Source organism: Phyllobates terribilis, unplaced genomic scaffold, assembly GCF_046119375.1.
Source record: "Phyllobates terribilis strain yellow unplaced genomic scaffold, ASM4611937v1 Scaffold_11__3_contigs__length_659146591, whole genome shotgun sequence".
Lineage (NCBI taxonomy): Eukaryota > Metazoa > Chordata > Amphibia > Anura > Dendrobatidae > Phyllobates > Phyllobates terribilis.
Window position 1 is genome coordinate 590,778,734 of NW_027362771.1, and position 72,089 is coordinate 590,850,822.

Sequence of the window (72,089 nt, forward strand, 5' to 3'; positions counted from 1 at the left end):
AACTACTATAATACTGCTCCTATGTACAAGAATATAACTACTATAATACTGCTCCTATGTATAAGAATATAACTACTATAATACTGCTCCTACGTACAAGAATATAACTACAATAATAGTGCTCCCTATGTACAAGAATATAGCTACTATAATACTGCTCCTATGTACTAGTATATAGCTACGATAATGCTGCTCCTATGTACAAGAATATAACTACTATAATACTGCTCCTATGTACAAGAATATAACTACTATAATACTGCCCCCTACGTACAAGAATATAACTACTATAACACTGCTCCTATGTACAAGAATATAATTACTATAATACTGCTCCTATGTACAAGAATATACCTACTATAATACTGCTCTCTAGGTACAAGAATATAACTACTATAATACTGCTCCTATGTAGAAGAATATAACTCCTATAATACTGCTCCAATGTACAAGAATATAGCTACTTTAATACTGCTTCTATGTACAAGAATATAACAACTATAATACTGCCCCCTACATACAAGAATATAGCTACTATAATACTGCTCCTATGTAGAAGAATATAACTACTATAATACAGCCCCCTATGTACAAGAATATAACTATTATAATACTGCTCCTATGTAGAGGAATATAACTACTATAATACTGCTCCTATGTAGAAGAATATAACTACTATAATACAGCCCCCTATGTACAAGAATATAACTATTATAATACTGCTCCTATGTAGAGGAATATAACAACTATAATACTGCCCCCTATGTATAAGAATATGACTACTATAATCCTGCCCCCTATGTACAAGAATATAACTACTATAATACAGCCCCCTATGTACAAGAATATAACTATTACAATACTGCTCCTATGTAGAGGAATATAACTACTATAATACTGCCCCTATCTACAAGAATATAACTACTTGAATACTGCTCTCTATGTATAAGAATATAACTACTATAATACTGCCCCCTATGTACAATAATATAACTACCATAATACTGCCCCCTATATACAAGAATATAACTACTATAATATTGCTCCTATGTACAAGAATATAACTACTATAACACTGCTCCTATGTACAAGAATATAACTATTATAATACTGCTCCTATGTACAAGAATATACCTACTATAATACTGCTCCCTATGTACAAGAATATAACTACTATAATACTGCCCCCTGTGTACAAGAATATAACTACTATAATACTGCTCCTATGTAGAAGAATATAACTATTATAATACTGCCCCTATGTACAAGAATATAACTACTATAATACTGCTCATATGTACAAGAATATAACTATTATAATACTGCCACTATGTACAAGAATATAACTACTGTAATACTGCTATTATGTACAAGAACATAACTACTATAATACTGCTCCTATTCACAAGAATATAAGTGCTATAATACTGCCCCCTAGGTACAAGAATATAAGTACTATAATACTGCCCCTATGTACAAGAATATAACTGCTATAATACTGCTCCTATGTACAGGAATATAAGTACTATAATACTGCTCCTATGTACAAAAATATAACTACTATAATACTGCTCTTATGTACAAGAATATAACTACTATAATACTGCCCGCTATTTACTAGAATATAACTTCAATAATACTGCCCCCTATGTAAAAGAATATAACTATTATAATACTGATCCTATGAACAAGAATATAACTACTATAATACAATCCTCTATGTACAAGAATATAGATTCTATAATACCTCCCCCTATGTACAAGAATATAACTACTATAATACTGCCACCTATGTACAAGAATACAACTACTATAATACTGCCCCCTATGTACAAGAATATAACTACAATAATACTGCTCCCTATGTACAAGAATATAACTACTATAATACTGCCCCCTATGTACAAGAATATAACTACTATAATACAGCTCCTATGTACAGGAATATAACTACTATAATACTGATTCTATGTACAAGAATATAACTGCTATAATACTGCCCCCTATGTACAAGAATATAATTTCTATAATATTGCCCCCTATGTACAGGAATATAACTACTATAATACTGCTCCTATGTACAAGAAAATAACTACTATAATACTGCCCCCTACGTACAAGAATGCAACGTCTATAATACTGCCCCTATTTACAAGAATATAACTACTATAATACTGCCCCTTATGTACAAGAATATAACTACTATAATACTGTCTTCTAGGTACAAGAACATAGCTACTATAATACCTCCCCCTATGTACAAGAATATAACTACGATAGTACTGCCCTCTATGTACAAGAATGCAACTACTATAATACTGCCCCCTATGTACAAGAATATAACTACTATAATACTGCTCCCTACGTACAGGAATATAACTACTATAATACTGTCCCCTATGTACAAGAATATAACTACTATAATACTGCTCGCTATGTACAAGAATATAACTACTATAATACTGCTCCCTATGTACAAGAATATAACTTCTATATTACTGCCCCTATGTACAAGAACATAACTACTATAATACTGCTCCTATGTACAAGTATATAACTACAATAATACTGCCCCTATGTACAAGAATATAACTACTATAATACTGCCCCCTATGTACAAGAATATAACTACTATAATACTGCTCCTATGTACAAGAATATAAATACTATAATACTGCTGCTATGTACAAGAATATAACTACTATAATACTGTCCTCTAGGTACAAGAATATAGCTAATATAATAACTCCCTCTATGTACAAGAATATAACCACTATAATACTGCCCCCTATGTACAAGAATGCAACTACTATAATACTGCCCCCTATGTACAAGAATAGAACTACTACAATACTGCTCCATATATACAAGAATATAACTACTATAATACTGCCCCCTATGTACAAGAATATGACTACTATAATACAGCTCCCTGAGTACAGGAATATAACTACTATAATACTGCTCCTATGTACAAGAATATAACTACTATAATACTGCTCATATGTACAAGAATATATCTACTATAATACTGTCCCTATGTACAAGAATATAACTACTATAATACTGCTCATATGTACAAGAATATATCTACTATAATACTGCTCCTATGTACAAGTATATAACTACAATAATACTGCCCCTATGTACAAGAATATAACTACTATAATACTGCCCCCTATGTACAAGAATATAACTACTATAATACTGCTCCTATGCACAAGAATATAACTACAATAATACTGCCCCTATGAACAAGAATATAACTACTATAATACTGCCCCCTATGTACAAGAATATAACTTCTATAATACTGCCCCCTATGTACAAGAATATAACTACTATAATACAGCTCCATATGTACAAGAATATAACTACTATAATACTGCCCCCTATGTACAAGAATATAACTACTATAATATAGCTTCCTGTGTACAGGAATATAACTACTATAATACTGCTCCCTATGTAGAAGAAAATAGCTACTATAATACTGCTCCTATGTACAAGAATATATCTACTATAATACTGCTCCTATATACAAGAATATAACTACTATAATACTGATCCTATGTATAAGAATATAACTACTATAATACTGCTCCTATATACAAGAATATAACTACTATAATACTGCTCCTATATACAAGAATATAACTACTATAATACTGCTCCTATATATAAGAATATAACTACTATAATACTGCTCCTATATACAAGAATATAACTACTATAATACTGCTCTCTATGTACAAGAATATAACTACTATAATACTGCCCCTATGTACAAGAATATAACTACTATAATACTGCTCCCTATGTACAAGAATATAACTGCTATAATACTGCTTTTATGTAGAAGAATATAACTACTATAATACTGCTCCTATGTACAAGAATATAACTACTATAATACTGATCCTATGTATAAGAATATAACTACTATAATACTGCCCTCTATGTACAAGAATATATCTACTATAATACTGTCCTCTATGTACAAGAAAATAGCTACTATAATACCTCCCCCTATGTTCAAGAAAATAACTACTATAGTACTGCCCCCTATGTACAAGAATGCAACTACTATAATACTGCTCCTATGTACAAGAATATAACTACTATAATACTGCTCCCTATGTACAAGAATATAGCTACTATAATACTGCTGCTACGTACAAGAATATAACTACTATAATACTGATCCTATGTACAAGAATATAACTACTATAATACTGCTCCTATGTACAAGAATATGACTACTATAATACTGCTCCTATGTACAAGAATATAACTACTATAATACTGCTCCTATGTACAAGAATATAACTACTATAATACTGCTCCTATGTACAAGAATATAACTACTATAATACTGCTCCTATGTACAAGAATATAACTACTATAATACTGATCCTATGTATAAGAATATAACTACTATAATACTGCCCTCTATGTACAAGAATATATCTACTATAATACTGTCCTCTATGTACAAGAAAATAGCTACTATAATACCTCCCCCTATGTTCAAGAAAATAACTACTATAGTACTGCCCCCTATGTACAAGAATGCAACTACTATAATACTGCTCCTATGTACAAGAATATAACTACTATAATACTGCTCCTATGTACAAGAATATAACTACTATAATACTGCTCCTATGTACAAGAATATAACTACTATAATACTGCTCCTATGTACAAGAATATAACTACTATAATACTGCTCCCTATGTACAAGAATATAACTACTATAATACTGCTCCTATGTCCAAGAATATAACTACTATAATACTGCTCCTATGTACAAGAATATAACTACTATAATACTGCTCCTATGTGCAAGAATATAACTACTATAATACTGCCCCCTACGTACAAGAATATAACTACTACAATACTGCTCCATATGTACAAGAATATAACTACTATAATACTGCCCCCTATGTACAAGAATATCACTACTATAATACAGCTCCCTGAGTACAGGAATATAACTACTATAATACTGCTCCTATGTACAAGAATATAACTACAATAATACTGCCCCTATGAACAAGAATATAACTACTATAATACTGCCCCCTATGTACAAGAATATAACTTCTATAATACTGCCCCCTGTGTACAAGAATATAACTACTATAATACAGCTCCATATGTACAAGAATATAACTACTATAATACTGCCCCCTATGTACAAGAATATAACTTCTATGATATAGCTTCATGTGTACAGGAATATAACTACTATAATACTGCTCCCTATGTAGAAGAAAATAGCTACTATAATACTGCTCCTATGTACAAGAATATATCTACTATAATACTGCTCCTATATACAAGAATATAACTACTATAATACTGATCCTATGTATAAGAATATAACTACTGTAATACTGCTCCTATATACAAGAATATAACTACTATAATACTGCTCCTATATACAAGAATATAACTACTATAATACTGCTCCTATATACAAGAATATAACTACTATAATACTGCCCCTATATACAAGAATATAACTACTATAATACTGTCCCTATGTACAAGAATATAACTGCTATAATACTGCTTTTATGTAGAAGAATATAACTACTATAATACTGCTCCTATGTACAAGAATATAACTGCTATAATACTGATCCTATGTATAAGAATATAACTACTATAATACTGCCCTCTATGTACAAGAATATATCTACTATAATACTGTCCTCTATGTACAAGTAAATAGCTACTATAATACCTCCCCCTATGTTCAAGAAAATAACTACTATAGTACTGCCCCCTATGTACAAGAATGCAACTACTATAATACTGCTCCTATGTACAAGAATATAACTACTATAATACTGCTCCCTATGTGCAAGAATATAGCTACTATAATATTGCTGCTAAGTACAAGAATATAACTACTATAATACTGCTCCTATGTACAAGAATATAACTACTATAATACTGCTCCTATGTACAAGAATATAACTACTATAATACTGCTCCTATGTACAAGAATATAACTACTATAATACTGCTCCTATGTACAAGAATATAACTACTATAATACTGCTCCTATGTACAAGAATATAACTACTATAATACTGCTCCTATGTACAAGAATATAACTACTATAATACTGCTCCTATGTACAAGAATATAACTACTATAATACTGATCCTATGTATAAGAATATAACTACTATAATACTGCCCTCTATGTACAAGAATATATCTACTATAATACTGTCCTCTATGTACAAGAAAATAGCTACTATAATACCTCCCCCTATGTTCAAGAAAATAACTACTATAGTACTGCCCCATATGTACAAGAATGCAACTACTATAATACTGCTCCTATGTACAAGAATATAACTACTATAATACTGCTCCTATGTACAAGAATATAACTACTATAATACTGCTCCCTATGTACAAGAATATAACTACTATAATACTGCTCCTATGTACAAGAATATAACTACTATAATACTGCTCCTATGTACAAGAATATAACTACTATAATACTGCTCCTATGTGCAAGAATATAACTACTATAATACTGCCCCCTACGTACAAGAATATAACTACTACAATACTGCTCCATATGTACAAGAATATAACTACTATAATACTGCCCCCTATGTACAAGAATATGACTACTATAATACAGCTCCCTGAGTACAGGAATATAACTACTATAATACTGCTCCTATGTACAAGAATATAACTACAATAATACTGCCCCTATGAACAAGAATATAACTACTATAATACTGCCCCCTATGTACAAGAATATAACTTCTATAATACTGCCCCCTATGTACAAGAATATAACTACTATAATACAGCTCCATATGTACAAGAATATAACTACTATAATACTGCCCCCTATGTACAAGAATATAACTTCTATAATATAGCTTCATGTGTACAGGAATATAACTACTAAAATACTGCTCCCTATGTAGAAGAAAATAGCTACTATAATACTGCTCCTATGTACAAGAATATATCTACTATAATACTGCTCCTATATACAAGAATATAACTACTATAATACTGATCCTATGTATAAGAATATAACTACTGTAATACTGCTCCTATATACAAGAATATAACTACTATAATACTGCTCCTATATACAAGAATATAACTACTATAATACTGCTCCTATATACAAGAATATAACTACTATAATACTGCCCCTATATACAAGAATATAACTACTATAATACTGTCCCTATGTACAAGAATATAACTGCTATAATACTGCTTTTATGTAGAAGAATATAACTACTATAATACTGCTCCTATGTACAAGAATATAACTACTATAATACTGATCCTATGTATAAGAATATAACTACTATAATACTGCCCTCTATGTACAAGAATATATCTACTATAACACTGTCCTCTATGTACAAGTAAATAGCTACTACAATACCTCCCCCTATGTTCAAGAAAATAACTACTATAGTACTGCCCCCTATGTACAAGAATGCAACTACTATAATACTGCTCCTATGTACAAGAATATAACTACTATAATACTGCTCCCTATGTGCAAGAATATAGCTACTATAATACTGCTGCTAAGTACAAGAATATAACTACTATAATACTGCTCCTATGTACAAGAATATAACTACTATAATACTGCTCCTATGTACAAGAATATAACTACTATAATACTGCTCCTATGTACAAGAATATAACTACTATAATACTGCTCCTATGTACAAGAATATAACTATTATAATACTGCTCCTATGTACAAGAATATAACTACAATAATACTGCTCCTATGTACAAGAATATAACTACTATAATACTGCTCCTATGTACAAGAATATAACTACTATAATACTGATCCTATGTATAAGAATATAACTACTATAATACTGCCCTCTATGTACAAGAATATAACTACTATAATACTGCTCCTATGTACAAGAATATAACTACTATAATACTGCACCCTATGTACAAGAATATAACTACTATAATACTGCTCCTATGTACAAGAATATAACTACTATAATACTGCTCCCTATGTACAAGAATATAACTACTATAATACTGCCCCAATATACAAGAATATAACTTCTATAATACTGCCCCCTATGTACAAGAAAATAACTAATATAATACTGCTCCCATGTACAAGAATACAACTACTATAATACTGCCCCCTATGTACAAGAACATAACTACTATAATACTGCTCCTATGTACAAGAATATAACTACTATAATACTGCCCCCTATGTGCAAGAATATAACTACTATAATACTGCTCCTATTCACAAGAATATAGCTATTATAATATTGCCCCCTAGATACAAGAATATAACTCCTATAATACTGCTCCTGTGTACAGGAATATAACTAATATAATACTGCTCCTATGTACAAGAATATAACTACTATAATACTGCTCCTATGTACAAGAATAAAGCTACAATAAAACTGCCCCCTATGTACCAGAGTATAACTTCCATAATACTGTCCTCTATGTACCAGAATATAGCTACTATAATACTGATCCCTATGTACAAGAATGCAACTACTATAATACTGCCCCCTATGTACAAGAAAATAACTACTATAATACTGCTCCCTATCTACAAGAATATAACTACTATAATACTGCTCCTATGTACAAGAATATAACTACTATAATACTGCTCCTATGTACAAGAATATAACTACTATAATACTGTACTCTATGTACAAGAATATAGCTACTATATTACCTCCCCCTATGTACAAGAATATAACTAGGATAGTACTGCCCACTATGTACAAGAATGCAACTACTATAATACTGCCCCCTATATACAAGAATATAACTACTATAATGCTGCTCCCTATGTACAAGAATATAACTACTATAATACTGGTCCTATATACAAGAATATAACTACTATAATACTGCTCCTATGTACAAGAATATAACTACTGTAATACTGCCCCCTATGTACAAGAACATAACTACTATAATACTGCTCCTATGTACAAGAATATAACTACTATAATACTGCCCACTATGTACTAGAATATAACAACTATAATACCTCCCCCTATGTACAAGAATATAACTACGATAGTACTGCCCCCTATGTACAAGAATGCAACTACTATAATACTGCCCCCTATGTACAAGAATATAACTACTATAATACTGCTCCTATGTACAAGAATATAACTACTATAATACTGCTCCTATGTACAAGAATATAACTACTATAATACTGCTCCTATGTACAAGAATATAACTACTATAATACTGCTCCTATGTACAAGAATATAACTACTATAATACTGCTCCTATGTACAAGAATATAACTACTATAATACTACTCCTATGTACAAGAATATAACTATTATAATACTGCTCCTATGTACAAGAATATAACTACTATAGTATTATAACTACTATAATACTGCTCCCTATGTACAAGAATATAACTACTATAATACTACTCCTATGTACAAGAATATAACTATTATAATACTGCTCCTATGTACAAGAATATAACTACTATAATACTGCCCCCTATGTACAAGAATATAACTGCTATAATACTGCTCCTATGTACAGGAATATAACTACTAAAATACTGCTCCTATGTACAAGAATATAACTACTATAATACTGCTCCTATGTACAAGAATATAACTACTATAATACTGCCCCCTATTTACAAAAATATAACTTCTATAATACTGCCCCCTATGTACAAGAATATAGCTACAATAATACTGCCCCCTATGTACCAGAGTATAACTTCCATAATACTGTCCTCTATGTACCAGAATATAGCTACTATAATACTGACCCCTATGTACAAGAATGCAACTACTATAATACTGCCCCTTATGTACAAGAAAATAACTACTATAATACTGCTCCCTATCTACAAGAATATAACTACTATAATACTGCTCCTATGTACAAGAATATAACTACTATAATACTGCTCCTATGTACAAGAATATAACTACTATTATACTGTCCTCTATGTACAAGAATATAGCTACTATATTACCTCCCCCTATGTACAAGAAGATAACTACGATAGTACTGCCCCCGATGTACAAGAATGCAGCTACTATAATACTGCCCCCTATATACAAGAATATAACTACTATAATGCTGCTCCCTATGTACAAGAATATAACTACTATAATACTGCCCCCTATGTACAAGAACAAAACTACTATAATATCCTATGTACAAGAATATAACTACTATAATACTGCCCCCTATGTACTAGAATATAACAACTATAATACTGTCCTCTATGTACAAGAATATAGCTACTATAATACCTCCCCCTATGTACAAGAATATAATTACGATAGTACTGCCCCCTATGTACAAGAATGCAACTACTATAATACTGCCCCCTATGTACAAGAATATAACTGCTATAATACTGTTCCCTATGTACAAGAATATAACTACTACAATACTGCTCCCTATGTACAGGAATATAACTACTATAATACTGCCCCTATGTAAAGGAATAAAACTTCTATAATACTGCCCCCTATGTGCAGGAACATAACTGCTATAATACTGCTCCTATGACAATAATATAACTACTATAAGACTTCCCCCTACGTACAAGAATATAACTATTATAATACTGCTCCAATGTACAAGAATATAACTACTATAATACTGCCCCCTATGTACAAGAATATAACTCCTATAATACTGTCCTCTATGTATAAGAATATAGCTAATATAATACCTCTCTCTATGTACAAGAATGCAACTACTATAATACTGCCCCCTATGTACAAGAATATAACTACTGCAATACTGCTCCATATGTACAAAAGTATAACTAGTACAATGCTGCCCCCTATGTGCAAGAAAATAACTACTATAATACTGCTCCTATGTACAAGAATATAACTACTATAATACTGCTCCTATGTACAAGAATATAACTACTATAATACTGATCCTATGTACAAGAATATAACTACTCTAATACTGCCCTCTATGTACAAGAATATAACTACTATAATACTGTCCTCTATGTACAAGAATATAGCTACTATAATACCTCCCCCTATGTACAAGAATATAACTACTATAGTACTGCCCCATATGTACAAGAATATACCTACTATAATACTGCTCCTATGTACAAGAATATAACTACTATAATACTGCTCCTATGTACAAGAATATAACTACTATAATACTGCTCCTATGTACAAGACTATATCTACTATAATACTGCTCCTATGTATAAGAATATAACTACTATAATACTGCTCCTATGTACAAGAATATAACTACTATAATACTGCTCCTATGTATAAGAATATAACTACTATAATACTGCTCCCTATGTACAAGAATATAACTACTATAATACTGCTCCTACGTACAAGAATATAACTACAATAATAGTGCTCCCTATGTACAAGAATATAGCTACTATAATACTGCTCCTATGTACTAGTATATAGCTACTATAATGCTGCTCCTATGTACAAGAATATAACTACTATAATACTGCTCCTATGTACAAGAATATAACTACTATAATACTGCCCCCTACGTACAAGAATATAACTACTATAACACTGCTCCTATGTACAAGAATATAATTACTATAATACTGCTCCTATGTACAAGAATATACCTACTATAATACTGCTCTCTAGGTACAAGAATATAACTACTATAATACTGCTCCTATGTAGAAGAATATAACTCCTATAATACTGCTCCAATGTACAAGAATATAGCTACTTTAATACTGCTTCTATGTACAAGAATATAACAACTATAATACTGCCCCCTACATACAAGAATATAGCTACTATAATACTGCTCCTATGTAGAAGAATATAACTACTATAATACTGCCCCTTTGTACAAGAATATAACTACTATAATACTGCCCCCTATGTATAAGAATATGACTACTATAATACTGCCCCCTATGTACAAGAATATAACTACTATAATACAGCCCCCTATGTACAAGAATATAACTATTATAATACTGCTCCTATGTAGAGGAATATAACTACTATAATACTGCCCCTATGTACAAGAATATAACTACTTGAATACTGCTCTCTATGTATAAGAATATAACTACTATAATACTGCCCCCTATGTACAAGAATATAACTACCATAATACTGCCCCCTATATACAAGAATATAACTACTATAATATTGCTCCTATGTACAAGAATATAACTACTATAACACTGCTCCTATGTACAAGAATATAACTATTATAATACTGCTCCTATGTACAAGAATATACCTACTATAATACTGCTCCCTATGTACAAGAATATAACTACTATAATACTGCCCCCTGTGTACAAGAATATAACTACTATAATACTGCTCCTATGTAGAAGAATATAACTATTATAATACTGCCCCTATGTACAAGAATATAACTACTATAATACTGCTCATATGTACAAGAATATAACTATTATAATACTGCCACTATGTACAAGAATATAACTACTGTAATACTGCTATTATGTACAAGAACATAACTACTATAATACTGCTCCTATGCACAAGAATATAAGTGCTATAATACTGCCCCCTAGGTACAAGAATATAAGTACTATAATACTGCCCCTATGTACAAGAATATAACTGCTATAATACTGCTCCTATGTACAGGAATATAAGTACTATAATACTGCTCCTATGTGCAAAAATATAACTACTATAATACTGCTCTTATGTACAAGAATATAACTACTATAATACTGCCCGCTATTTACTAGAATATAACTTCAATAATACTGCCCCCTATGTAAAAGAATATAACTATTATAATACTGATCCTATGAACAAGAATATAACTACTATAATACAATCCTCTATGTACAAGAATATAGATTCTATAATACCTCCCCCTATGTACAAGAATATAACTACTATAATACTGCCACCTATGTACAAGAATACAACTACTATAATACTGCCCCCTATGTACAAGAATATAACTACAATAATACTGCTCCCTATGTACAAGAATATAACTACTATAATACTGCCCCCTATGTACAAGAATATAACTACTATAATACAGCTCCTATGTACAGAAATATAACTACTATAATACTGATTCTATGTACAAGAATATAACTGCTATAATACTGCCCCCTATGTACAAGAATATAATTTCTATAATATTGCCCCCTATGTACAGGAATATAACTACTATAATACTGCTCCTATGTACAAGAAAATAACTACTATAATACTGCCCCCTACGTACAAGAATGCAACGTCTATAATACTGCCCCTATTTACAAGAATATAACTACTATAATACTGCCCCTTATGTACAAGAATATAACTACTATAATACTGTCTTCTAGGTACAAGAACATAGCTACTATAATACCTCCCCCTATGTACAAGAATATAACTACGATAGTACTGCCCTCTATGTACAAGAATGCAACTACTATAATACTGCCCCCTATGTACAAGAATATAACTACTATAATACTGCTCCCTACGTACAGGAATATAACTACTATAATACTGTCCCCTATGTACAAGAATATAACTACTATAATACTGCTCGCTATGTACAAGAATATAACTACTATAATACTGCTCCCTATGTACAAGAATATAACTTCTATATTACTGCCCCTATGTACAAGAACATAACTACTATAATACTGCTCCTATGTACAAGTATATAACTACAATAATACTGCCCCTATGTACAAGAATATAACTACTATAATACTGCCCCCTATGTACAAGAATATAACTACTATAATACTGCTCCTATGTACAAGAATATAAATACTATAATACTGCTGCTATGTACAAGAATATAACTACTATAATACTGTCCTCTAGGTACAAGAATATAGCTAATATAATAACTCCCTCTATGTACAAGAATATAACCACTATAATACTGCCCCCTATGTACAAGAATGCAACTACTATAATACTGCCCCCTATGTACAAGAATAGAACTACTACAATACTGCTCCATTTGTACAAGAATATAACTACTATAATACTGCCACCTATGTACAAGAATATGACTACTATAATACAGCTCCCTGAGTACAGGAATATAACTACTATAATACTGCTCCTATGTACAAGAATATAACTACTATAATACTGCTCATATGTACAAGAATATATCTACTCTAATACTGTCCCTATGTACAAGAATATAACTTCTATAATACTGCTCATATGTACAAGAATATATCTACTATAATACTGCTCCTATGTACAAGTATATAACTACAATAATACTGCCCCTATGTACAAGAATATAACTACTATAATACTGCCCCCTATGTACAAGAATATAACTACTATAATACTGCTCCTATGCACAAGAATATAACTACAATTATACTGCCCCTATGAACAAGAATATAACTACTATAATACTGCCCCCTATGTACAAGAATATAACTTCTATAATACTGCCCCCTATGTACAAGAATATAACTACTATAATACAGCTCCATATGTACAAGAATATAACTACTATAATACTGCCCCCTATGTACAAGAATATAACTACTATAATATAGCTTCCTGTGTACAGGAATATAACTACTATAATACTGCTCCCTATGTAGAAGAAAATAGCTACTATAATACTGCTCCTATGTACAAGAATATATCTACTATAATACTGCTCCTATATACAAGAATATAACTACTATAATACTGATCCTATGTATAAGAATATAACTACTATAATACTGCTCCTATATACAAGAATATAACTACTATAATACTGCTCCTATATACAAGAATATAACTACTATAATACTGCTCCTATATATAAGAATATAACTACTATAATACTGCTCCTATATACAAGAATATAACTACTATAATACTGCTCTCTATGTACAAGAATATAACTACTATAATACTGCCCCCTATGTACAAGAATATAACTACTATAATACTGCTCCCTATGTACAAGAATATAACTGCTATAATACTGCTTTTATGTAGAAGAATATAACTACTATAATACTGCTCCTATGTACAAGAATATAACTACTATAATACTGATCCTATGTATAAGAATATAACTACTATAATACTGCCCTCTATGTACAAGAATATATCTACTATAATACTGTCCTCTATGTACAAGAAAATAGCTACTATAATACCTCCCCCTATGTTCAAGAAAATAACTACTATAGTACTGCCCCCTATGTACAAGAATGCAACTACTATAATACTGCTCCTATGTACAAGAATATAACTACTATAATACTGCTCCCTATGTACAAGAATATAGCTACTATAATACTGCTGCTACGTACAAGAATATAACTACTATAATACTGATCCTATGTACAAGAATATAACTACTATAATACTGCTCCTATGTACAAGAATATGACTACTATAATACTGCTCCTATGTACAAGAATATAACTACTATAATACTGCTCCTATGTACAAGAATATAACTACTATAATACTGCTCCTATGTACAAGAATATAACTACTATAATACTGCTCCTATGTACAAGAATATAACTACTATAATACTGATCCTATGTATAAGAATATAACTACTATAATACTGCCCTCTATGTACAAGAATATATCTACTATAATACTGTCCTCTATGTACAAGAAAATAGCTACTATAATACCTCCCCCTATGTTCAAGAAAATAACTACTATAGTACTGTCCCCTATGTACAAGAATGCAACTACTATAATACTGCTCCTATGTACAAGAATATAACTACTATAATACTGCTCCTATGTACAAGAATATAACTAGTATAATACTGCTCCTATGTACAAGAATATAACTACTATAATACTGCTCCTATGTACAAGAATATAACTACTATAATACTGCTCCCTATGTACAAGAATATAACTACTATAATACTGCTCCTATGTCCAAGAATATAACTACTATAATACTGCTCCTATGTACAAGAATATAACTACTATAATACTGCTCCTATGTGCAAGAATATAACTACTATAATACTGCCCCCTACGTACAAGAATATAACTACTACAATACTGCTCCATATGTACAAGAATATAACTACTATAATACTGCCCCCTATGTACAAGAATATCACTACTATAATACAGCTCCCTGAGTACAGGAATATAACTACTATAATACTGCTCCTATGTACAAGAATATAACTACAATAATACTGCCCCTATGAACAAGAATATAACTACTATAATACTGCCCCCTATGTACAAGAATATAACTTCTATAATACTGCCCCCTGTGTACAAGAATATAACTACTATAATACAGCTCCATATGTACAAGAATATAACTACTATAATACTGCCCCCTATGTACAAGAATATAACTTCTATGATATAGCTTCATGTGTACAGGAATATAACTACTATAATACTGCTCCCTATGTAGAAGAAAATAGCTACTATAATACTGCTCCTATGTACAAGAATATATCTACTATAATACTGCTCCTATATACAAGAATATAACTACTATAATACTGATCCTATGTATAAGAATATAACTACTGTAATACTGCTCCTATATACAAGAATATAACTACTATAATACTGCTCCTATATACAAGAATATAACTACTATAATACTGCTCCTATATACAAGAATATAACTACTATAATACTGCCCCTATATACAAGAATATAACTACTATAATACTGTCCCTATGTACAAGAATATAACTGCTATAATACTGCTTTTATGTAGAAGAATATAACTACTATAATACTGCTCCTATGTACAAGAATATAACTACTATAATACTGATCCTATGTATAAGAATATAACTACTATAATACTGCCCTCTATGTACAAGAATATATCTACTATAATACTGTCCTCTATGTACAAGTAAATAGCTACTATAATACCTCCCCCTATGTTCAAGAAAATAACTACTATAGTACTGCCCCCTATGTACAAGAATGCAACTACTATAATACTGCTCCTATGTACAAGAATATAACTACTATAATACTGCTCCCTATGTGCAAGAATATAGCTACTATAATACTGCTGCTAAGTACAAGAATATAACTACTATAATACTGCTCCTATGTACAAGAATATAACTACTATAATACTGCTCCTATGTACAAGAATATAACTACTATAATACTGCTCCTATGTACAAGAATATAACTACTATAATACTGCTCCTATGTACAAGAATATAACTACTATAATACTGCTCCTATGTACAAGAATATAACTACTATAATACTGCTCCTATGTACAAGAATATAACTACTATAATACTGCTCCTATGTACAAGAATATAACTACTATAATACTGATCCTATGTATAAGAATATAACTACTATAATACTGCCCTCTATGTACAAGAATATATCTACTATAATACTGTCCTCTATGTACAAGAAAATAGCTACTATAATACCTCCCCCTATGTTCAAGAAAATAACTACTATAGTACTGCCCCATATGTACAAGAATGCAACTACTATAATACTGCTCCTATGTACAAGAATATAACTACTATAATACTGCTCCTATGTACAAGAATATAACTACTATAATACTGCTCCCTATGTACAAGAAAATAACTACTATAATACTGCTCCTATGTACAAGAATATAACTACTATAATACTGCTCCTATGTACAAGAATATAACTACTATAATACTGCTCCTATGTGCAAGAATATAACTACTATAATACTGCCCCCTACGTACAAGAATATAACTACTACAATACTGCTCCATATGTACAAGAATATAACTACTATAATACTGCCCCCTATGTACAAGAATATGACTACTATAATACAGCTCCCTGAGTACAGGAATATAACTACTATAATACTGCTCCTATGTACAAGAATATAACTACAATAATACTGCCCCTATGAACAAGAATATAACTACTATAATACTGCCCCCTATGTACAAGAATATAACTTCTATAATACTGCCCCCTATGTACAAGAATATAACTACTATAATACAGCTCCATATGTACAAGAATATAACTACTATAATACTGCCCCCTATGTACAAGAATATAACTTCTATAATATAGCTTCATGTGTACAGGAATATAACTACTATAATACTGCTCCCTATGTAGAAGAAAATAGCTACTATAATACTGCTCCTATGTACAAGAATATATCTACTATAATACTGCTCCTATATACAAGAATATAACTACTATAATACTGATCCTATGTATAAGAATATAACTACTGTAATACTGCTCCTATATACAAGAATATAACTACTATAATACTGCTCCTATATACAAGAATATAACTACTATAATACTGCTCCTATATACAAGAATATAACTACTATAATACTGCCCCTATATACAAGAATATAACTACTATAATACTGTCCCTATGTACAAGAATATAACTGCTATAATACTGCTTTTATGTAGAAGAATATAACTACTATAATACTGCTCCTATGTACAAGAATATAACTACTATAATACTGATCCTATGTATAAGAATATAACTACTATAATACTGCCCTCTATGTACAAGAATATATCTACTATAATACTGTCCTCTATGTACAAGTAAATAGCTACTATAATACCTCCCCCTATGTTCAAGAAAATAACTACTATAGTACTGCCCCCTATGTACAAGAATGCAACTACTATAATACTGCTCCTATGTACAAGAATATAACTACTATAATACTGCTCCCTATGTGCAAGAATATAGCTACTATAATACTGCTGCTAAGTACAAGAATATAACTACTATAATACTGCTCCTATGTACAAGAATATAACTACTATAATACTGCTCCTATGTACAAGAATATAACTACTATAATACTGCTCCTATGTACAAGAATATAACTACTATAATACTGCTCCTATGTACAAGAATATAACTACTATAATACTGCTCCTATGTACAAGAATATAACTACTATAATACTGCTCCTATGTACAAGAATATAACTACTATAATACTGCTCCTATGTACAAGAATATAACTACTATAATACTGATCCTATGTATAAGAATATAACTACTATAATACTGCCCTCTATGTACAAGAATATATCTACTATAATACTGTCCTCTATGTACAAGAAAATAGCTACTATAATACCTCCCCCTATGTTCAAGAAAATAACTACTATAGTACTGCCCCATATGTACAAGAATGCAACTACTATAATACTGCTCCTATGTACAAGAATATAACTACTATAATACTGCTGCTCCTATGTACAAGAATATAACTACTATAATACTTCTCCTATGTTCAAGAATATAACTACTATAATACTGCCCCCTATGTATAAGAATATAACTACTATAATACTGCTCCTATGTACAAGACTATAACTACTATAATACTGCCCCTTATGTACAAGAATATAACTACTATAATACTGCTCCTATGTACAAGAATATAACTACTATAATACTGCTCCTATGTACAAGAATATAACTACTATAATACTGCCCCCTATGTACAAGAATATAACTACTATAATACTGCACCCATGTTCAAGAATATAACTACTATAATACTGCCCTCAATGTACAAGAATATAACTTCTACAATACTGCCCCCTATGTACAAGAGCATAACTACTATAATACTGCTCCTATGTACAAGACTATAACTACTATAATACTGCCCCATATGTACAAAAATATAACTACTATAATACTGCTCCTATGTACAAGAATATCTCTACTATAATACTTCTCCTATGTACAAGAATATAACTACTATATTACTGCTCCTGTGTACAAGAATATAACTACTATAATACTGCCCCCTATGTACAAGAATATAACTAGTATAATACTGCTCCCATGTTCAAGAATATAACTACTATAATACTGCCCCCAATGTACAAGAATATAACTTCTACAATACTACCCCCTATGTACAAGAGCATAACTACTATAATACTGCTCCTATGTACAAGAATATAACTACTATAATACTGCCCCCTATGTACAAAAATATAACTAGTATAATACTGCTCCTATGTACAAGAATATCTCTACTATAATACTTCTCCTATGTACAAGAATATAACTACAATAATACTGCTCCTATGTACAAGAATATAACTACTATAATACTGCCCTCTACGTACAAGAATATAACTACTATAATACTGCTCCTATGTAAAAGAATATAACTACTATAATACTGCCCCTATGTACAAGAATATAACTACTATAATACTGCTCCTATGTACAAGAATGTAACTACTATAATACTGCCCCCTATGTACAAGAATATAACTTCTATAATACTGCTCCTATGTACAAGAATGTAACTACTATAATACTGCCCCCTATGTACAAGAATATAACTACTATAATACTGCTCCTATGTAAAAGAATATAACTACTATAATACTGCCCCCTATGTACAAGAATATAACTACTATAATACTGCTCCTATGTACAAGAATGTAACTACTATAATACTGCCCCCTATGTACAAGAATATAACTACTATAATACTGCTCCTATGTACAAGATTATAACTACTATAATACTGCCCCCTATGTACAACAATATAAGTACTATAATACTGTCCCCTATGTACAATAAAATAACTACTATAATACTTCTCCCATGTACAAGAATATAACTGCTATAATACTGCCCCCAACATACAAGAATATAACTACTATAATACTGCCCCCTATGTACAAGAATATAACTACTATAATACTGCTCCAATGTACAAGAATATAACTACTATAATACTGCACCCAATGTACAAGAATATAACTACTATAATACTGCCTCCTATGTACAAGAATATAACTACTATAATACTGCTCCTATGTACAAGAATATAACTACTGTAAAACTGCCCCCTATGTACCAGAATATAACTACTATAATGCTGCTCCTATGTAGAAGAATATAACTACTATAATACTGCCCCCTATGTACAAGAATATAACTACTATAATACTGCTTCTATGTACAAGAACATAACTACTATAATACTGCTCCTATGAACAAGAATATAACTACTATAATACTGCCCCCTAGGTAGAGAATATAAGTACTATAATACTGCCCCTATGTACAAGAATATAACTGCTATAATGCTGCTCCTATGTACAGGAATATAACTACTATAATACTGCCCCCTATGTACAAGAATATAACTACTATAATACTGCTCCTATGTACAAGAATATAACTACTATAAAACTGCCCCCTATGTACAAGAATATAACTACTATAATACTGCTCCTATGTAGAAGAATATAACTACTATTATACTGCCCCCTATGTACAAGAATATAACTACTATAATACTGCTCCTATGTACAACAACATAACTACTATAATACTGCTCCTATGAACAAGAACATAACTACTATAATACTGCCCCCTAGGTAGAGAATATAAGTACTATAATACTGCCCCTATGTACAAGAATATAACTGCTATAATGCTGCTCCTATGTACAAGAATATAACTACTATAATACTGCCCCCTACGTACAAGAATATAACTACTATAATACTGCCCCCTATGTACAAGAATATAACTGCTATAATGGTGCTCCTATGTACAGGAATATAACTACTATAATACTACTACTATGTACAAGAATATAACTACTATAATACTGCCCCCTATGTACAAGAATATAACTTATGTAATACTGCCCCCTATATACAAGAATATAACTACTATAATACTGCCCCCTATGTACAAGAATATAACTACTATAATACTGTTCCCTATGTAGAAGAATATAACTACTATAATACCGCGCCCTATGTACAAGAACATAACTACTATAATAGTGCTCCTATGTAGAGGACTATAACTACTATAATACTGCCCCTATGTGCAAGAATATAACTACTATAATACTGCCCCCTATGTATAAGAATATAACTACTATTATACTGCCCCCTATGTACAAGAATATAACTACTATAATACTGCCCCCTATGTACAAGAATATAACTACTATAATACTGCCCCCTATTTACAAGAATATAACTACTATAATACCGCTCCTATGTGCAAGAATATAACTACTATAATACTGCTCCTATGTACAAGAATATAACTACTATAATACTGCCCCCTATGTACAAGAATATAACTACTATAATACTGCCCCCTATGTAGAAGAATATAACTACTATAATACTGCCCCTATGTACAAGAATATAGCTACTATAATACTGCCAACTATGCACAAGAATATAACTACTATAATACTGCCCCTATGTACAAGAATATAACTACTATAATACTGCCACCTATGTACAAGAATATAACTACTCTAATACTGCCCCCTATGTAGCAGAATATAACTACTATAATACTGCCTCCTGGGTACTATGTACATGAGTCTAATGTCTCAGGCACCTTTAGTATCTGTGGTGTTAATTGCTGTCAGCAGAGGCTGTACTGCAGGATATGAAGTTATTACCTCCGCACTACAGTTTACGACATTGGTATTTGGGTGCTGTATGACATTTTTATATGGGCACTATTTGGTGTATTTTTAGGCACTTGATGGCCTGGTTATTTGGACAATGTTTAGTGGTTTTATTTGGCCATGTTATGATGATGCAGTAAAAGTAGCTTTATATGAGCACAGTTTGACATTGGTATTTCAGCCTTGTATGGTAGTTTTATTTGCGCTCTATTTTTTGTAGTACTTTTTCACCTTTCTTGTGGTATAATTTCGGCTATGTGGCAGTATTATAATATGAATGCTTTAAATCTCTATTTTATGGGCAACATATGTCAGTATTATTTAGCATGGTATCACATGATTACTTGGGCACTGTATGATGTTTTATTTGCCCATGTATCAAATTGTTATTTGTGCATTGTACCGCGGTATTATTCAACACTATATCACGTTGTTATTTGTGCACTGTATGGTGGTATTATTTGGCTCTGTTTAACATTATTTGGATGCTGTACAGTAATATTATTAAGCTATTCTATCTTATATTTTGGGCACTTAATAGTGGTATTATTTGCCACTCTATCCTGTTATTTCATAACTTCATGGCAATTTTTTCCACTGTATCACATTTTATATGTGCATTGTATGACAGTATTATTTGGCACAGTACCATGTTATGTGTGCATTGTATGTTATTATTATTTAGCAGTATTACATTGTTATTTGTGTACTTTATAGTGGCACTCTTCAGTAATTCAGATTGTTATTCTGACACTGTATGGTAGTATTATTTGATACTGTTTTCGTGTATTGTACAGTGGTATTAATTGAAATTGTTTCACATGTGTGTATCGATTGATGGCATTGTTTGGCACTGTATGATGGTATTATTGGGACGGTATTATTTGTGCTCTGTATTATGCTTTTGTTTGGGACTGTAGAACATTCTTATTTGTGCACTGTATGTTGGTATCATTTGACATTATATCATATTATGTGTGCACTGTATGGTTATTGCCATTATATCACATTTTTGTGCACTGTATGGTAGTATTATTTGACATTATATTACATTTCCTGTGCACTGCATGGTGGTATTATTTGACATTATATTATATTATTTGTGCACTGTATGGTTATTGGCATTATATCACCTTTTTGTGCACTGTTTGGTGGTATTTCTTGACATTATATCACATTTTTGTGCACTGTTTGGTGGTATTATTTGACATTATATCACATTTTCTGTGCACTCTATGGTTATTACCATTATATCACTTTTTTGTGCACTGTTTGGTGGTATTATTTGACATTATATCACATTTTCTGTGCACTCTATGGTTATTGCCATTATATCACTTTTTTGTGCACTGTTTGGTGGTATTATTTGACATTATATCATATTTTCTGTGCCATGGTATTAAATCAATTTTTTTGCACTGTTTGGTGGTATTATTTGTCTTTATATTATATTTTCTGTGCACTCTATGGTTATTGGTATTATATCACTTTTTGTGCACTGTGTGGTGGTATTATTTGGCATGATACCATGTTCACCTTGTGAATAAAACATTGGATGGAGGATTTTTTTTCCTTGTTTTAGTTATATCATATGAGCATTTTTCTTGTGGCATTATTTTTCTTGTGCTGGATGGCAGTGTCATACAAGTGTATTATGCTGGTATTATTTGGGCACGGTGTGGAGGTTTTTTTTTGTCACTGTGCTATAAAACACTATTCATTGGCATTGTCTTCTTCTCAATCTTAGACCTAGCCATGTAATATGGTGAGAACGGCCAATCTCACAGTGTCCTTCACTTCAAGCTCCAATCTTCATAGTTGGGGCACCCAAATCAAGCCCCGATGCTCCGAGGCCGGCCCAAAATACCTACAATCCTAGGATTTGAGTGACCCCTATCAATATTATGGTATAGAAATTTAGGATATTTTAAGATATTCATTAGCTTGTAGTATTGTTACCCCAAATGGCAGAGGCTCCTGCTGTCACTATAGCTGGTGCTGTTATAGGGTTTTTTTTGTCTGGCACTACTATGGTGTCACCCCTTTACCGGTATGGGGATTGCTCTGTGTGTGGCATTGTTTGGGGGGCATTGTACCTGAGACCACTATGATGGTGCTGTGTTTAAAATTGTTATGGAGGCAAATCATTTTGTCACTTTCATGTAAGAAATGGTACTGCTAAAAGGGCGGCCTGGTTGGCATTGTTTGAGGGCCCATGTGGCTGTCACTGGCAAGGGGGTATTGTTATTCACTCTATTATTGGAGACTATTTGGGAAAATGTTGCTGGTACTGTCGTGATGTCTCCGGTTTGGCACTGTTATGGGCAATGTGTTTGACACTGTTATGGAGGTACTGTTGTGATACTGGTTGGCACTGTGATATGGCAATGAGTCTGATACTGTTACTGGGATGATGTTATTCACTGTTGTGATGACTCTGGAAACCCTGTTATAGGGTAATATGGCTGACATTATTAAGGGGTACTGTTGTGATTACTCTGGTACTGTTATAGGGTAATGTGACTGACAGTGTTAAAGGGGTACTGTTGTGATTACTCTGAATGGTACTGTTATAGGGTAATATGGCTGACATTATTAACGGGTACTGTTGTGATTACTCTGAATGGTACTGTTATAGGATAATGTGACTGACATTATTAAGGGGTACTGTTGTGATTACTCTGAATGGTACTGTTATAGGGTAATGTGACTGACACTGTTTAAGTGGTACTGTTGTGATTACTCTGAATGGTACTGTTATATGGTAATGTCATTGACACTGTTTAAGGGATACTGTTGTGATAGCTCTGAATGGTACTATTATAGAGTAATATGGCTGACACAGTTAAAGGGGTACTGCTGACTGGTCTGCACTGTTATGGGGTAATGTGACTGGCACTGTTAAGGGGGTATGGATGATGACTCTGGTAGGCACTGTTATGTTGCAATGTGGCCAGGACCTTTGCTGCTTTTATAGTGAAATCTTACTGGATCTGTTGTGATGACTCTGGTTGGCACTGTTATAGGGTAATGTGACTGTCACTAACAATGGGGTATGGTGTGATGACTCTGGTTTGGCACTGTTATAGGGCAATGTGTCTGACACTGTTAATGGGTGCTGTCTTTCACTGTTATGATGACTCTGGTTGGCACTGTTATAGGGCTGTCACTGTTATAGGCAACTATAGCTGGGGCTTTTTTTAGGAAATCATTGCTGGAACTGTTGTGATGCCTATGATTAGCACTGTTATAGGGTGATGTGGCTGACACTGTTATGGGCAATTTTTGCTGGCAGTAATAAAAGGAAATCCTGCTAAAACTCTTGGGATGACTCCTGTTGTCACTGTTATATTATTATGTATATAGCGCCATTGATTCCATGGTGCTGTACATAAGGAGGGGTTACATACCAAATACAGATATCAGTAGAGTAACAAATAAACAATGATAGACGGGTACAGAGGGACGAGGACCCTGCCCTTGTGGGCTTACAGTCTACAGCAGTGGTCCCCAACCGCCGGTCCGCGGACCAGGACCGGGCCGTTGGGGTTTTTCAGCCGGTCCGCGGGGAGAGGGGGCCCCTCCAGCCTCCAGCAGGGCCGCCATCAGGGCATGACTGCCCTGACTCCAGTATGGGGCCCGGCCGGTAGGAGCCCCCTCGGAGCCCCCCTCTTGTGCGTCTCTCTCCTCATGGGGCCCCCGGCCGCATGCTAAGCGCCGGGTCCGGGACATCTTAGCGCTGCGCTGCTGCGGCAGCACCTTCATGATTCCCCTGACTTCCGGTCATGTGACGGCGCCGTCACATGGCCGGAAGTCAGGAGAACCTGGTGTCAGCGATTTGGACGAGCGCCAGGATTCTGCAGGGATCGCATGGGGGTAAGTATAACAAGTTTTATTTTTTTTTAAATACAATTAACTAGGAGTGGGGGGAATGGGAGATGCACATGGGGGGAGGGGAGAGATGAGAGATGCACATGGGGGAGGGGAGAGATGAGAGATCCACATGGGGGGGAGGGGAGAGATGAGAGATGCACATGGGGGAGGGGAGAGATGAGAGATCCACATGGGGGGGAGGGGAGAGATGAGAGATGCACATGGGGGAGGGGAGAGATGAGAGATCCACATGGGGGGGAGGGGAGAGATGAGAGATGCACATGGGGGAGGGGAGAGATGAGAGATGCACATGGGGGGAGGGGAGAGATGAGAGATGCACATGGGAGGGAGGGGAGAGATGAGAGATGCACGGGGGGGGGGTGAGAGATGCACGGGGGGGTGAGAGATGCACGGGGGGGATGAGAGATGCACGGGGGGGTGAGAGATGCACGGGGGGGATGAGAGATGCACGGGGGGTGGATGAGAGATGCACGGGGGTGAGAGATGCACGGGGGGGATGAGAGATGCACGGGGGGTGGATGAGAGATGCACGGGGGGGTGAGAGATGCACGGGGGGGATGAGAGATGCACGGGGGGATGAGAGATGCACGGAGGTGGATGAGAGATGCACGGGGGGGTGAGAGATGCACGGGGGGGATGAGAGATGCACGGGGGGTGGATGAGAGATGCACGGGGGGGTGAGAGATGCACGGGGGGGATGAGAGATGCACGGGGGTGGATGAGAGATGCACGGGGGGGTGAGAGATGCACGGGGGGGATGAGAGATGCACGGGGGGTGGATGAGAGATGCACGGGGGGGTGAGAGATGCACGGGGGGGATGAGAGATGCACGGGGGGTGGATGAGAGATGCACGGGGGGGTGAGAGATGCACGGGGGGGATGAGAGATGCACGGGGGGTGGATGAGAGATGCACGGGGGGTGGATGAGAGATGCACGGGGGGGATGAGAGATGCACGGGGGGTGGATGAGAGATGCACGGGGGGTGGATGAGAGATGCACGGAGGGGGATGAGAGATGCACGGGGGTAAGCTGCACATGGGGGGGTGAGAGATGCACATGGGGGGGTTATGTTTACATAACTTTGTTGCCTTATGAAGGGCGGGGGGGGCCCCCAAAAATTTCTTGCACAGGGGCCCACTACAGTCTGTGTCCGCCCCTGGGATGAAGTAAATGCAGCTGAACAGCAGCTGTCAGGACAGCTGCCCTGTCCTGCTGCAGGGCGTGATGGGGCCTCAGTGATGCGGCTCCTGGCACAGCACATTATGTGGGGCTCCTGGCGGGGACCTGGTCTACACTATATGATAAGTATGCACTAAACTCCAAATCCCTCCATTACCCCGCCCCCATATGACCAAAGCCCCGCCCACCCCACCCCCTCCTTGCTGGGCCATGGAAAAATGATCTTGCTTCAAGCCGGTCCCTGGTGCAAAAAAGGTTGGGGACCACTGGTCTACAGGATGGTGGGGGAGGAGACAGTAAGTGGGGGGTTGTAGAGCTCCGGAGGTGGTGAGGTGACAGCTCTGGTGGTGGTGAGGTGGCAGCTCTGGTGGTGGTGAGGTGGCAGCTCTGGTGGTGGTGAGGTGGCAGCTCTGGTGGTGGTGAGGTGGCAGCTCTGGTGGTGGTGAGGTGGCAGCTCTGGTGGTGGTGAGGTGGCAGCTCTGGTGGTGGTGAGGTGGCAGCTCTGGTGGTGGTGAGGTGACAGCTCTGGTGGTGGTGAGGTGGCAGCTCTGGTGGTGGTGAGGTGGCAGCTCTGGTGGTGGTGAGGTGACAGCTCTGGTGGTGGTGAGGTGGCAGCTCTGGTGGTGGTGAGGTGGCGGCAGCGAGGTCATGGCAGGCTGTAGCGTTCTTGAAGAGATGGGTTTTCAGGTTCCGTCTGAAGGATCCAAATGTGGTAGATAATTGGACATGTTGAGCCACAGAATTCGCGAGGACGGGTGATATTCGGGAGAGATCTTGGAGGCGATTGAGTGAGGAACGGATAAGTGTGGAGGAGAGAAGGAGATCTTGGGAGGACCGGAGGATACGTGAGGGAATATATCGGGAGATTAGTTCAGAGATATACGGAGGAGAGAGGTTATGGATGGCTTTGTAGGTCAGTGTTAGTAGTTTGAACTGGATACGCTGGGGGAATGGGAGCCAGTGAAGCGATTTGCAAAGGGGGATAGCAGAGGAGTAGAGAGGCGAGAGATGAACTAGTCGGGCAGCAGAATTAACAACGGACTGGAGGGGTGCGAAAGTGTTAGCAAGTAGGCCACAGAAGAGGATGTTGCAGTAGTCGAGGCGGGAGATGATGAGGGCATGCAAGAGCATTTTCGTAGTTTGAGGGTTGAGGAAAGGATGGATTCTGGAAATATTTTTGAGCTGGAGGCAACAGGAGGTGGAAAGAGCTTGGATGTGCGGTATGAAGGACAGGACAGAGTCAAGGGTTACTCCGAGGCAGCGGATGTCCGGTACAGGGGAAACAGTGATGTTGTTTATTGTGATAGAAAGATCAGGTGGGAAAGGTATGTGAGATGGGGGAAAGATGATGAGTTCTAGGGCAATGTAGCTGACACTGTCAAGAGGGTAATGTTGCGATGACTCTGGTTGGCACTGTTAGAGGACTCCGTGGGTGACACTGTTATATGGCAGCGTGGCAGGTACTCCTATGAGGACTCCGTGAGTGACACTGTTATATGGCAGCGTGGCAGGTGCTGCAATGACTCCGTGGGTGACACTGTTATATGGCAGCGTGGCAGGTGCTGCAATGACTCCGTGGGTGACACTGTTATATGGCAGCGTGGCAGGTACTGCTATGACTCTGTGGGTGACACTGTTATATAGCAGCATGGCAGGTACTGCTATGAGGACTCTGTGGGTGACACTGTTATATGGCAGCGTGGCAGGTACTGCTATGATGACTCTGTGGGTGACACTGTTATATGACAGCATGGCAGGTGCTGCTATGAGGATTGTGTGGGTGACACTGTTATATGGCAGCGTGGCAGGTACTGCTATGACAACTCTGTGGGTGATACTGTTATATGGCAGCGTGGCAGGTACTGCTATAAGGACTCTGTGGGTGACACTGTTATATGGCAGCATGGCAGGTACTGCTATGAGGACTCTGTGGGTGACACTGTTATATGGCAGCGTGGCAGGTACTGCTATGAGGACTCTGTGGGTGATACTGTTATATAGCAGAGTGGCAGGTACCGCTATGAGGACTCTGTGGGTGATACTGTTATATGGGAGCGTGGCAGGTACTGCTATGAGGACTCTGTGGGTGATAATGTTATATAGCAGAGTGGCAGGTACTGCTATGAGGACTCTGTGGGTGATACTGTTATATGGGAGCGTGGCAGGTACTGCTATGAGGACTCTGTGGGTGATAATGTTATATAGCAGAGTGGCAGGTACTGCTATGAGGACTCTGTGGGTGATACTGTTATATGGGAGCGTGGCAGGTACTGCTATGAGGACTCTGTGGGTGATAATGTTATATAGCAGAGTGGCAGGTACTGCTATGAGGACTCTGTGGGTGATACTGTTATATGGCAGCGTGGCAGGTGCTGCTATGAGGACTCTGTGGGTGATACTGTTATATGGCAGCGTGGCAGGTACTGCTATGAGGACTCTGTGGGTGATACTGTTATATGGCAGCGTGGCAGGTGCTGCTATGACTCCGTGGGTGACACTATGTAGCACTGATTGTTAGTAACATGAGGAACTGTTATGGAAGTAAATGCGGGTGTGAGACCGGCACGATGGTTGCCGTGGGTTACAGTCTTCCATGTCCACCCCTGATCTTCCTGTGGCCTGTGCTTTGAGGTCGGCCTCTTTCTATATGTGTGTAGGCTCGTGCAGACGGCTGACATTACTATAGGCCCCGGCCTGTGTCTGCAGCACATATGGCGGTATACGCTGGCACAGAGGCCTGCTCCCCCTATTTCCCAGCATGCCTCTGCACAATATGGGTGTCTATAGAACGTATATCGTCTGGTTGCGCTTTCCCTCCCTCCCCGAGAGCCTGTGGTGAATCTGCTGAGCCCACCACCAAAGTGACTTTACTCAGCAAGTGAGAGAAGCCAGAGGAGGGGGCTGAGGAGGAGGAGGAGGCCAAGGAGGAGGGGGCCGAGGAGGAGGAGGAGGAGGAGGAGGAGGAGGAGGAGGCCAAGGAGGAGGGGGCCGAGGAGGAGGAGGGGGCCGAGGAGGAGAAGGAGGGGGCCGAGGAGGAGGAGGAGGAGGGTCTTTCCGTCCGACTCCCACCCAGTGCAGGCATGGAGTCCGCTCACCCACCGCACAGAGCTGCGCACACGTACGCGGCACGCCCAGGCCTGGCCAGACAAAGAGCCTACACTGTGGCCAGTGTGGCAACATGGGCACCGTACCACACACCGGAGGCTGAGATACACGGCTCAGCAGACAGTATCACACACGGGAGGCTGAGATGCAGGGCTCAGCAGACTGTACCACACACAGGAGGCTTAGATACACAGCTCAGCAGTCAGTATCACACATGGTAGGATTAGATACACAGCTCAGCAGACTGTACCACATGGGAGGATTAGATACACAGTTCAGCAGACAGTATTACATATGAAATGATTAGCTACACAGCTCAGCAAACGGTATCACACATAGGATTAGATACACAGCTCAGCAGACAGTACCACAGATGATGAGATTAGATACACAGACAGTATCTGCTTTTTTTACTATGACAAGGTCAGAGCTGCCATCTATAGTCACCACAAGCAGAGCACTCAGTTCCTATTAAAGGGAACCTGTCTGCAGGTTTTTTGCCTCCTAATCTGACAGCAGCATGATGTAGAGACAGAGCCCCTGATTCCAGCATTGCCACTTACTGGGCTGCTTGCTGTAGTTTTGATAAAATCACTGTTTTATCACTGGAGGACTAGTAAACCTGCTGCCATGTAGTCCTCCATATTAATGAGCTCTGTATAAGACCACCTACACCACTTCATTGGTAGTTTTCTGCCTATGCACAATATACACAGAAAGCTGCCAATCAGTGGTGTGGGCGGGGTCATACACAGCTCAACATTCAGAGAACTGCTAGATCTCCAATACAGAAAACTGATTTTATAAAAAATGCATCAAGCAGCTCAGTAAGTGACACATCACTGGAATCACGGTCTCTGCCCCTACATCATGCTGCTCTCAGATGGGGCAGCAAAAGCCTGGTGACAGATTACATTAAGCACAAAGCTAGCTGTATAAAGTAATCTCTCCGTAGTGGTGGCTGTATTAAGCTATATGCAGTGCTCTCTCTCTAGTGGTGACTGTATAAATCTGTATGCAGTGAGCGCCTTCTAGTGGTGGCTGTATAAATCTGTATGAAGTGAGCTCCCTCTAGTGGTGGCTGTATAAATCTGTATGTAGTGAGCTCCCTCTAGTGGTGGCTGTATAAATCTGTATTCAGTGAGCTCCCTCTAGTGGTGGCTGTATAAATCTGTATGCAGTGAGCTCCCTCTAGTGGTGGCTGTATAAATCAGTATGAAGTGAGCTCCCTCTAGTGGTGGTTGTATAAATCGGTATGCAGTGATCGACTTCTAGTGGTGACTGTACAAAACTTTATGAAGTGAGCTCCCTCTAGTGGTGGCTGTATAAATCTGTATGTAGTGAGTGCCTTGTAGTGGTGGCTGTATAAATCTATGTGCAGTGAGCGCCTTCTAGTGGTGACTGTACAAAACTTTATGAAGTGAGCTCCCTCTAGTGGTGGCTGTATAAATCTGTATGTAGTGAGTGCCTTGTAGTGGTGGCTGTATAAATCTATGTGCAGTGAGCTCCCTCTAGTGGTGGCTGTATAAGTCTGTATGCAATGCGCTCCCTCTAGTGATGGGTGTATAAATCGGTATGCAGTGAGCTCCCTCTAGTGGTGTCTGTATAAATCTGTGTGTAGTGAGCTCCCTCTAGTGGTGTCTGTATAAATCTGTGTGTAGTGAGCTCCTTCTAGTGGTGTCTGTATAAATCTGTGTGTAGTGAGCTCCCTCTAGTGGTGTCTGTATAAATCTGTGTGTAGTGAGCTCCCTCTAGTGGTGTCTGTATAAATCTGTGTGTAGTGAGCTCCTTCTAGTGGTGTCTGTATAAATCTGTGTGTAGTGAGCTCCTTCTAGTGGTGTCTGTATAAATCTGTGTGTAGTGAGCTCCCTCTAGTGGTGTCTGTATAAATCTGTGTGTAGTGAGCTCCTTCTAGTGGTGTCTGTATGAATCTGTGTGTAGTGAGCTCCCTCTAGTGGTGTCTGTATAAATCTGTGTGTAAGTGAGCTCCCTCTAGTGGAGTCTGTATAAATCTGTATGCAGTGAGCTCCTTCTTGTGGTGACTGTATAAATCTGTATGCAATGCGCTCCCTCTAGTGGTGGCTGTATAAATCTGTGTGCAGTGAGCTCCCTCTAGTGGTGTCTGTATGAATCTGTGTGTAGTGAGCTCCCTCTAGTGGTGTCTGTATAAATCTGTGTGCAGTGAGCTCCTTCTAGTGGTGTCTGTATAAATCTGTGTGTAGTGAGCTCCCTCTAGTGGTGTCTGTATAAATCTGTGTGTAGTGAGCTCCCTCTAGTGGTGACTGTATAAATTTGTATGTAGTGAGCGCCTTCTAATGGTGACTGTATAAATCTGTATGCAGTGAGCTCCCTCTAGTGGTGGCTGTATAAATCTGTATGCAGTGAGCGCCTTCTAGTGGTGACTGTATAAATCTGTATGCAGTGAGCTCCCTCTAGTGGTGTCTGTATAAATCAGTATGAAGTGAGCGCCTTCTAATGGTGACTGTATAAATCTGTATGCAGTGAGCTCCCTCTAGTGGTGGCTGTATAACTCTGTATGCAGTGAGCTCCCTCTAGTGGTGGCTGTATAAATCTGTATGCAGTGAGCGCCTTCTAGTGGTGACTGTATAAATCTGTATGCAGTGAGCACCTTCTAGTGGTGACTGTGTAAATCTGTATGCAGTGAGCTCCCTCTAGTGGTGGCTGTATAAATCTGTATGCAGTGAGCGCCTTCTAGTGGTGACTGTATAAATCTGTATGCAGTGAGCTCCCTCTAGTGGTGGCTGTATAAATCTGTATGCAGTGAGCGCCTTCTAATGGTGACTGTATAAATCTGTATGCAGTGAGCTCCCTCTAGTGGTGGCTGTATAACTCTGTATGCAGTGAGCTCCCTCTAGTGGTGGCTGTATAAATCTGTATGCAGTGAGCGCCTTCTAGTGGTGACTGTATAAATCTGTATGCAGTGAGCACCTTCTAGTGGTGACTGTGTAAATCTGTATGCAGTGAGCGCCTTCTAGTGGTGACTGTATAAATTTGTATGTAGTGAGCGCCTTCTAGTGGTGGCTGTATAAATCTGTATGCAGTGAGCGCCTTCTAGTGGTGACTGTATAAATCTGTATACAGTGAGCGCCTTCTAGTGGTGACTGTATAAATTTGTATGCAGTGAGCGCCTTCTAGTGGTGACTGTATAAATTTGTATGCAGTGAGCTCCTTCTAGTGGTGACTGTATAAATCTGTATGTAGTGAGCTCCCTCTAGTGGTGACTGTATAAATCTGTGTGTGGTGAGCTCCCTCTAGTGGTGACTGTATAAATCTGTATGTAGTGAGCTCCCTCTAGTGGTGACTGTATAAATCTGTGTGTGGTGAGCTCCCTCTAGTGGTGGCTGTATAAATCTGTGTGTGGTGAGCTCCCTCTAGTGGTGGCTGTATAAATCTGTGTGTAGGGAGCTCCCTCTAGTGGTGTCTGTATATATCTGTATGCAGTGAGCGCCTTCTAGTGGCGTCTGTATGAATCTGTATGTAGTGAGCTCCCCCTAGTGGTGGCTGTATAAATCTGTATGCAGTGATCTCCCTCTAGTGGTGGCTGTATAAATCTGTATGCAGTGAGCTCCCTCTAGTGGTGGCTGTATAAATCTGTATGCAGTGAGCTCCCTCTAGTGGTGGCTGTATAAATCTGTATGAAGTGAGCACCCTCTAGTGGTGGCTGTATAAATCTGTATGAAGTGAGCTCCATCTAGTGGTGACTGTATAAATCTGTGTGCAGTGAGCTCCCTCTAGTGGTGGCTGTATAAATCTGTGTGTAGTGAGCTCCCTCTAGTGGTGTCTGTATAAATCTGTGTGTAGTGAGCTCCCTCTAGTGGTGTCTGTATGAATCTGTGTGTAGTGAGCTCCCTCTAGTGGTTTCTGTATAAATCTGTGTGTAGTGAGCTCCCTCTAGTGGAGTCTGTATAAATCTGTGCGTAGTGAGCTCCCTCTAGTGGTGTCTGCATAAATCTGTATGCAGTGAGCGCCTTCTAATGGTGACTGTATAAATCTGTATGCAGTGAGCTCCCTCTAGTGGTGGCTGTATAACTCTGTATGCAGTGAGCTCCCTCTAGTGGTGGCTGTATAAATCTGTATGCAGTGAGCGCCTTCTAGTGGTGACTGTATAAATCTGTATACAGTGAGCGCCTTCTAGTGGTGACTGTATAAATTTGTATGCAGTGAGCGCCTTCTAGTGGTGACTGTATAAATTTGTATGCAGTGAGCTCCTTCTAGTGGTGACTGTATAAATCTGTATGTAGTGAGCTCCCTCTAGTGGTGACTGTATAAATCTGTGTGTGGTGAGCTCCCTCTAGTGGTGACTGTATAAATCTGTATGTAGTGAGCTCCCTCTAGTGGTGACTGTATAAATCTGTGTGTGGTGAGCTCCCTCTAGTGGTGGCTGTATAAATCTGTGTGTGGTGAGCTCCCTCTAGTGGTGGCTGTATAAATCTGTGTGTAGGGAGCTCCCTCTAGTGGTGTCTGTATATATCTGTATGCAGTGAGCGCCTTCTAGTGGCGTCTGTATGAATCTGTATGTAGTGAGCTCCCCCTAGTGGTGGCTGTATAAATCTGTATGCAGTGATCTCCCTCTAGTGGTGGCTGTATAAATCTGTATGCAGTGAGCTCCCTCTAGTGGTGGCTGTATAAATCTGTATGCAGTGAGCTCCCTCTAGTGGTGGCTGTATAAATCTGTATGAAGTGAGCACCCTCTAGTGGTGGCTGTATAAATCTGTATGAAGTGAGCTCCATCTAGTGGTGACTGTATAAATCTGTGTGCAGTGAGCTCCCTCTAGTGGTGGCTGTATAAATCTGTGTGTAGTGAGCTCCCTCTAGTGGTGTCTGTATAAATCTGTGTGTAGTGAGCTCCCTCTAGTGGTGTCTGTATGAATCTGTGTGTAGTGAGCTCCCTCTAGTGGTTTCTGTATAAATCTGTGTGTAGTGAGCTCCCTCTAGTGGAGTCTGTATAAATCTGTGCGTAGTGAGCTCCCTCTAGTGGTGTCTGCATAAATCTGTATGTAGTGAGCTCCTTCTAGTGGTGGCTGTATAAATCTGTATGTAGTGAGCTCCTTCTAGTGGTGGTTGTATAAATCTGTGTGTAGTGAGCTCCCTCTAGTGGTGTCTGTATAAATCTGTGTGTAGTGAGCTCCCTCTAGTGGAGTCTGTATAAATCTGTGTGTAGTGAGCTCCCTCTAGTGGTGTCTGTATAAATCTGTGTGTAGTGCGCTCCCTCTAGTGGTGTCTGTTTAAATCTGTGTGTAGTGAGCTCCCTCTAGTGGTGTCTGTATAAATCTGTGTGTAGTGAGCTCCCTCTAGTGGTGTCTGTATAAATCTGTATGCAGTGAGCGCCTTCTAGTGGTGGCTGTAAAAATCTGTATGCAATGCGCTCCCTCTAGTGGTGTCTGTATAAATCTGTATGTAGTGAGCTCCCTCTAGTGGTGGCTGTATAAATCTGTGTGCAGTGAGCTCCCTCTAGTGGAGTCTGTATAAATCTGTATGTAGTGAGCTCCCTCTTGTGGTGTCTGTATAAATCTGTGTGTAGTGAGCTCTCTCTAGTGGTGGCTGTATAAATCTGTATGCAGTGAGCTCGCTCTAGTGGTGGCTGTATAAATCTGTATGCAGTGAGCTCCCTCTAGTGGTGTCTGTATAAATCTGTATGTAGTGAGCTCCCTCTAGTGGTGTCTGTATAAATCTGTATGTAGTGAGCTCCCTCTAGTGGTGGCTGTATAAATCTGTATGTAGTGAGCTCCCTCTAGTGGTGGCTGTATAAATCTGTATGCAGTGAGCTCCCTCTAGTGGTGGCTGTATAAATCTGTATGTAGTGAGCTCCCTCTAGTGGTGGCTGTATAAATCTGTATGCAGTGAGCTCCTTCTAGTGGTAGCTGTATAAATCTGTATGCAGTGAGCTCCCCCTAGTGGTGGCAGTATAAATCTGTGTGTAGTGAGCGCCTTCTAATGGTGACTGTATAAATCTGTATGCAGTGAGCGCCTTCTAGTGGTGGCTGTATAAATCTGTATGCAGTGAGCTCCTTCTAGTGGTGACTGTATAAATCTGTATGCAGTGAGCTCCCTCTAGTGGTGGCTGTATAAATCTGTGTGTAGGGAGCTCCCTCTAGTGGTGTCTGTATATATCTGTATGCAGTGAGCGCCTTCTAGTGGCGTCTGTATGAATCTGTATGTAGTGAGCTCCCCCTAGTGGTGGCTGTATAAATCTGTATCCAGTGAGCTCCCTCTAGTGGTGGCTGTATAAATCTGTATGCAGTGAGCTCCCTCTAGTGGTGGCTGTATAAATCTGTATGCAGTGAGCTCCCTCTAGTGGTGGCTGTATAAATCTGTATGCAGTGAGCTCCCTCTAGTGGTGGCTGTATAAATCTGTATGAAGTGCGCTCCATCTAGTGGTGACTGTATAAATCTGTATGCAGTGAGCTCCCTCTAGTGGTGGCTGTATAAATCTGTATGCAGTGAGCTCCCTCTAGTGGTGGCTGTATAAATCTGTATGCAGTGAGCTCCCTCTAGTGGTGGCTGTATAAATCTGTATGAAGTGCGCTCCATCTAGTGGTGACTGTATAAATCTGTATGCAGTGAGCTCCCCCTAGTGGTGGCTGTATAAATCTGTATGAAGTGAGCTCCATCTAGTGGTGACTGTATAAATCTGTATGCAGTGAGCACCCTCTAGTGGTGGCTGTATAAATCTGTATGAAGTGAGCTCCATCTAGTGGTGACTGTATAAATCTGTATGCAGTGAGCACCCTCTAGTGATGGGTGTATGAATCTGTGTGTAGTGAGCTCCCTCTAGTGGTGTCTGTATAAAGCTGTGTGTAGTGAGCTCCCTCTAGTGGTGTCTGTATAAATCTGTGTGCAGTGAGCTCCCTCTAGTGGTGTCTGTATAAATCTGTGTGCAGTGAGCTCCCTCTAGTGGTGGCTGTATAAATCTGTGTGTAGTGAGCTCCCTCTAGTGGTGTCTGTATAAATCTGTATGCAGTGAGCTCCCTCTAGTGGTGACTGTATAAATCTGTGTGCAGTGAGCTCCCTCTAGTGGTGACTGTATAAATCTGTGTGTAGTGAACTTTTATTATAAAAATACAAAACTTACAATCAATAAATAGCAAAATCCAAACCCCAGCAAAAGCAAAAGTCTGAGTCCAGCATTACCCCTCCAGCCAAAGCAACCCGCCCCCAAAAAAACAACTTTGTCTCCTTCTTTCTTAGAGAAGTTTCCTCCTTCCATCTTTCTCTCTTACGCTGTTTTCAGTCCTTTACTCTTGTCTTCTCACTTTTTGCTCCTTCCAGATCTCCTCCTCCCCAGGTTACTTCATCCAAGGAGAGAAGAAACGTTTCATTAATACACGCGCATACACACATCATACCAAACCGGACAAAGAGAACTCTGCTCCATCGCCCAAAAAGAAACATGAAAGCCTCCTGGCTGATAACACATCTATATAAACCACACCATTTTTTGTTGTTGTTTTTTTATTCTCCTTTTTTTTGTTAACAACAAATACAATTATAACAAACCTACCTCTACCCCCCCCACCACTAAAAACCCCCCACACAGTACAAAAATAAGCTCACCGAGGAACTCATGACCTCCTGCCTATAAGACAGGAGCATTAACCCAGTAAGCCACAGGATCATCACCTTACAATACAATGCTACATAACTCTCTACATTACACCACTTACCCAGAGCCTGGATTGGTGCCTGTAAGCCATATATCAGTATCTCACTGCTGCAAAACAAAAATCTGATAGTGAAAAGCCCCCAGCCCCCCACCAGGAGACCGGAGATGACCGGCTACTATCCCAACAATCCTTACTCTACCAGCTGTCCCTACCTGTCTAGACATCTGCCACTATTTATCTACCTACCTTTCCCTGCCTGACCCTACTGCCCTACCTAACTCACCGTGTGCCTACCTAACTGTCCCTCGGCTGTCCCTGTTCTGTCCCTACCTATCTACCTGTCCCTACTGAAGCTATCTACATTAAATGAGAACCCTCTCCAGAGAAAAGAGGCCCTCGCTGCACCCAGCCTGTCATACTCCAGAGAGCGCACCTTCACCAGGCCACCCAGAATGTTTCTAACAACCTCGTCCCGGGGGAGGATTTTCTGCTGAGTTGACACTAAGCACCGTGGGTTCCACTTGTATAACCTGACGACTAAACTGACTAGAAATAAAGTGCCCCGATCACGGCCACCCAGGGATCTAAATACCACATACGCCCACTCCGCAGAGGAAAGGTGTGCCAGCCGAGGCCAGCCTATGGAAGCACCTACCCCGTTGTAGACCCTTGTATTAAAAGGACACTGAAGGATGAAGTGCTCCATGCTTTCCAGCGTGTCGCAACACTCCTCACGGGGACAACCCCGGTCTTCGGAGTTCCTACACTTCAGGTTGTCCCTTACATTCCCATGGAAGCAGCGCCAAGCCAAGTTCCAAAACTTCAAGGGGACCCGTGTGGAATTCAATAACCTCAACCCGCCCTCCAGATCCCGACTTGGGCAATCTTTGAGCACCAGAGGCTTCTGGAAAAGGAGGAATTTCCTCTACATGGTCCTGATCTCCCAAATTCCCAGAGCGCACCGGCAGATTACCTTCAGAACCGGGGTAGCGTAAACCGGGAGATGTCCATGCGGTGTGCGTAGGTCCTTCACTTGCCCTCCTGTCTCCCATTCCTGGAAGAAGGGCCGAAGCCATGCCCTGCAGGAGAATAGCCACGGAGGAGCCCTCTCTGACCAGAGTTTGGCGATGTTAGTCTTGACAAAAGTGTTTACTAGAAACACCACTGGGTTGACTATACCCAAACCTTGTAGTCTCCTTGTGCGATATGTGACCTCTCGTTTGACTAGGTTCAGCCTATTTCCCCATAACATCTGGAAAAACAGGCTGTGGACCAGTGTCCAGAGCGGCTCTGGCAACATGCAGACACTGCCCAGGTATATTAACAAGGGTAGCAAAAGACCCTTCCAGGCTAACCCTTTCCCTCAGGATCAAAGACCAACCCTTCCATTGTTCCACCTTCTGGGCGGCGATCTTAAGTCTGCCCTCCCAATTTTGCTTGGGGCAGTCCCCCGGTCCAAATTCGATGCCTAGAATTTTTGCCGATGCCTGGGGCTCTGGAAGAGTGTCTGGGAGAACAAAGCTAGAGTCTCCCCCTCCCAGCCAGAGACTCTCACACTTTTCCTGATTAATCCTGTACCCAGAAGCCTCCAACCTCAGACATGACCCACTCCGCCTCCTCATCCGAGGACACGAAAAGGGAGATGTCATCGGCATACGCTACCACCCTCAGAGTGGCTTCTGGGGCCACCTGGTCCATCCTGATTCCCGCCAACGGGCCGCACTCAATCCCCCTTAAAAGGGGATCTATCGCGAACACATATAACAGCGGGCTCAACGGACAGCCCTGGCAGACCCCAGACCCAACCTCAAAAAGGCGGCCAGACCAACCATTCACAAGCGGGAAAGTCTCTGCTCCCGCATACAAGATCTTTAGCCAATTTACAAACCCCCCAGGCAGACCGTACCTCAGAAGGACGGACCAGAGTTAATCATGGTTAACCCGATCAAAAGCCTTCACCTGGTCTAAAGACAGCAAATACCCCTTCCAGTGGCCCACCCTACTCTGCTCCACTTCCTCTCGGACACCGAGTACTGCATTAAAAGTGCTGTGGAATTTAACAGAGCAATGCTGAGCCCCCGAAAGGAGCCGGGGTGCAAACTTCACCAGCTGATTGAACAGCACCTTTGCCAGAACCTTCCGGTCCGTATTGAGAAGTGCTATGGGACGCCAATTCTCAATACGGGCCGACTGCCACATTGACCGGGAAAGAGCACCCGAGGAGAGACACTCGTTAAACACCTCAGTCAAGAGGGGGACCAAGGAGTCCCTAAAGGTCTTATAAAACTCGGATATTAAGCCATCCGGACCTGGCGATTTCTTAGGCCGAAGCCCATCAATGGCCAGTCGCACTTCCTCTTCCCTGATTGCCTCTGTCAAAACGTAAAGAGAGGGGTCATCTCCTGGCTCAGGGATGGCTTCGGCCAGGAAAGCCGACATCCTGTACCGATCCAGATCCTTCTTCTGCAAGAGGTGTGAGTAGAAAGATCTGGTCACATCCAGGATCCCTGATCTGGATCTGTTCAGGGAACCCGTACCATCGACCAAACCTGTCACCACCTTACAAGTCATTGACATCTTACAGTTTCTGTAGGGGTCGGGTGAGCGGTACCTCCCGAAATCCCTCTCAAAAACCAGAGATGTGTGCCTATAGTACTGACACCTCTTGAGTAAAGACTTCACTCTGGAGATTTCCTCACTGTCATCTCCAGTCGAGATGAGATGTTCGAGCTTCCTCCTCAGTTCCTGATACAGGCGTTACCTGTTCAGGCTCCTGAGGCTCGAGAGCTGGCGGAAGAAACTTGCAACCCGTTCCTTGAACATCTCCCACCACTCTGACTTATCGCTACAGAGATCCAAAAGCGGTAATTGGCTTTGAAGAAAGCCCTCAAAGGATTGTCTTATCTCCACTTCCTCCAAGAGGGATGAATTCAGCTTCCATAGTCCTTTTCCCATCCGAGCGGTCTCTGCAACATTCAGAGAAAAAGAAATCAGACAGTGATCGGAGAACTCCACCTCAACAACGAACACTGCTGAAGAGATGGCTTCCTCCTTAAAAAAAAACCTGTCTATCCTAGACCTGCAACTACCTCTATGAAAGGTGAAACCACAGTGACCTGGGGTGTGCCGGATGTGGACATCCAGCAGGCGAGCGTCACTAGCTATACTATTAAGAGTATTACTATCATAAGCCAGCCGGTCAATGGAGCCTCCCCTATCACGAAGCCTTGTGACAGTATTAAAGTCACCTCCAAAGACCACCTGCCGGCTCGTAAAACTATAGGGCTTAATCTTCAGGAAGAGACATTTATGGTCCCACTTTGACTGTGGACCATAGATGTTAATGAGCCGAAGCTCTTGTCCGCTCATGAAGACGTCTAAGACCAGGCACCTCCCCATTTCTACCACGATAATTCTCCATTCAACCGATGCAGTCTTAAAAAGGACTGCTACCCCACTACACGGCTCAGCCGAAAGAGACCAGTACGAGGACCCGCACCTCCACTTGCTCTCCGCCTTGTGTATGGCCCCCATATCCGTAAGTCTGGTCTCCTGCAAAAACAAAATTTCAGCCTCAAATCGGGTGAGAAAATCAAAGTCCGCAAATCTAGCCGTATCAGACTTTACACTAGCGACATTAATGGACACCAGAGTCAGCGGGGTGGGTGCCGCCATCATGAGTGATCGAGTTAGATGGCCTTTTTCTTCACCCCACTCATTTTCCTAGCCTTTTCATCTCTGGACGATGAAGCCCCCCCCTCTTCTTTTCAGAGAGACAGAGATATCCATCCCTCCCACCTCTTTCTCATCTCTGGACCCAGGGATGGCCCCACCTCCCGAGGAAGACACACCCTCTGGAGAAGGGACTCCACCCCCTCCCAGGGACCCTCCCGATGTTACCTCCGGAACCTCACCCCCAACTCCCATCTCAGCAGGGTTGTCAAGGGCTTGGAACCAGTTGGAGAAGGGGATCAGAGGGAAGTTGGTGGGACCTTCCTTAGGCACCTTGGTCAGGGGGGGAGATGATTTTCCACCGCCCTTCTTTTTCTTCTTTTTTTTTTACTTTTGGCACTCTTGGTACCCTTGTCACCCATTTCTTTTCGCTGTTCCCCTCCGTCCTCATCAAAACTTTCATATTGGGAGGCATCGGAGAGATCAGCCACTTCCTCTATCTCCATCCGTCTGATCTCCTCATTCACCCCTTCCTCCCTCGGGGCCTCAGTCACATGGGCCGCCACCTCGGAGGAGGGGGCAGCCGTTACCCCAGTTTCCCGAGGCTCCTCCTGCCCCCTGCCCTCCTGAAGCCTTGCCTGCCTCCGATGGTAAGAGGGGCCTCTAGCCCTGCCATTCCTCACCGGCCCCTCAGCTCCTCCCCCGATGCCACCTCCAACCTCTGCAGAAACTGCACCGCCAAGAACTTCCTCACAGCTCCCCTCCGTCTGGCCGGTCATGGCATTAGAGAAGGAACGAGGGCAGCGTCTGAACGGGTGACCTAGATCACCACACAGGTGACATCGAATGACACCACAGGATGCGGCGAGATGACCCACCTTGCCACACAAGGCACATTTCTGCACCTTGCTGGCCACGCTGAAGTGGCGAGGATCACCGCATCTATGGCACACCCTCGGCTGCCCCTGGTAGAAGACTAGAATCCATTCCCTTCCCAGGAAAGCCGAGAAAGGGATGTGTGTGACAGTGCTCCCTGAACGCTTCAATTTCACCATAATGGTCCAGCCTCCTGACTAGATGCCAAAATCGTCCAGGTTCTTCTTAGGGACCTCCACAACCTCGCCGTACCGGCTCAACCAGGGCATTATGTCAATGCCAGAAAGAGACTCATTACACGTTAAAACAGTCACTTTCTTCGGCCCACTTTGGTGAGAAATTGCCTCCACGGCAAACCCTCGCCAGCCAGGGTCCTCTTTTACCAGCTCATAATTCGACCAAAAGAGCTCCAAGCCCTCCGGCAGAACAAAGCTGTCAATAGCCCTGAAGTCCATCTTCATGAGGAGCTTCACCACATTTGTCCTGGATGGACACACCTCATCGCCCCTCCAGCAGACGAACCGCATCTCTCCTGGAGACCCCCTGCCCGGCTGTCGGGAGGGACCACACAGTCCCCCCCCCCTTTTCTCTTGGAAGGCAGCTAAACCAAACTTATCTAGCAAGTAGGACAACTCCACCTCTCTTCCCTCTACATTGATCATCCGCTCCCCTTTTTTGAGAGCCTCCAGGAAACGGCGGCGAAAAGCATAATTCCCTGGGTCCAGAGATGAGGAAGACCCCTGTAGAACCCCACCGGCAGCAGTGGCATAACTAATGGTGCCTGCAGGCGAGGGGGGCGATGGACCAGCCCCTAAATTCCCTGAACCCTCAACCTCACAGTCAACCATCTCCACCTCGCTTACCTCAGCCTCACCATTTCCACTAGTAGAAGTCCCCGCGCTGGCACCATTCACACCAACCATTCCTCCAGCAGAAACCACATTGACACCATTCACACCCCCCATTCCCACAGCAGAAACTACCCCTCCAACACCTGACCCTACACCATTGTCACAGACACTATTCACACCACTTCCATTCTTATTTACATAATCATTAGTAGTTTTTACACTGTTTTCTGCTGTGGTGGTTGTTATTTGCAATGCAGCTGCCTCTTTAAGGGCGATGCTACAGGGTTTAATTACCACACCCTGCTTTTCAGCAGAGCATGTGCTGGCAGCTGCTGCTGCAGACCGTTGCTCTAGCCTCTCCTGCAGACCATCTCCACGCTCCTGTGTGCACTTCACCACCGGGTCCACCGCAGATACAGGAGGTAATACACACACAGAGGACCCCGGTGGCGCGACCCCCTCCGGTGAGGGTGTGGTCCGGGCAGGCATTACCGCAGCCATTACAGCTGCACCCGAGATGATAACTGGTGCCGGGGTCCCTGAATTTGACCCAGCATCGGATCTGCATGTGGGGTACCCCGACACCAAAGTACACACCGCCGATGATGCGGCCCCAGCTGACAGCGCACCGCCAACACTGCGGGGAGCGACGACCGTCGGTAAGGTACCCACAGTCTCCCCCCTGATCGTCAGCGGGTGCAGCAGGCGCCAGACTGTCCCCCGCTTTCACTGAGGACCGGGCCTGGACACCTCCACAGATCTTATAAGCGCCCGCCACAGGTCCACACTCCAGATCACGCACATTGTGCGGCTGCAGCCACATGCCCACTCTCTCACCCTCTGCTACCGCTAGCTACCTCCGATATTTTTTTCCTTTTTTTCCTTTTCTTTTCCCCCCTCCTAGTTGCCTCTTCCCCGCAGACCTCATCCCCAAACTTCAGGTGGGCGTAATTTACTGGGGATTCTAGCTGACGGATCTGCTGCATGACGAGGCAACCCCCACTACTGCTGTTATCACTGCTGCTATCATCCGCATCACCCCCATCATCCTCTGAAATACTATTGTCTGATGGGAGTGGGACCTGCACTGGATCTATCCTGCTGTGTGTGGTCTGGAGATCACTTACCAAGCCCCCAGGTGGGTACGGTGCCTCCTCCATCTCCACATGCTCCACCTCCTCCACCTGGGTCGGACGCCGAGACCCTTCTGGCTCCTTTGCAGCAGCCATCTTGTGGAAACGGTCCTCATTTGCCAGCTTTTCCTGAAAGGGCCTGCTGTTGTACAATATGGCCGCTCTCCGGGCTTCCATGCCCTCAATGCATATCCCCAGGCTGGATATCCTGGCTGTTAGGGCAGATTTCTCCGTGCGGGAGGCTCTGTCTGCCGCCTGCCTTGCCTCCTCCATCTCCTCCCGGAGCCTTCTTAGGGTCTTCCCGGCCTCCTCATACTCACAGAGGTACACATGAATGCGGGAGCCATAGCTGGGAACCGGCTCCCGTGCAGCCCTAGTGCCCCAATCTTTCTGCACCGCCGCCGCTGCACCTCTGTGAGTACTCCGCTCACCTCCAAGAGGAGACACCGCCGTGGCCCTCGCCTCAGCCTTAGGGGCTTTGCAACCCTCCTGGGTCTTCTTAGGCTCCTCCATGCTTTGGGCCTTGTTGGATCTGGGGACCCTCTTTGCCGGTAGCAATGAGCTCCCACCCCTCGCTGGCTTAGACTGAGGGGTGGGAGACGGGGACTCAGCCCACAGTTCATCCACTAAATCCCTCTCTTTCCTGGGTCAGAGAGTTGGGGATTTCTGGGTGTAAAAAAACTAGTGGCTCCTATGGAGCAAACAAAATGACACGCCTTCCTTCACAGACTACAGGTTCCTAGTGGTGGCTGTAGAAATATGCATGTAGTGAGCTCCCTCTAGTGGTGTCTGTATAAATATTTGTGCAGTGAACTCCCCATAGTAGTGGGTTTATTAATCTGTGTGTAGCGAGCTCCCCCTAGTGGTGGCTGCATAAATCTGTATGTAGTGAGCTCCCCCCTAGTGGTGGCTGCATAAATCTGTATGTAGTGAGCTCCCTCTAGTGGTGACTGTATAAATCTGTATGGGGTGTGAAGATTTATGCAAGGCTGTAATATTTTTATTCTTTTTAATTACATTACTGCTATAATTATTAGGGCTAATGGAGCCAATATCTGGGGCTAAAACAACCCACTCCCAAATCCTGTGGAAATCTCCAAAGTTGCAGTCGAGCAGCTCGTCTGGTAATGAATGGTAGCAGCGGCCCGGATGTGCTGTGTGTATGTAGAGGGGAGCACACGGGGTCACTACCATCACGCTGTGTGCCGGAACTATCTTTTCTTCGCCCAATGCCTCCTCTACTATTAAGGACTGAGACCGGAGTGTGTGCTGCAGTGGAGGATTTTCTGTACTCACTGTTACACCGTCCCTTGGACCAGGACCGACACCGGCCGCAAGCAAGACAGGAGATCGTAGATCCGGGTTAACAGACTCACTTTTACTGTGCACTTCTTCCATACACGGCTGCAGTACACAGATCAAGACAAGATCTTTGGTTAGTGAAGCCCCCTTGGGAATGTGCCTTTCCAGTATCTGTTCTCGTCCCTTCCTGAGACTCAACATCTTCCACATTTTCTGGAACCCAGCTTAGAGACTCCCCTCTAGGGAAACAGAGGCCTCACACTGAGCACCTCTTACAGCCCATGAGCCTAGGACATAGCCAGCGTCCAGATTCTGTCTCAAATGTGCCCTCATTCTGTTCCGATAACATGTACTAATAAAACACCTCTTCACTGATGATACTGCTGTTGTAGTCCGCTTTCCTTCCTGCTCGGTCGTCCTCCACACTCTGTCTCTCTGTGTATGGGAACAGAACCTACCCTGGTTCTGTGCACTCGGGTCTTGAACCCAGGAATAGAGTGGCCTGACACAGGCCTCTCCTAATGGCAGGTGTACACTGCCTAATGTTCTTCACTCCTCACTCTCTCCCAACTGGACTGTCTGTAACCAGGAAATGATTTTCTATAAAACTGCTGTAATGCTGTAACTCCTCCCAACTGATGATTTAAACTCCTGTATTAACTACCTAGTGTCTGAGCAGTGTAGTGCAGCTGCATCCGTTTCTCTATTGTATGGTTACCCCTTCAGGGCAGACCTCCCGCATCCCAGGGACGGCCTTAGGCAAAGCCTATGGGAGAATCGGCATACAATAATCGGCCATAGGGATAAACACATAACAATTATTAACCCCATCTTGACTCGACGCCCTCATTACCCAGCCACCCCCTACATGCCCCCACTTCAGAACTTGGTCGTCCCCGACCATTTTATAAATATATATATATTGTAGCGTCGGCGTCCCTGCCTCCTGCTAGGCAGGGACGCTGTTCCCCTCACCTCTCCGTGCCCGGCGTCTTCCTCCCGCTCTGCTGGCAGCACGCGCTGCTTCCCGGCCTCTGTGCTTAGGGCGCGCGCACGCGCGCTCCCCCTCTCTTGAAGGGGCCGCGCGCGCTGTCCTAAGGAGTCCCCGGCCAATGGCCGGAGGACCTCACCATATATAAGGCACCTCCTCCAAAATGGAGGTGCCCGAGCAATGTTGTTGCAAAGCCTTTCAACTCTGCTTCAGCCCTCAGGTCCCGTTACCAGTTACCTGCCAGTCACCTGACAGATTCCTGCTTGATACCTGCCTGATATCTGCTTACCTGCTTGCTTTCCTGTGGTCCGACAGTCTGCCTACCAGCACCTGCCAGTCTGTCTATGGATCAGTCCGCCTGCGGACCAGGAAGTACCTGCCAGATACCTGCCTGCCTGTCCAGAGACTCTTACTCGCTCACCTGGGAGCGCTCACCTGCTACCTGCCTGCTAGCCTACCTGGAGGCTTAGCCGTCACTTGCTGTGACCACCTGCCTGTCCAGAGACTCTTGCCCACTCACCTGGGAGCGCTCACCTGCTACCTGCCTGCTAGCCTACCTGGAGGCTTAGCCGTCACTTGCTGTGACCACCTGCCTGTCCAGAGACTCTTGCCCGCTCACCTGGGAGTGCTCACCTACTACCTGCCTGCTAGCCTACCTGGAGGCTCTGCCGTCACTTGCCGTGACCACCTGCCTGTCCAGAGACTCTTGCCCGCTCACCTGGGAGCGCTCACCTGCTACCTGCCTGCTAGCCTATCTAGAGACTCTTTCCCTGCTGTCACTTGCCGTGACCACCTGCCCGTCTAGAGACTCTTTCCCTGCTGTCACTTGCCGTGACCACCTGCCCATCTAGAGACTCTTACCCTGCTGTCACTTGCCGTGACCATCCGCCTGTCAAGAGACTGTCCCCGTCACTTGCCGTGACCTCCTGCCCTTCTACCCAGAGACTGTCCCTGTCACTTGCTGTGACTACCTGCCCTCCTTCCCTGGGAGCCACCCGCTTCCTTACAAGGACTGCCCCTTTGTATAGTTGCTCAGAGGTTCCACCTCCCAGACCCGTTACAGTTTGCTCGGGCCATGGAACCTGGTGGCACCCAAGCTCCCTCGATCTCGGACCTATGCCATGAACTGTCCCGTCAGAGGTCCCAACAGGAGTCTATCCTGAGCCACCTGCGTAGTGTTAACTCCCGCCTGGACACACTGACTACATCTTCGGGACCGGCTTCCAGTCGCACGACTCCTACCCCGGCAGCGCCGCTGCCCATCAATTCCATGGCATCTCTTCCCGATCCCCGCCTCACCGCCCCGCCTCATTTTGGCGGAGATCCCGGTCAGGCACGGGGCTTCATTAACCTGTGCACTCTGCACTTCGAACTGTTGGCCAGTTTTCCACCGACCGAGCCAAAGTAGCCTTCATCATGTCCCATCTCACGGGGGAGGCCCTGGCCTGGCTAAATCCTCTATGGGAGAGAGGAGATCCCCTGGTGTCCAATCTGCCAGCCTTTCTCTTGGCTTTCCGGAAGGTCTTCGACGAACCAGGACGGAGGACCTCATCCGCCTCATCTCTGCTACGCCTCCGCCAAGGAAGTCTCACCGTGGGCCAATATGCCATACGGTTCCGTACCCTTGCTTTGGAGCTTGCCTGGGATAACGAAGCCCTGGTGTCCGTCTTCTGGGAGGGTCTGTCCGGCCATATCAAAGATGAACTCGCCGGTCGGGACATTCCTACCACTCTCGACGACTTAATTACACTTGCCACCCGGATTGACATCCGGTTTCAGGAGCGCACCAAAGAGGTCACCCGTGAGAGGAGGTTTCCACGCTTTGCCCCTACCTTCCCTACCTCCGTTACTCCTCCGGCGCACTCACCCGAGCCTATGCAGGTCGACCAGACCAAGATGGTCAAGACCCGTCAAGAATTACGCCGTGCCGAGGGGAGCTGCTTCTACTGTGGCAGTAAGGAGCACCGGATCCGTTCCTGCCCGGAGAGGTCGGGAAACGCCTGTGTCTAGGATCGCTCAGAGAGGTCACCCTAGACAGAAATAAACCCTCTCCATCTCTAATGCTGTTGGACTCTATCATCTGCGGGGAGAACCGTTATTTTGAACTGGCTCAACTTGACTCTGGAGCTGCCGGAAATCTCATTTCTCAGTCCCTGGTAGAGAAATACCGCATTCCCACCAAACCTCTGGCTGTACCCTTATCTGTCGCCGCCGTGGATGGGGGCCTCTTACCACATCCCATCCAACTCATCACCAAATCCATAACTCTGCAGGTGGGAATGCTGCACTCTGAGAGCATCTGCTTCCATGTTCTGCCTGGACTCTCTCACGCCCTCTTGCTAGGCCTACCTTGGCTCCAGAGACACGCACCCGTGCTTGATTGGCAGACCGGAGAAGTTCTTCGCTGGGGACAGGACTGCCATAAGACTTGTTTAGTTCCCGTTCATCCTGCTCGTCCTTCTCCTACCCCAGCCAATCTACCCGGCCTACCGGCTCCCTATTGGTCTTTTGCGGACGTCTTTAATAAAAGAGAAGCAGAGACATTACCCCCTCATAGACCATACGACTGCCCAATTGACCTGATGCCCGGCGCTACTCCTCCCCGTGGGCGTATTTACCCTTTGTCCGCTGCTGAGACCCGGTCCATGTCTGAATATATTGAGGAGAATCTGGCCCGGGGATTTATCCGGAAATCTACCTCCCCGGCGGGAGCAGGCTTCTTCTTCGTCAAAAAGAAGGACGAATCACTCCGTCCCTGTATAGACTATAGAGGCCTTAATCAGATCACAGTCCTGAATTATTTGACCGTCTGAGGGGGGCTAGAATCTTCACCAAGCTGGACCTCCGTGGGGTGTATAATCTGGTCCGTATCCGTCAGGGGGATGAATGGAAGACGGCATTCAACACCCGGGATGGCCACTATGAATATCTTGTAATGCCCTTCGGTCTCTGTAACGCTCCCGCCGTCTTTCAAGAGTTGGTCAATGACATCTTCCGTGACCTTCTCTACTCCTGCGTGGTGGTGTACCTGGATGACATCTTGGTCTTCTCTCCGGATCTTCTCACTCACCGGAGGGACGTTCGTCAGGTCCTGCTCAGGCTCAGGCAGAACCACCTCTACGCTAAATATGAGAAGTGCCTCTTTGAGCAGACCTCGCTTCCTTTTCTGGGCTACATAATCTCTCAGACCGGCCTACAAATGGACCCTGAGAAACTGTCTGCCATCGAGAAGTGGCCCCGACCAGAGGGGTTGAAGGCTATTCAGCGGTTCCTGGGCTTCGCCAACTACTACCGCCTCTTCATTCCGCACTTCTCTTCCCGGACTGCCCCTATCTCGGCGCTCACCCGTAAGGGTGCTAATCCCAGAGAATGGCCGCCCGAAGCAGAGGAGGCCTTCCTTTCCTTAAAACGAGCTTTTTCCTCCGCCCCTGTGCTGCATCGTCCGGACGGCAACAAACAATTCTTTCTAGAAGTCGACGCTTCCTCCTCCGGAGCCGGAGCAGTACTTACCCAAAAGTCGTCTTCCGGAAGAATGGTAACTTGCGGCTTCTTCACCAAACTCTTCTACTCTTCGGAGCGCAATTATTCTATAGGAGACCGAGAATTGTTGGCCATTAAGCTGGCACTGGAGGAGTGGCGTTACCTGCTCGAGGGGGCTCTTCACCCGGTAATAATTTACACGGACCACAAGAACATGGCTTATCTTCAGAGTGCCCAGAGACTTAACCCGCGCCAAGCCCGGTGGTCCTTGTTCTTCGCCCGCTTTAATTTCATTCTTCATTTTCGCCCGGCTGACAAAAACATCAAAGCTGATGCCTTATCCTGATCCTTTTGGTCTCTGATCTTGAGGAGGAGCCTAAACACATCATCGACCCCGCCAAAGTAATGCAGGTGGCCCCCGTGAATCTAAATCGTCTTCCACCCGGTAAGACGTTCGTAACTGTTCCTGATCGTGAGAAGGTTCTACACTGGGGACACTCGTCCAAGCTAGCTGGCCACGCTGGTCAGAAAAAGACCCTCCAGCTTATTACCCGGCATTACTGGTGGCCTACCCTGCACAAGGACGTAATAGACTTTGTTTCAGCCTGTGTGTCCTGCGCCCGCAACAAGGTTCCGAGACATCTGCCAGCCGGCTGTCTCCTTCCTCTTCCTGTACCTGCTGCCCTGTGGCAGCATATAGCTATGGACTTTATTACGGACCTCCCTGTCTCTGCCGGTTGTACGGTCATATGGGTGGTCGCTGACCGCTTCTCCAAAATGGCTCACTTTATTTCCCTGCCGGGTCTCCCGTCTGCATCAGAGTTAGCTAAAGACGTTATCCATCATGTCTTCCATCTTCATGGTCTTCCTCTCCACATCGTATCCGACCGAGGGGTTCAGTTCACCTCTCGTTTTTGGCGAGCCATGTGTAAACTGCTGGGGGTCACCTTGGACTTTTCTTCTGCTTATCACCCACAGTCCAATGGCCAAGTAGAACGGATCAACCAAATTTTAACCAGTTACCTCCGGCACTTTGTTAATGCTCACCATTCCGACTGGGTGGATCTTTTACCGTGGGCCGAATTTTCTTACAATAATCGCAAGAGCGAATCTTCCTCCAAATCCCCGTTTTTTGTAGTCTTCGGTCAGCATCCTCGGATCCCGTTTCCCGTCTTCCCGTTTTCCTCCATTTGGGAAAGTACCAGATCCGCACTTCTTCAGTCATCCGAGCGGATGAAAAAACAGGCTGACAAGAGACGTCTGGATCCACCACAATTCCGTCCTGGAGATAAGGTCTGGCTCTCGTCCAAATATGTCCGGCTCAAGATTCCTTCCTACAAGTTAGGGCCTCGGTTCATCGGCCCACTGGAAGTTATCAAACAAATCAACCCGGTGGCCTATAAATTGAAACTCCCGGCCAATTTGCGGATTCCTAACTCCTTCCATGTATCTCTACTCAAACCTGTGATACTTAACTCTTTTTCCAAGTCTACAGGTACGCCTCCTGCTCCGGTTTCCGCTGAAAACGAGTTTCAGGTAGAGAACATTCTGGCCACCAAAAGGGTAAGAGGAAGGACCTTTTTTCTAGTGGATTGGAAGGGGTTTGGTCCTGAGGAGAGAACATGGGAGCCCCGGAAGAACACCCATGCCCCGCTCATCCTTGATAAATTTCTGTCTGGCCTAAAAAAAGGGGGGCCTAAAGGGGGGGATACTGTAGCGTCGGCGTCCCTGCCTCCTGCTAGGCAGGGACGCCGTTCCCCTCACCTCTCCGCTCCGTGCCCGGCGTCTTCCTCCCGCTCTGCTGGCAGCGCGCGCTGCTTCCCGGCCTCTGTACTTAGGGCGCGCGCGCGCTCCCCCTCTCTTAAAGGAGCCGCGCGCGCCGTCCTAAGGAGTCCCCGGCCAATGGCCGGAGGACCTCACCATATATAAGGCACCTCCTCCAAAATGGAGGTGCCCGAGCAATGTTGTTGCAAAGCCTTTCAACTCTGCTTCAGCCCTCAGGTCCCGTTACCAGTTACCTGCCAGTCACCTGACAGATTCCTGCTTGATACCTGCCTGATATCTGCTTACCTGCTTGCTTTCCTGTGGTCCGACAGTCTGCCTACCAGCACCTGCCAGTCTGTCTATGGATCAGTCCGCCTGCGGACCAGGAAGTACCTGCCAGATACCGGCCTGTTACCTGCCTGCCTGTCCAGAGACTCTTACTCGCTCACCTGGGAGCGCTCACCTGCTACCTGCCTGCTAGCCTACCTGGAGGCTTAGCCGTCACTTGCTGTGACCACCTGCCTGTCCAGAGACTCTTGCCCGCTCACCTGGGAGCGCTCACCTGCTACCTGCCTGCTAGCCTACCTGGAGGCTCTGCCGTCACTTGCCGTGACCATCTGCCTGTCCAGAGACTCTTGCCCGCTCACCTGGGAGCGCTCACCTGCTACTTGCCTGCTAGCCTATCTAGAGACTCTTTCCCTGCTGTCACTTGCCGTGACCACCTGCCCGTCTAGAGACTCTTTCCCTGCTGTCACTTGCCGTGACCACCTGCCCGTCTAGAGACTCTTACCCTGCGGTCACTTGCCGTGACCATCCGCCTGTCAAGAGACTGTCCCCGTCACTTGCCGTGACCTCCTGCCCTTCTACCCAGAGACTGTCCCTGTCACTTGCCGTGACTACCTGCCCGCCTTCCCTGGGAGCCACCCGCTTCCTTACAAGGACTGCCCCTTTGTATAGTTGCTGAGAGGTTCCACCTCCCAGACCCGTTACACACACATATATATATATATATATATACATATATACAGTGCCTACAAGTAGTATTCAACCCCCTGCAGATTTAGCTGGTTGACACATGCGGAATTAACTTGGCATTGTGACATTTGTACTGTAGATCAGCCTGGAAGTGGGAAATGCACTGCAGCAAATTTTTTTTTTTTTTTAAAAACGTTAAAAGTTAATTCAGAGTGTCATTTATTATTCAACCCCTCAAAGCACAAGAATTATGTTTGGTCCCCCAAAAGTATTAAGAAGTAGTTCAGGCACCAAGAATAATGAGCTTCACATGTGTGGATTAAAGATCTCTTTTGCCAGCCTTTTCTGACTATTTAAGACCCTCCCCAAACTTGTGAACAGCACTCAGACATGGTCAACATGGGAAAGACAAAGGAGCATTCCAAGGCCATCAGAGACAAGATCGTGGAGGGTCACAAGGCTGGCAAGTGGTACAAAACCCTTTCCAAGGAGTTGGGCCTACCTGTCTCCACTGTTGGGAGCATCATCCGTAAGTGGAAGGCTTATGGAACTACTGTTAGCCTTCCACGGCCAGGACAGCCTTTGAAAGTGTCCTCCCGTGCCGAGGCCAGGCTTGTTCGAAGAGTCAAGGCTAACCCAAGGACAACAAGGAAGGAGCTCCGGGAAGATCTCATGGCAGTGGGGACATTGGTTTCAGTCAATACCATAAGTAATGTACTCCACCGCAATGGTCTCCGTTCCAGACGAGCCCGTAAGGTACCTTTACTTTCAAAGCGTCATGTCAAGGCTCGTCTACAGTTTGCTCATGATCACTTGGAGGACTCTGAGACAGACTGGTTCAAGGTTCTATGGTCTGATGAGACCAAGATCGAGATCTTTGGTGCCAACCACACACGTGACGTTTGGAGACTGGATGGCACTGCATACGACCCCAAGAATACCATCCCTACAGTCAAGCATGGTGGTGGCAGCATCATGCTGTGGGGCTGTTTCTCTGCCAAGGGGCCTGGCCATCTGGTCCGCATCCATGGGAAGATGGATAGCACGGCCTACCTGGAGATTTTGGCCAAGAACCTCCGCTCCTCCATCAAGGATCTTAAGATGGGTCATAATTTCATCTTCCAACAAGACAACGACCCAAAGCACACAGCCAAGAAAACCAAGGCCTGGTTCAAGAGGGAAAAAGTCAAGGTGTTGGAGTGGCCTAGTCAGTCTCCTGACCTTAACCCAATTGAAAACTTGTGGAAGGAGCTCAAGAATAAAGTCCACATGAGACACCCAAAGAACCTAGATAACTTGGAGAAGATCTGCATGGAGGAGTGGGCCAAGATAACTCCACAGACCTGTGCCGGCCTGATCAGGTCTTATAAAAGACGATTATTAGCTGTAATTGCAAACAAGGGTTATTCCACAAAATATTAAACATAGGGGTTGTATAATAATTGACCCACACTTTTATGTTTAAAATTTAATAAAATTCAACTGAGCAACATAACTTTTTGGTTTGTAAGATTTATGCTTCTGTTCATAAAACCTACTCTCGTTTGCAGTTTGAAGGCTCTAACTTATTTGCATCTTATCAAACCAGCTAAATCTGCAGGGGGTTGAATACTACTTGTAGGCACTGTATATATATATATATATATATATATATATATATATATATATATATATATATATATATTAATATAAACATTTTCAACTTTATCCAAACCCCACTTTTCTTCTCCCGTGAACGATGTCCCGGTCTCTTAGCATGGTCTGCCATTGCAGAATAGCCCGACCTTAGTGTCCACTGTCTGTGTGCAGAACACAGTGTCCTGGGCAGCAGGGCAACAGGCCTCCAGGTGGTATAATGCTGCAAGTGGCAACGGCCACTCAGGGAAAACAGGAACACTGTCCCAGGCAGCAGCAGTAGAGCCTTGTGGCTCAGGCTGGCCTCAAACTTCGTCCACAGGGGACGCCTTCAGGAGAACTAAAACAAACTCACTTCTTCAGCTTCTTAAAGTAGTCATCCTGGATCAACCGGACACAGGGGTTTGAAGATGGAGGGTGATCCCACCTCCATGGGGCATCGGTGTATCTCTGTCTCCCCTAGTCTACTTCTTGGGCATCCATCCCAGTCATAGCAACATTGGTGGCGTTATTAATGTAGACACTTGAGACGATCACTGGGGGTGCTGCAGGTGCTGAAGCTCCGACCTCACGGAGTTGAGCAGAAGCTGGAGTGTAGCTATCAGGTTCCTGGGTTTGGGTTCTGTTCTCGTCCCTTCCTGAGACTCAACATCTTCCACATCTTCTGGGACCCGGCTGAGAGACTCCTCTCTAGGGAAACAGAGGCCTCGCACTGAGCACCTCTTACAGGCCATGAGCCTAGGACTTTGCCAGCGTCCAGATTCTGTCTCAAATGTGCCCTCATTCTGTTCCGATAACTTGTAACAATAAAACATATCTTCACTGCTGATACTGCTGATGGAGTCTGCTTTCCTTCCTGCTCAGTCGTCCTCCACACTCCGTCTCTCTCTGTGTATGGGAACAGAACCTACCCCGGTTCTGTACACTCGGGTCTTGAACCCAGGAATGAAGTGGCCTGATACAGGCCTCTCCTAACGGCAGGTGTACACTGCCTAATGTTCCTCACTCCTCACTCTCCCCTCCTAGACTGTCTGTAACAAGGAAACTGCTTTAATGCTGTAACTCCTCCCAACTGATGATGTAAACCCCTGTATTAACTATCTAGTGTCTGAGCAGTGTAGTGCAGCTGAATCCCTTTCTCTATTGTATGGTTCCCCCTTCTGGGCAGACCTCCCGTATCCCAGGGACGGCCATAGGCAAAGCCTATAGGAGAGCGCTTTATCAAATAAATAACTATAAACACATATAACAATTATTAACCCCATATTGACTCGACGTCTTCATCATCCAGCCACCCCCTACATGTACAGGGAGCTTCTCAGCAGGGTGCACCGGTGACACCTGGTGCTGACTGCAGGTACTGCACTCCTCTGTATACAGCGCTGCCCTGTGAGGCTGGAGGTGGCACAGATCAATGCCCAACCTTCCAGTCATTCAGTGTCACCGGAGAACAAATAACAAACTTTCCTGGAGTTTTCTTCATTTATCCATGAAAAACTTCTGAATATCAAAGACTCAGCTGCCTCAATCCTTACATACTGGCATTTAGAAGGAAAAAAAGTGCACCACCCTTTATGTTGCTGTCGGCTGTCACTGATCATTGAGGAGGATTTCTACCAGATGACAATTTATTATGGTTGAAATCGTCCATTTTCATACAGTCTGGTAACAGAAGGGTTAATCTGTCGGATCATTCCGGCACCTGCTGGTTAATAGCTGTACTCCTGCTATGTGGCAATGGAAGGGTTAAAAGATAGTTCTGCTCCACTGTGGTAGGGAAAGGGTGCGTCCAGCACATTAACCCCCGAATCACCGCAGTCCAGCACATTAACCCCCCAATCACCGCAGTCCAGCACATTAACCCCCGAATCACCACAGTCCAGCACATTAACCCCCGAATCACCGCAGTCCAGCACATTAACCCCCGAATCACCGCAGTCCAGCACATTAACCCCCCAATTACCACAGCCCAGCCGTATAACTATTAACCCCTCTATCACCACAGCCCAGCACATTAACCCCCTAATCACCGCAGCCCAGCACATTAACCCCTCAATCACCTTAGCTCAGCAGTATAACTATTAACCCCTCTATCACCATAGCCCATCAGTATAACTATTAACCCCCCAATCACTGCAACTCAGTAGTATAACTATTAACCCCTCTATCACCACAGCCCAGCAGTATAACTATTAACCCCTCAATCATCACAGCCCAGCAGTAACACTATTAACCCTTTAATCACCAGAGCCCATCAGTATAACTATTAACCCCTCTATTACCACAGCCCAGCAGTATAACTATTAACCCCTCTATCACCACAGCCCAGCAGTATAACTATTAACCCCCCAATCACCTCAGCCCAGCACATTAACCCCTCAGTCACTGCAGCCCAGCACATTAACCCCCTAATCACCGCAGCCCATCAATATAACTATTAACCCCTCTATCACCAGTGCCCAGCGGTATAACTATTAACCCCCTCAGTCACCACAGCCCAGCACTATACCTGCTGTCACCAACTTATGTATCTAGCAGTTGTGATCTATATTACCTGAAAAAGAAAGCCGTGTGATAATCTACTGACAGCGACTTCTGCATGAAAAAAGTACTTAGTAGGAGCCAGAGCCAATGTAGGAGGCACTGTTGGCACATGCATGATGCGTTTTGTCCACCACTAGGGGGCAGCACCATAACAAAAATGTTTTCTCCTGTACTCTGAGCAGGTACCGCTGCCGTCTATCATCTGTATTGTTTGAAATAACCTGTAATAGCCATTTACTGCCGCGGAACAGTGACCTCTAGTGGTCAAATAAAAACTCTTTAACCCCCTCTCAATTAAGAGATTTTTTGATTTTGCGTCTTTTTTTTCTTTCCAAGACTCACAACTTTTTTTTTGTGGGTGCGAGCACAGCGTTTACTGTACAAGTTTTATATTTGATTAAATTGGCCTTTTATCGACGTCAAGAAACTCAATATATTTATTTTTTAAATGTTTTTAATGTCTTTAATTTTAAATTGGACAAAGAGGTGACCGGAGTTTTTATATTTATTGTATTTTTTATATTTTAAAAACTTTATTTTTTTAAACTTTTTCTAGTTCTCAAAGAGGATTGTCTGATCGCTCATTCTCTATAAATGTGTTATCAGTCATTGTACAGGAGGAGAAGGAGGTGAGCTGTGACATCACCTATTGTGAATGGTGGATCCTGTGTTATCTGCTGTATATAGAGGTGTTATCAGACATTGTACAGGAAGAGGAGGTGAGCTGTGACATCACCTATTGTGAATGGTGGATCCTGTGTTATCTACTGTATATAGAGATGTTATCAGACATTGTACAGGAGGAGGAGGAGGTGAGCTGTGACATCACCTATTGTGAATGATGGATCCTGTGTTATCTGCTGTATATAGAGGTGTTATCAGACATTGTACAGGAGGAGGAGGAGGTGAGCTGTGACATCACCTATTGTGAATGATGGATCCTGTGTTATCTGCTGTATATAGAGGTGTTATCAGACATTGTACAGGAAGAGGAGGAGGTGAGCTGTGACATCACCTATTGTGAATGGTGGATCCTGTGTTATCTACTGTATATAGAGGTGTTATCAGACATTGTACAAGAGGAGGATGAGGTGAGCTGTGACATCACCTACTGTGAATGGTAGATCCTGTGATATCTACTGTATATAGAGGTGTTATCAGTCTTGCATAGGAGGAGGAGGTGAGCTGTGACATCACCTATTGTGAATGGTGGATCCTGTGTTATGTACTGTATATAGAGCTGTTATCAGTCATTGTACATGAGGAGGAGGTGAGCTGTGACATCACCTATTGTGAATGGTGGATCCTGTGTTATCTACTGCATATAGAGGTGTTATCAGTCTTGTACAGGAGCAGGAGGTGAGCTGTGACATCACCTATTGTGAATGGTGGATCCTGTGTTCTCTACTGTATAAAGAGGTGTTATCAGTCATTGTACAGGAGGAGGAGGAGGTGAGCTGTGACATCACCTATTGTGAATGGTGGATCCTGTGTACTCTACTGTATAAAGAGGTGTTATCAGTCATTGTACAGGAGGAGGAGGAGGTGAGCTGTGACATCACCTATTGTGATTGGTGGATCCTGTGTTATCTGCTGTATATAGAGGTGTTATCAGACATTGTACAGGAAGAGGAGGAGGTGAGCTGTGACATCACCTATTGTGAATGATGGATCCTGTGTTATCTGCTGTATATAGAGGTGTTATCAGTCATTGTACAGCAGCAGGAGGAGGAGGTGAGCTGTGACATCACCTATTGTGAATGGTGGATCCTGTGTTATCTGCTGTATATAGAGGTTGTAACATACCTGGCGGCGTCCTTGCATGGTGGTCCATCTCCCACTGTGCAAGAGCGCGCACTTGATCTCCAGTCCAGAATGTCTCTCTGGCTTCCCTCCATGCTGTCTGTTTGTGTCTGTTTCTGCTGCTTAAGGGCGGCGCCCGATCACTTCCTGCTTTTTGTACCTGCTATGGGTCACACCCCTTGTGCGTCCTCAGCCTATTGCTGTCTGTCACTTGGTATATAGCTCAGCAGCTCCCTTCTATCCCTGCCTGAGCATAGTGTTTCCTTCAGTGTGTGCTTGCACTCTGAAGGTGCCAGGTCCCGTCTCTTGTCTCCTGCTTTTTGTATCAGTTCCCGTGTCTGAACTGAGTCCTGTATGTCTCCTGCTTTGCGGTTTCAGCTCCCGTGTCTGAACTGTGTCCTGTATGTCTCCTGCTTTTCGGTTTCAGCTCCCGTGTCTGAACTGACTCCTTTCTGTGTTCTCTTGTCTGTCCTGTCTGAACACGCTCCTAGCCTGTTCCTCTCGCCTTCTAGTGGCCGATTTTCCTAGACCCGCTCCTGCGTCTGGTCTGTCCTGTCTGAACACGCTCCTTGCCTGTTCGTTCCGCCTTCTAGTGGCTGATTTCCTAGACCCGCTCCTGCGTTTGGTCTGTCCTGTCTGAACACGCTCCTTGCCTGTTCGTTCCGCCTCTCTGGGGGCCGTATTCCCAGACCCGCTCCTGTATCCCTCTGCAGTGTCGGTCTCCTCCGTTCACTCAGTTCCAGTCTGAACTCTCTCCTGTCCTTTACCTGTTTTGCCTCTATGTCCGTTCCCTTCCTTTTTCTGCAGAGTCTGAACTCGTACCTATCTCCTGCTTGTTGTCTCTGCAAGTACTGTGTGAGTATCTGGCTCTGTCTTTCCCTTCCTGTCTGTTCTGTGTGAACAGAGCCCTGTCCTCCCTGCTCAGCCTTGTCTGCACTCTAGCTGTGCTTGCTTGTAACCCTCTGCCTGTATTGTTCCTGAGTCCCGGTGTGTACTGGGTCCTATCCCGCCTGTGTTCCTACCTGCTAGTGCCTCCCTGTCTGCACTCTAGCTGTGCTTGCCTTTACCCCCCTGCCTGCATACCCGCCTGCCTGCATACCAGTCGTGCCTGCCTATACCCACCAGTCTGTGTGCCAGCCTACCAGCCTGTTCCTGTATTCCCCTGTGTGGGTCAACAGCCGTGTCCGGGGTCTGTCCTGGAGTAGCACCTGGTCCCTCTGCTCGGTTCCTCCTTGGTGCACTGGCGTCGTATGCCGTCGTGCGACCCTGGTCGGATCGGGTGAATACTTAGTCACGCCCCTCCAGGCATTCACTCTCCGGCACGGTCCAGTGGAATCACTACCAATCACACGCACACGCCGCTTAGCCCGGGCGTGTGCATAACAGAGGTGTTATCAGTCATTGTACAGGAGGTGGAGGAGGTGAGCTGTGACATCGCCTATTGTGAATGGTGGATCCTGTGTTATCTACTGTATATAGAGGTGTTATCAGTCATTGTACAGGAGCTGGAGGAGGTGAGCTGTGACATCACCTATTGTGAATGGTGGATCCTGTGTTATCTACTGTATATAGAGCTGTTATCAGTCATTGTATAGGGGGAGGAGGTGAGCTGTGACATCATCTATTGTGAATGATGGATCCTGTTTTATCTACTGTATATAGAGGTGTTATCAGTCATTGTACAGGAGGAGGTGAGCTGTGACATCACCTACTGTGAATGGTGGATCCTGTGTTCTCTACTGTATAAAGAGGTGTTATCAGTCATTGTACAGGAGGAGGAGGTGAGCTGTGACATCACCTATTGTGAATGGTGGATCATGTGTTATCTACTGTATATAGAGGTGTTATCAGTCATTGTACAGGAGGAGGAGGTGAGCTGTGACATCACCTATTGTGAATGGTGGATCCTGTGTTATCTACTGTATATAGAGCTGTTATCAGTCATTGTATAGGGGGAGGAGGTGAGCTGTGACATCATCTATTGTGAATGATGGATCCTGTTTTATCTACTGTATATAGAAGTGTTATCAGTCATTGTACAGGAGGAGGTGAGCTGTGACATCACCTACTGTGAATGGTGGATCCTGTGTTCTCTACTGTATAAAGAGGTGTTATCAGTCATTGTACAGGAGGAGGAGGTGAGCTGTGACATCACCTATTGTGAATGGTGGATCCTGTGTTCTCTACTGTATAAAGAGGTGTTATCAGTCATTGTACAGGAGGAGGAGGTGAGCTGTGACATCACCTATTGTGAATGGTGGATCCTGTGTTCTCTACTGTATAAAGAGGTGTTATCAGTCATTGTACAGGAGGAGGATGTGAACTGTGACATCACCTATTGTGAATGGTGGATCCTGTGTTCTCTACTGTATAAAGAGGTGTTATCAGTCATTGTACAGGAGGAGGAGGTGAGCTGTGACATCACCTATTGTGAATGGTGGATCCTGTGTTATCTACTGTATAAAGAGGTGTTATCAGTCATTGTACAGGAGGAGGAGGTGAGCTTTGACATCACCTATTGTGAATGGTGATACATACTTTACATAAATGTATTATGTGATATTGTAACTGTCGTCTTCTGTAGAGAATAGGATGGATGTTTCTACCATTGAGTCACTTCTATTTTTTATGCATAGTGGTTGCTATATAGAAAACATTAAAACATTTTAAACACATAAATATCTGAGATAAACTATATTTCTTTGTCTGACGACACATCCCCGTTATTAATGGATTCCTACACCGGTCACTGTTCCTTTGTACATCTGCTGGTGACGGAGGAGACATTGTTTTATTATATAAGAAAATCTAAAGTAAATGTAGAGGTTTTTGGATCCCTGAAAGTCCCCTCCCAGGAATGTGGCTGCGTCTTGTCCGCTTCTTCCATTAATCCATAACTAGATAGGAAATAATTGCTGACTTCCAGCGACCAGCGAGATTTCCAAGTAAACAGAGGATGTCGTGTTACAAGAAGGCAAAGTACTAAGGTCGATGCTCGTGTGGTTCACAGGAAGAATAAAACACAACAAATGATGAGGAGATGCGTTAGATAACCAAGAAATTCCATCACATCGCGGGATATAAGGGCATGGAAAGGTGATAGACAATTGTCTGAAGCCACCACTAGGGGGAGCTACCTGCTACTAATGTATGCAGCCAATATTGTAGCCCCATGGAAATCTGTATGCAGTGAGCTCCCTCTAGTGGTGGCTATAAATCTGTATGCAGTGAGCTCCCTCTAGTGGTGGCTATAAATCTGTGTGTAGTGAGCTCCCTTTAGTGGTGGCTGTATAAATCTGTATACAGTGAGCGCCATCTAGTGGTGGCTGTATAAATCTGTATGCAGTGAGCTCCCTCTAGTGGTGGCTGTATAAATCTGTATGAAGTGAGCGCCTTCTAGTGGTGGCTGTATATATCTGTATGCAGTGAGCACCTTCTAGTGGTGGCTGTATAAATCTGTATGCAGTGAGCTCCCTCTAGTGGTGGTTGAATAAATCTGTATGAAGTGAGCGCCTTCTAGTGGTGCCTGTATATATCTGTATGCAATGAGCGCCTTCTAGTGGTGGCTGTATAAATCTGTATGCAGTGAGCGCCTTCTAGTGGTGACTGTATAAATCTGTATGCAGTGAGCGCCTTCTAGTGGTGGCTGTATAAATCTGTATGCAGTGAGCGCCTTCTAGTGGTGGCTGTATAAATCTGTATGCAGTGAGCGCCTTCTAGTGGTGGCTGTATATATCTGTATGCTGTGAGCGCCTTCTAGTGGTGGCTGTATAAATCTGTTTGCAGTGAGCGCCTTCTAGTGGTGGCTGTATAAATCTGTGGGCAGTGAGCACCTTCTAGTGGTGACTGTATAAATCTGTATGCAGTGACGCCTTCTAGTGGTGGCTGTATAAATCTGTATGCAGTGAGCGCCTTCTAGTGGTGGCTGTATAAATCTGTATGCAGTGAGTGCCTTCTAGTGGTGGCTGTATAAATCTGTATGAAGTGAGCTCCCTCTAGTGGTGTCTGTATGAATCTGTGTGCAGTGAGCTCCCTCTAGTGGTGGCTGTATAAATCTGTATGAAGTGAGCTCCCTCTAGTGGTGACTGTATAAATCTGTATCCAGTGAGCTCCCTCTAGTGGTGTCTGTATAAATCTGTGTGTAATGTGCTCCCTCTAGTGGTGGCTGTATAAATCTGTATACAGTGAGCGCCTTCTAGTGGTGGTTGTATAAATCTGTATGCAGTGACTCCGTCTAGTGGTGGCTGTATAAATCTGTATGCAGTGAGCGCCTTCTAGTGGTGGGTGTATAAATCTTTATGCAGAGAGCGCCTTCTAGTGGTGGCTGTATAAATCGGTATGCAGCGAGCGCCTTCTAGTGGTGGCTGTATAAATCTGTATGCAGTGAGCTCCTTCTAGTGGTGGCTGTATAAATCTGTATGTAGTGAGCTCCCTCTAGTGGCGACTGTATAAATCTGTATGCAGTGAGCGCCTTCTAGTGGTGGCTGTATAAATCTGTATGCAGTGAGCGCCTTCTAGTGGTGGCTGTATAAATCTGTATGCAGTGAGCTCCCTCTAGTGGTGTCTGTATGAATCTGTATGCAGTGAGCACCTTCTAGTGGTGGCTGTATAAATCTGTATGCAGTGAGCTCCCTCTAGTAGTGGCTGTATAAATCTGTATGCAGTGAGCGCCTTCTAGTGGTGTCTGTATAAATCTGCATGCAATACGGTCCCTCTAGTGGTGGCTGTATAAATCTGTATGAAGTGAGCGCCTTCTAGTGGTGGCTGTATAAATCTGTATGCAGTGAGCTCCCTCTAGTGGTGGCTGTATATATCTGTATGCAGTGAGCGCCTTCTAGTGGTGGCTGTGTAAATCTGTATGCAGTGAGCGCCTTCTAGTGGTGGCTGTATAAATCTGTATGCAGTGAGCGCCCTCTAGTGGTGGCTGTATATAATCTGTATGCAGTGAGCGCCTTCTAGTGGTGGCTGTATAACTCTGTATGTAGTGAGCTCCCTCTAGTGGTGACTGTATAAATCTGTATGCAGTGAGCGCCTTCTAGTGGTGGCTGTATAAATCTGTATGCAGTGAGCGACTTCTAGTGGTGGCTGTATAAATCTGTATGCAGTGAGCTCCCTCTAGTGGTGACTGTATAAATCTGTATGTAGAGAGCTCCTTCTAGTGGAGTCTGTCTAAATCTGTATGCAATGCGCTCCCTCTAGTGGTGGCTGTATGAATCTGTATGTAGTGAGCTCCCTTTAGTGGTGGCTGTATAAATCTGTGTGTAGTGAGCTCCTTCTAGTGGTGGCTGTATAAATCAGTATGAAGTGAGCTCCCTCTAGTGGTGGTTGTATAAATCTGTATGCAGTGAGCGCCTTCTAGTGGTGGCTGTATAAATCTGTATGCAGTGAGCACCTTCTAGTGGTGACTGTATAAATCTGTATGCAGTGAGCGCCTTCTAGTGGTGGCTTGTATAAATCTGTATGCAGTGAACTCCCTCTAGTGGTGTCTGTATAAATCTGTATGCAGTGAGCGCCTTCTAGTGGTGGCTGTATAAATCTGTATGCAGTGAGCGCCTTCTAGTGGTGGCTGTATAAATCTGTGTGTAGTGAGCTCCTTCTAGTGGTGGCTGTATAAATCAGTATGAAGTGAGCTCCCTATAGTGGTGGCTGTATAAATCTGTATGCAGTGAGCGCCTTCTAGTGGTGGCTGTATATATCTGTATGCAGTGAGCGCCTTCTAGTGGTGGCTGTATAAATCTGTATGCAGTGAGCGCCTTCTAGTGGTGGCTGTATAAATCTGTGTGTAGTGAGCGCCTTCTAGTGGTGGCTGTATAAATCAGTATGCTGTGAGCGCCTTCTAATGGCGGCTGTATAAATCTGTGTGTAGTGAGCGCCTTCTAGTGGTTGCTGTATAAATATGTATGCTGTGACGCCTTCTTGTGGTGGCTGTATAAATCTGTATGCAATGCGCTCCCTCTAGTGGTTGCTGTATAAATATGTATGCTGTGAGCGCCTTCTAGTGGTGGCTGTATAAATCTGTATGCAGTGAGCGCCTTCTAGTGGTGGCTGTATAAATCTGTATGCAGTGAGCGCCTTCTAGTGGTGGCTGTATAAATCTGTATTCAGTGAGCGCCTTCTAGTGGTGGCTGTATAAATCTGTATGCAGTGAGCGCCTTCTAGTGGTGGCTGTATAAATCTGTATGCAATGCGCTCCCTCTAGTGGTGGCTGTATAAATCTGTATGCAGTGAGCTCCCTCTAGTGGTAACTGTATAAATCTGTATGCAGTGAGCTCCCTCTAGTGGTTGCTGTATAAATAAGTATCCTGTGAGAGCCTTCTAGTGGTGGCTGTATAAATGTGTATGCAGTGAGCGCCTTCTAGTGGTGGCTGTATAAATCTGTATGCAGTGAGCACCTTCTAGTGGTGGCTGTATAAATCTGTGTGTAGTGAGCGCCCTCTAGTGGTTGCTGTATAAATAAGTATCCTGTGAGAGCCTTCTAGTGGTGGCTGTATAAATGTGTGTGCAGTGAGCGCCATCTAGTGGTGGCTGTATAAATCTGTATGCAGTGAGCTCCCTCTAGTGGTGGCTGTATAAATCTGTATGAAGTGAGCGCCTTCTAGTGGTGGCTGTATATATCTGTATGCAGTGAGCACCTTCTAGTGGTGGCTGTATAAATCTGTATGCAGTGAGCTCCCTCTAGTGGTGGTTGAATAAATCTGTATGAAGTGAGCGCCTTCTAGTGGTGCCTGTATATATCTGTATGCAATGAGCGCCTTCTAGTGGTGGCTGTATAAATCTGTATGCAGTGAGCGCCTTCTAGTGGTGACTGTATAAATCTGTATGCAGTGAGCGCCTTCTAGTGGTGGCTGTATAAATCTGTATACAGTGAGCGCCTTCTAGTGTTGGCTGTATAAATCTGTATGCAGTGAGCGCCTTCTAGTGGTGGCTGTATAAATCTGTATGCAGTGAGCGCCTTCTAGTGGTGGCTGTATATATCTGTATGCTGTGAGCGCCTTCTAGTGGTGGCTGTATAAATCTGTTTGCAGTGAGCGCCTTCTAGTGGTGGCTGTATAAATCTGTGGGCAGTGAGCACCTTCTAGTGGTGACTGTATAAATCTGTATGCAGTGACGCCTTCTAGTGGTGGCTGTATAAATCTGTATGCAGTGAGTGCCTTCTAGTGGTGGCTGTATAAATCTGTATGAAGTGAGCTCCCTCTAGTGGTGTCTGTATGAATCTGTGTGCAGTGAGCTCCCTCTAGTGGTGGCTGTATAAATCTGTATGAAGTGAGCTCCCTCTAGTGGTGACTGTATAAATCTGTATCCAGTGAGCTCCCTCTAGTGGTGTCTGTATAAATCTGTGTGTAATGTGCTCCCTCTAGTGGTGGCTGTATAAATCTGTATACAGTGAGCGCCTTCTAGTGGTGGTTGTATAAATCTGTATGCAGTGACTCCGTCTAGTGGTGGCTGTATAAATCTGTATGCAGTGAGCGCCTTCTAGTGGTGGGTGTATAAATCTTTATGCAGAGAGCGCCTTCTAGTGGTGGCTGTATAAATCGGTATGCAGCGAGCGCCTTCTAGTGGTGGCTGTATAAATCTGTATGCAGAGAGCTCCTTCTAGTGGTGGCTGTATAAATCTGTATGTAGTGAGCTCCCTCTAGTGGTGACTGTATAAATCTGTATGCAGTGAGCGCCTTCTAGTGGTGGCTGTATAAATCTGTATGCAGTGAGCGCCTTCTAGTGGTGGCTGTATAAATCTGTATGCAGTGAGCTCCCTCTAGTGGTGTCTGTATGAATCTGTATGCAGTGAGCACCTTCTAGTGGTGGCTGTATAAATCTGTATGCAGTGAGCTCCCTCTAGTAGTGGCTGTATAAATCTGTATGCAGTGAGCGCCTTCTAGTGGTGTCTGTATAAATCTGCATGCAATACGGTCCCTCTAGTGGTGGCTGTATAAATCTGTATGAAGTGAGCGCCTTCTAGTGGTGGCTGTATAAATCTGTATGCAGTGAGCTCCCTCTAGTGGTGGCTGTATATATCTGTATGCAGTGAGCGCCTTCTAGTGGTGGCTGTGTAAATCTGTATGCAGTGAGCGCCTTCTAGTGGTGGCTGTATAAATCTGTATGCAGTGAGCGCCCTCTAGTGGTGGCTGTATATAATCTGTATGCAGTGAGCGCCTTCTAGTGGTGGCTGTATAACTCTGTATGTAGTGAGCTCCCTCTAGTGGTGACTGTATAAATCTGTATGCAGTGAGCGCCTTCTAGTGGTGGCTGTATAAATCTGTATGCAGTGAGCGCCTTCTAGTGGTGGTTGTATAAAACTGTATGCAATGCGCTCCCTCTAGTGGTGGCTGTATAAATCTGTATGCAGTGAGCTCCCTCTAGTGGTGGCTGTATAAATCTGTATGCAGTGAGCTCCCTCTAGTGGTTGCTGTATAAATAAGTATCCTGTGAGAGCCTTCTAGTGGTGGCTGTATAAATCTGTGTGCAGTGAGCACCTTCTAGTGGTGGCTGTATAAATCTGTGTGCAGTGAGCGCCTTCTAGTGGTGCCTGTATAAATCTGTGTGTAGTGAGCGCCTTCTAGTGGTGGCTGTATAAATCTGTATACAGTGAGCACCTTCTAGTGGTGGCTGTATAAATCTGTATGCAGTGAGCGCCTTCTAGTGGTGGCTGTATAAATCTGTGTGTAGTGAGCTCCCTCTAGTGGTGGCTGTATAAATCTGTATGCAGTGACTAGTGTTGAGCATTCCGATACTGAAATATCGGGTATCGGCCGATATTCACTGTATCGGAATTCCGATACTTAATTCCGATACTTTTATAATATCGAATACCGGAATCGGAAGTTCCCATAATGCCTGCGCTCTGCAGTGTCTCTGAAGGATGACAAGCTGGATGGCAGCGCTCAGCTGAGATCCAGCCTGTCATCAGAATGCCATCCCAGCGTGGGAGAATTCTCCTGATTGTTTAAAAGCCGGCGCGCGGTAAAAAGCCGCCGGCTTTTAAACAATCACGCAGCCCCATACTGCTTCCCCGCAGCCTCCCACCCCGATCCTCCGCTCCCCTCGCCACCTCCCATCCCGATCGTAAATTAGGACCGGGCGGGGAGCACAGCACCAAGGAGCGAAGGACCCGGGCGGGGAAGCCGGCAGTGAAAAGACTTCACCGCCGGCTTTCCCGTTCTGTGCTGCGCTTTCCCGCCGGTTATTTCAAATGAACAGCTGAGGTATCAGGTGATGCCGATCAGCTGTTCATTTGAAGTAGCTGCGGTGCCCTCAGAGGGTTCATGTGAGTTCATGCTTGACTGCATGAACTCACATCAACTTTCCCACGGCCGCACAGGTCAGCCTCACCTCCCGGACCCGTCATGATTAGTGTGTGTGCGGGGTGTGTGTGTGCGGGGTGTGTGTGTGCGGGTGTGTGTGTGTGCGGGGTGTGTGTGTGCGGGTGTGTGTGTGTGCGGGTGTGTGTGTGTGCGGGTGTGTGTGCGGGGTGTCTGTGCGATGTGTGCGGGTGTGTGTGCGGGCAGACATAGGCCGATGTGACACTACTACTCCCATCGGCCTATGTCTGTCCCCCGTCCACTCCTGCCAGCAGGATCAGCTCGATGGGAGCAGTAGTTCCCATCAGCCTGATCCTGCTATTTAAATTGCCCTACTGTGTCCCCAATAAATGTTAAATACATGTCATTGGTGGCCAGTGGTTACCTAAAAGAAATTAGTTCATACATTACCTGTCCCCGCCGATCGCCACCTAAAATAAAGTAAAAAATAAAAAACTACACCTATACTCACCAAGACACCTAATTCCCCGAAGCCATCGATCTCCTGTAATAAAATATAAAATAATAAACCACAACCTTATCCTTACCCCTCCGTAGCAGTCCACGAGTGTCCCACGAAGATCTCCAGTTCAGAGCAGCCACATAGAATGTGACCGCTCTGAACCGCTGCCGCCGCTAGAATGACGGGGCCGTAAGGGTTCACCGGAGTTCAGGCAGCGCTGCTCCGGTTAGCTCCTTTACGGCACTGCTGTATCGTGAGAAATTCCCACGGTACAGCACTGCCGTAAAGGAGGTCTCCGGAGCTGCGCTGCCTGAATGCACTCCGGTGACCTCAGTCAGTGGCTCCCGCTGCCGGGAGCGGACGTGTTCCCGGCAGCGTGAGCTTACAGCAGCCATGCACAGCTGTCACCATCTCCAGATGTGACAGCTGTGCATGGGAGATCAGCGCAGGAACGTGGACAGGTAACTATTTTTTTTTTAGTAAACTAAGAATTAAATAAAATGGTGTTTTATTTCAAATAAATTATTTTTTTCTGGGTGTAGTGTGTTTTTTCTTTTTAACACTTTGTAGGTTAGTAATGGGGGTGTCATATAGACGGCCATCATTACTAACCTGGGCTTCATGGCAGCTGGCGCTGACATGAACCCCACCACTATTACCCCCTGCCACCGCACCAGGGCAGCGTGGAAGAGCGAGGCTAAGTGCCAGAATTGGCGCATCCTATGGATGCGCCATTTCTGGGGCGGCTGACGGCTGGTGTTTCTAGCCTGGGAGGGGGCCAATATTCATGGCACCCTTCCTGAGCTATTAATATCAGCCCCCAGCTGTCTGCCTAGCCTTTGCTAGCTATTAAAATAGAGGGGACCCCACGTCATTTTTTTTTGGGGGGTCCCCCATTTTAATAGCTAGTAAAGGCTAGGTATTCAGCTGGGGGCTGATATTAGTAGCCTGGGAAGCTCCGTGGGTTTTACCCCCTTCCCAGGCTTCAAACATCTGCCCCAGCCGTCTGCTTAACCTCCGCTAGAGACTAAAATTATGGGGGATCCCACGCCATTTTTTTTTTAAATAAATCCTTTATTTTAACACTAAATGACATTTGAGGACTTAATAAAGATGCAGTCCCTAAATTATTATTTATTTTTTAATAAATTTTTCCCAAAACTTTTGACGTGGGCTTCGCCATATTTTTGTATGCCAGCCAGGTACAGCATCCAGCTTCTATGAACGCGCCATTTTCCGGGGCGGCCGCGGACTGCAATTTTCAGCGGGGGGGGGAGGGCAAAAAGCTTGGGCCTCCCTGCGCTGCAGATTCCATCCCCCAGCTGCCTAGTTGTACCTGGCTGGACACAAAAATAGGGAGAAGCTCCACGTTTTTTTTTTTTTAATTATTTCATGAAATTCATGGAATAATTAAGAAAAAAAGGGCTTCCCTATATTGTTGTGTCCGGCTAGGTACAAATAGGCAGCTGGTGGTTGGGGGCAGCCCATTCCTGCCTGCTGTACCTGGCTGGACACAAATATAGTGTGAAGCCCCACGTCAATTTTTTTTTAATTATTTCAGGAAATTCATGAAATAATTAAAAAAAAATTATGTGGGGCTTCGCCCTATAATTGTGTCCAGCCAGGTACAGCAGGCAGGAACGGGCTGCCCCCAACCACCAGCTGCCTATTTGTACCTAGCCGGACACAACAATATAGGGAAGCCCTTTTTTTCTTAATTATTCCATGAATTTCATGAAATAATTAAAAAAAAAAATGTGTGGCGCTTCGCCCTATTTTTGTGTCCAGCCAGGTACAACTAGGCAGCTGGGGGCTGGAATCTGCAGCGCAGGGAGACCCAAGCTTTCTGGGTCCCACCCGCTGCAAATTGCAGTCCGCAGCCGCCCCGGAAAATGGCGCGTTCATAGAAGCGCCATCTTCTGGCGCTGTACCCAACTCATCCAGGGCCCTGGTGCGGTGGCTCACTGGGTAATAAAGGGGTTAAGGCCAGCTTGGCATTATCAGCTGGCCCTAAGCCCAAAATTCATGGGGTCACGCCAATATTAGACATGACCACCATGAATTTCTAGTAAAGTATTTAAAAAAACACAACACCCAGAAAAAAGTCCTTTAATTGAAATAAAGACACAATTCTTTATTGTTCTAAATTAAACCATACTTACCATCACGCCCATTCCAGCTGAAGCCAACGATCTCCTGCAATAAAAGTAAAATAATAAAGCAACCTCATCCTTACCTTTCCATGGCTCCCACGACAGCTTCAGCTCTGCTACATCGAGATGACAGGCTGGACCGCAGCAGAACGCTGCCATCCATCCTGTCATCCCGCAGACACTGAGAAGCGCAGGCATACTTCCACTCCTCAGTGTCTGGCTGTGACGGCATCCAGATGAGCCGAGGTCATGTCCAATGAACTCCGCTCACTTCATGTACGTCACTGACAGCGTGGGAAAATTCTCCTGCACTCAGCACTTCAGCGTGAGAATTTTCCCACGCTGTCAGTGACGTGCATGAGGTGAGCTGAGTTCATTGGACATGACCTCACCTCATGTATGTCACTGACAGCGTGGGAGAATTCTCACGCTGAAGTGCTGAGTGCAGGAGAATTTTCCCACGCTGTCAGTGACGTACATGAAGTGAGCGGAGTTCATTGGACATGAACTCGGCTCATCTGGATGACGTCACAGAGAGACACTGAGGAGCGCAAGCATGCCTGCGCTTCTCAGTGTCTGCGGGATGACAGGCTGGATGGCAGCTTTCTGCTGCGGTCCAGCCTGTCATCTCGATGTAGCAGAGCTGGAGCTGTCCTGGGAACCATCGAAAGGTAAGGATGAGGTTGCTTTATTATTTTTCTTTTATTGCAGGAGATCGTTGGCTTCAGCTGGAATGGGCGTGATGGTAAGTATGGTTTAATTTAGAACAATAAAGAATTGTGTCTTTATTTCAATTAAAGGACTTTACTCTGGGTGTTTGT

General features: G+C 43.4%; 1 protein-coding gene across 5 annotated transcripts; it reads right to left on the reverse strand.

The window, feature by feature from the left end:
- Positions 1 to 37,605: 37,605 nt before the first annotated feature.
- Positions 37,606 to 49,017, reverse strand: LOC141167061 (uncharacterized). 5 transcript variants are annotated; one of them, XR_012251381.1, is made up of 4 exons: positions 46,623 to 49,017; positions 46,159 to 46,266; positions 38,391 to 38,437; positions 37,606 to 38,015 (listed from the first exon to the last, which is right to left on the reverse strand). XR_012251381.1 is itself a non-coding variant. In XM_073654391.1 (2 exons), exon 1 carries the CDS (start codon positions 44,228 to 44,230, stop codon positions 43,076 to 43,078), a length of 1,155 nt encoding a protein of 384 aa, XP_073510492.1. In that variant the 5' UTR covers positions 44,231 to 44,844; the 3' UTR covers positions 37,606 to 38,015; positions 38,391 to 43,075. The 5 variants fall into 4 exon arrangements, 2 of the variants coding, with proteins under 2 accessions (XP_073510492.1, XP_073510493.1); XR_012251380.1 differs by having other exon boundaries at positions 46,529 to 49,016; XR_012251382.1 differs by lacking the exons at positions 46,159 to 46,266; positions 46,623 to 49,017 and adding an exon at positions 44,857 to 46,130.
- Positions 49,018 to 72,089: the final 23,072 nt, after the last annotated feature.

Bases quoted from the DNA above. Each gene is read 5' to 3' on its own strand.
- LOC141167061 (XM_073654391.1), bottom strand. From the start codon at position 44,230: ATGGCTGCGGTAATGCCTGCCCGGACCACACCCTCACCGGAGGGGGTC.